Genomic DNA, 72,089 nt, shown 5'->3' on the forward strand with positions numbered 1-72,089 from the left:
TTGGATTTCTTGGACTTTTTAATATTCTTATTTTTCTTCCAATTGCCCTCATACTCAATTTCACCAAACTGGAACCTTTTCATCACTTACCTTGAAGCAACTTGGTCTGATCATTGGCAAAGGTCAGTTATTCATTATTATTAGTAGCTTGACATTGTGGTTTAGTTCTTTTACTTTCATATTCATTGCATAGGACAATAATTTGTGCATTTTTTTTCCTTTGAATCTACCGCTGCTTGTGCAATCTGATGATGAAAATTTTTTTTAATGGTCGAATATATGGCTAAATTTTTGCATAGGACGATAATTGGTTTCCATGTTGTGTTTGTAATTGAAACAGCCTAATCTAAATAAGTTTGTATCCCTTGGAAGGCCAGTGTGGAAGGAAGCTTGTGCTACTCTTCAATAGCTCTTTTCAGGTACAAGTTGCAACCTCAATTTGTTCTTTTCTTTTACAAGTAGTACAAGGTGATTTGTGTGGTACAATATTGAAGGAATTCGGGTAGGAAAGAAAGAAAGAAATAAAAATAAAAGGAGAAGAATAAAATAGAGAAAAAATGTCATTTTTTAGTTGAGCAAACAAACGTTCTAATGTCTTAAACGCTACAATGGCTTCTACTTCCATTAACACTTTCACTGGTTTTGTTGGATGGAAATCTTCTTCTTTGTTTCCACATTCTAATGCCTTAAACGCTACACTTTCACTCCCTTTCAACCCAAAACCGCACTTCTCTGTCACTTGCTCTGCCTCTTCTTCCGATACCACAGTTTTTTCTTTCTTCTCATTATGCTCTTCATTTTGTTCAATTTAGCTTCTTTTTCTTTTTTATTTTTCTTTTAGTTCATTTATTTTTCGAAGTGGTAATGTAGCTACTTTATTTGTGTGATAATAAAGGTGACGTTGTTGGTTCCCAATAGCATTCAGTTTTAACAAATTTGTTGCTTTAGATAGTGGTGCAAATTGTTATAGGGTTCTAGGAGAGGGTAATTCAGGTATTTTTTAGTCTTTGAGATGAATCAATTGATGGAGATTGTTGAATTTGATTAATTGAAGGCATGGAAAAAGAGGGGAAAAAGTTCTGTTAACAATTAACATTCATTTGTATGTTTTACAAAAATGAGTAATATTGTTCAAATTTGGGAGACTGTTATAAGCATTTCTTTCTCTTGATTACTCTTCCATTTTCTTGATTATACTCATTTAAGCAAGAGAAATTCATGATTTTTGTGGTGATTTTGTCTTCAGATCCTCTGCTAGTGAAGGCTGCCAGAGGAGAACCTGTTAGACGGCCACCAGCAAGGATGATTTTGTCTTCATGATATATTTGAGCATTGTTTGTGTATTGACATTTGACAAATCTGTTTGTGGTATCAAATTATCTTCAAATCTTACATTTTGTTTGTGATTTTTTAGTTGGCATTGATGCTTATATTTGCAAGTTACTCCAAAACTGCAGGGTTAAGTCGATTGTGAGGAGCATAGCTATATACTTATTAACAAATACTTGAACGAATGAAACTATATAATACTACGTATTTTCTCTTAGCTTATTATGCTATACTAGTTCAGTTCGTTGTAATTACTGTGAGGAGCATAGCTATATACTTATTATTGCTTATTATGCTATACTAATTAGTTTAGTGAGATTGTATTATTATTAGTTGTTATTGATGGATCACGTGAATTAACCTCAATTTCTTTTGGTTCATTAACTCACCTGGTGTGGAACTTCTTAGTTTATGCATTTTTATTTTAACTAAGAGATTTATTCTTCCATGTGTAGGTTCTTTCAACCAAAGCACTCTAGCTTCTCAAGCAAAGAACATGGTCTCTGCTCCCATCCTTTTCATTCTTTCTTTTTCTTAATTCATAATTAAGGAAGATACTAATATACTTGAGTTTTTTCTAACTTAGCCTTTGCTCATTGGGTTCAAATCAGAACTTATATAGCATGAAGTATATACTGTCTTTAAATTCGCCAGACAAGGTTGGTACATAACTTTGTGTTTGTCTTTTTAATGCTTATTATTCAGGTTTTTTAATTTGTCAAAAATGTTTATACAGATAAAGATCAGATTTAAGATTCTTTCTAGTTCTTTATGTGGAGCAGTTACCATTAAAGCCAAGAGAGTTCACTCAAGCTGGGTTACCACACCAACTTTGTTGAAGAAAAATGAAAAAATTGTCACCCTTAGGCTATAGTATTTTTGTATTTTGAAAAATGATGATACAAGTAAAAGTAGTTATGACCTAAACTAGTATTATGTTATTTTGCAATGATGATATATTGTGATTGTGGATCTTACAACCATTTTTTTAAGTCAAATTTGATGGTAAATATTTAATTAATTTTTTTTAGTAATTTGATTTAAATAGTTTAGATTGTTTATCGACACTAAATTAAAAAAAAAGTTAGAACTATTTTCATTCATGAGAAAACTATTGTAAATAAAGAATTATATATTATAAAAAACCGTTGTCAAAAGTTACAAAAGACAATGGTGTTAAAACCGTTGCCAAAAAACGATACTACTGGCAATGCTTTAAAACCGTTGGTTTTGTGAATAATAAAACTGTAACAGTTTAAAACCGTTGTCTATTTAGGTACGATTTTAAACCGTTGTATCATGAAAAAGAACGGTTTAAAACCGTTGCTTCTCGAGTAACAGTTTGAAACCGTTGTTTAATTTTTTTTTTCAAAACCATTGCCTATACTAGTAACTTTGGCAACGGTGTTTTGTTTACCATTGCCTTAGGTAAAAAACAGTTACCTTTGAGCATTGGCAACGACCATATATATCATAGGTCAAAAACCGTTGTCAAAGTGTTGCCTAAAGTTTAGGAAACAGTTTTTCAATCTACGGTAACGGTTTTTTACCGTTGCAAAAAGCCTTGTTTGTTCGAAAGCGTTTTCCTTCCCCCGCCGCATCTCCCTTCGTCGAGCCTTTCCTTTAATGGTTGGGGGAAGCATTCCCTTATCTGAACTTGGCGGGCATTCTTTCCAGCCTTATTCAAATAGGGGGTGGGTTTGGTTGGTTTGAACATAGGATAGGCTCAAGATTGGAAGATCCTAGCTACGCCATACGTTCAATACAAAATCTGGAAAGCTGCAGGGATGACAAAAAGCCTGTGTTGCACTGAAAAAAAAGAAACAAACTACGGTAACGGTTTTTTACCGTTGCAAAAAGTCTTGTTTGTTGTAGTGTAGATAGATCGAAAACAGAAATCAATCATATTATACAACAAATATGGGACAAATATAAACAAAAGACTCAAAACACTTTTTATTTTAAAACTGAGGCAAAGGCCAAAATTGTGATATATTATATGTTTAAGTACATATATAAACGTTACATTATATTCTTAAAAGCTTAGTGAAAAATGAAAGGCGTATTGGAATTTTGCACTGGTCTTACTCGTACCAATGCCCCACGGAATCAATCTGATCTTGAGGTCGTAACTGTTTCTGAATTGAATTTGGTGAAAACGGCAATGAAAATGGTTGATCCGTGGCTACATAAGGAGGTTGATGAGAAATGAGATTTGCAGAAGTATATACACTATTTAGTGTTTGATTAGTTTCATCTTGGTTATGGTGATGGTGTTGTTGATGCTGATGCTGATGCTGATGGTGTAGCCTTTGTTCAGAACGTTGTTGCTTTGGAACATTAAGCTTTTCTCCTTCTATGTCTCTATATTTTTGGAGATAGGATTTTAATGGTTCCACATAATCCTCAAACCCTAGGGTTGTGATGGCCCAAATGATATCATCACCATTGATGGTCTTTCTTTTTTCTCTTTGGCATTTGTCGGAGGCTTCTCCGGTGACAAAGCTAATGAACTCCGATACGCATTCTTGAACGGTCTCTTTGGCGTCCTTGGAAATTTTCCCGTTGGCTGGGATCACTTTTTTCATGATTCTACCAACATTGGCTATGGGGAGAAAGCGATCTTGTTCTTTGTTGTTGTTATTGCTGCTACTATTGTTGTTGTTGTTGTTGTGGTTATTGTTGTTCTTTAAGCAAGGGCTTTCAGGGCTTTCTGTGGTGAACCCATTTGGCAAATTGCTATGGCTTTCATCTTCCATACTTCTTGGGGTGAGTGGTGGTGTTAGCTTTGTAGGGTTATTATAAATTATAAATTATACATTTTAATAATGTGAAGATCAACTAAAAGAGGGGCATGAAAATAGGCAAGTGAGAAGGGTTAGGACAAGTGAAAGTTGAAAGAGAAAAAAAAAATTGGTTTAAGGTTAATTTTCACCATTGATTCCCTCGGACTCGCTCTAGATGTAGAACACTTCATGTAGCTAACTGCCAAGGACCCAATCCAACTTAAAAAAAAAAAAAACTAATTATTGACAACAGAAATACCGTTTTGACCACTTTTCACACTAAATTAGCTAGCTTTATTTACTGTCTTTAAGATATTGTTTTTGTTCAATAATGAAATGAAATATTTTCTTTTTTTTCAACCCACCCCCCAAAAAAACAAAACAAAAAAGAAGAGAGCAGTTTAAGTTCGATCCTCTCGCTCGTATTTCCTTTCAACCCTTATCCAAGTTGTGTTCATATTTCTGATCAAATAGAAACATTCATAATGTAAAGAGATTGCTAGTCTGTTTACACACAAGAAGCCTACCTAGTAACACGTTAATTAGAAAAGATAAACTCTTGATTAGGCAGTGTCTACTACGATTACTCGTTCATTAATATTAAGTAAAGGAAAAGTATAGGATACCAACATATTATCCGCCAATTTCTGCCAACTCTTATATATATTTGTGTTTAATGGAAGTGTGTTTGTAGATGTGTCTAGTAATTAATATATTTTAAATATATATATAAAGAGACACATCCAGAAAATATATCTATAAAGACACTTTTATTAAATACAGTTATAAAAAAGACATTTTTATTAGACACATCCACGAATACACTTTCATGAAACACAATTATAAATAAGAGTTGGCAGAAGTTGGCAGATATGTTGTTGGTAACGTAGCGGAACCGTAAATCCAAGATTTTTTTACCTTTAGAACTAAAATAATAAAACACACATATGACACACATTAGCCGTTACCAAGAACTCTAGCATGCTATATTGCTATAAATTAAATATAGAACGTGAATTACAAAATTAGACGTAACCGAATGACAACCATTTGAATTTTTTTTCTTTGGTTTTACTTTAAAACGATTTTGAGCTAATATTTAATTTTAGTTGTCATTCTTAATGTGCTTTTTTAATTGGTAGCATGTTAATTTTAGTGCAACTAAGTACATTGTAATAATTTTGATTTTGGTTTGATAGCATGATGGATAATAACACAAGTAAAACCCCTTACAAAAATGCTTGTATTTACCTTTTTGCTCTACATATACGAAAAAATAATCTGAATAAAATCCTCTACATATGGAACGATAATCTAGAGGGGACAAAAAAGAATTCGGATCCTCTAAAGTTTGAATTTCACTTTTTAGAGAGTAAAGTGTGATTTTCTATCTTTGAATAGTTTCTCTTTCATATTTATTCTTAGTCCCACCTATGAAATCAATGGTGAGAGATCACACTTTACTCTCTAAAGTGAAATTCAAATTTTAAAGAATCCAAATCCGACAAAAAAAATGAATAAGATAATTTATCTCTCAATTTTTCTGCATAAAGAATCTTAAAAAGAATAACCATTAAGCTATAAATAATATGTAATTGATATTTGAAATCAAATAATATGTTGTTCCTTTGAAAATATTCAATTATATAAATACTACCCACTTCGTTATATAACATTCCAAAATATCAACTATTTGGCTTCTAAGCCGAGGATCTCTACATTTCCAAGAATGAAATTTCTTTATCTATATCACCATGTTACAGCAAAATACACCAACCTCTAAATGGAGATCAAAATCAATAACCAAATGGGGGAGAAAAAAAAGAAAAAAGCCGAATACATGAATGCCTAACTACCATGATACATAGATAAATGTGGAAGTAACAATTACACAAGAATTTTTCTAAGCCAAAATCCAAAAATCACCTATCCATCTTGTCAATCAAACAGCATATTCGAGCGTCACAGTCTCCGTAGGTCGCCACATGGACTTCCGGGCACCCAAAAAGCCCTCATTTTCTTTAGTGTAAGTCATGCGAACCTCCCAATTCATAGATTTCACCATGCTCTCAAGCTCGTTAATTACCTCAGCAGTGTCTCGAACAATAAGCATTCCTTCGGGCCTCAGAATCCGATCAACCTCAGCCACAACAGCTTGAAAATTGCACCTAAGAGACCAATAAACATATTAGCAAAATGACACATAATTATTGTATGTTGATATAATCTGGCAAACTATTGATTGTGATGACTGAGAAATGAAATAATTATACACACCTTTTCTTGAGTCTTGAAAACAGATGATCTGCATGGAGGAGATCGTAGGACCTAGGATAAGTGCTAAAAGATTCACACCAATCATGATACATGCCAAAAAGACCGCGTTCATATATAATAGGAAGTGTGTCTGGAGCATCTACTGAAACCACATTCATGACCCAAATATTCAAATCTTTCATAGCTGCAGCAAACCTGGAGCCCAAAAAACAGTTATAAAACAAAGTGACAAGGACAGTCTTATATAATTCGGATTAACATTTCAAAAATGATTTTTCTTACCCTCCGTAGACTGATCTCATATCCATGACATTTCGAACATTTGACCATTGAATTCCCATCCCATCTAAATACTTGGAAACAACACGTTTCCAGTGATCATAGTCCGCAGTAAAATCGTCAGGGGCAGGCTTTCCATAAACTCCAACTTGAGAACTTGTCAACCAATAAGGTACGTTAGTCAGTCTTGCTGGCCATTGCGCTGGCCATTGTGAACCACGCTCTGATGAACTCACTGGCACTTTGTGCATGCAAGATTGCAATGGAACGTTCCTGGGATCAAAGAGATCAGATAGAAGACATGTCATATAAATGAAGACAATCATTTTGAATTTTCTTTTGCTAATTGTTTCTTTCTCTCTCTTTTTTTTATTCATTGAAAAGCTAATATATTTAGACAAAAGTGTAAGCAAATACATTCAAAAAGTAAAAGAGCCAGTTAATTTGAGGAGGAGGGAGAGTGAACAAAGGAGTGAAGAACACTCTTCACGAAGCTAAAAGTGTTTTTCATTGGAAATTAATTTTTCATTTTAAATTCTTAAACCACTGAATCCAATAATAATAATAATAATAACGACAACAACAGTAATAATGTTTCATGAAGAAATACCATGCTGCATTTGGATCATCAGAATCTGGACACATAGGTGGCTCGTTATTAGATCGTTGCTCGTAACATTCATTAGAAGTTGGCTTTCTGTATGTTGCTATACCAACTCCATTAAGTTTATCCCTGGTAATGTTCACAACTTCCCAGCACATTGCTTTTATTAGCTTTTTCATTTCTACAAAGCAAATTATAAAATGTCAGTGTCGATATACCCCGACATTAAAATGCTTAACAGAGCCAGCAGTCTAGTTATCATCTACCTTTCCATATTTCAACATCTTCTGTCTTATTTTGATAAATAGGAGTAGCAGACCAAACAAAGAAACCACCAGGCCGCAATACTCTATTCAGCTCCAAGAGAAGTTTTCCACCTACAATTGTACAAATGGTAAGCTGCTAAAATAAAAAGCCACTTGCACATGAATCAGTGTTATATTATTACTATATAAAGAAGCTGTCTCACTAAAATCTCAAAGGATCAGGTTCAGACTGTTCAGTACAGAAAAGCTGCATAACAATTCAAGCTTGTATGAACATGCATTCATCTAAACACTATAAAACAGTGAAATACCTTCTATATGCCACGGAACTCTACATCGTGCACAATGGACTATATCAAATACTCTTCCAGGGTAGGGAAGCCTCACTGTACCCATCACGGCAGAAATGGCAGGAACTCCCCTCTCAAGTGCAAATTGTACCTGAGCTTCATGTTCATCTTTTGGTGCCAAAGACATTGTAAGTACGTCTCTCTCAAAGAGAAAGCCACCAAAGCTGGCAACACCACATCCAACATCTAATACCACACGTGAGTGTCTGCCCCAAGCTATATCAGGTACAGACTGCATCACAATGTTCCTCAACAATGTCAATAAAATAAAATAGAGGAGATCACATTTCAAGTTAGTAAATCAGAAATCACATATCACACGCTCTGACAACCTTTTATCATACTCAACAAATAACATAACAAAGACTTCTGAGGGTAATTTTGAAATGATTTCCTTTTATGCTGGATGACACATAGGATAAAATATTCTGAATATTTATCTGTAAAATCAATAATGAAATCACAAATACTTGAGCAGAGGTCACAAAACTCCATGTTAATTTTGCTTTGTTTGATTTGAAATTAAATTAGAAGCAGCAACTAGAGAACACAAGAATTATATAAAGAGATCAATCGGGACCAGTGTATACAACATTTTTTCATGGAACAGGTAATATGGATTTCTGGAACTTGCAACAACATCCCATCCAGTTTTTTTCATATGAACTTGTAAACATCAAAAGCAACCAATTTTACCTGTTGTATAGTGTCAATATAATGAAGTGCCCCATGCTTGAATTGGGTTCCACCACCAGGAAAAGTAAGGTACTCGCCTGTAACTTTCACCCAATTTTGATGGCCCTTATATTCAGCAAGCTTAGTGTGTGGAACGTTGTAATACCATATCTGCAAGAAAACAGCTCATTATTTTATTGAAGAATATCTTGTCAAACCAATAATGATACTTGCTTGCATTTATGTTGATGCATACCTTCTCTCTGCTTTTGGGCCATGTAATTGGGCGTCTATATCCTTCTGGAAGAGGGACAAGGCAGGTAGGAGGTTCTTCAGGACAGTGCCTTTCTCGGTGCTCATAATGTTTGGTACTTGGAAGTTTCCTGATTGCTTTCAAGTTGTCAAGGCATGGGATGTAGTCAGGGCCAGCAGTGGAATTGCATAATTTCCAGTTGTACACAGTGGATTGCTTGGAGGATGCTTGTGACTCCTTTTCATTCTTCGACTCTGCTGCCTGAGTTGAAAAAGACCCATTCTGAGTGGTATTTTCATTCAGAAGCTCTGACTGGGCCCCAGAAGCGTATACTTCAGTTGAAGTCTGCTTGTTGGCACTGTCATCTGTTTCCTTCTCATTGGAGCTTACATCTGATTCTTTATCACTTTGTTGCACCTTATCTTCTGTCTTGTTATCAGTTGTTTCACTTGAGTCATCAGATTTCTTTTCACTTCCATCTGAATCAGATTTATTTGCACTTTCATCTGAATCAGATTGCTTATTTTCATTCGATTCAGATTTTGTATCGCTCTCATCAGATTCAGATTTCTTCTCACTATCACCAGAACCAGGTTTCTCAGTTTCACCACTATCCTTGTTTTCTGTAGTTTGTGAGTTTGATTCAGTACTTTCTGTGGGGGAATCTTTGTCCTCTGTTTTCTTGTCTCCATCTTCTGTTTTAGATTCTTGAGAAGACTTTTCTTCAGACTTGTCCTCTGATTTTTCTTCCTGGTTTTCTTTCACGTCAGAGTTGTTTTCTGAGGTGACATTTGTGTCCCCCTTGGTTGCATCCTCAGGAAGATCACCCTGATTGTCTTCAAACTTCCGAGTGTTGCCACTATTGTTGTTGTCAGTTACCTGTTCTTTCGTGTCACTCTGTGCTTTTTTCATGTCAATCGTGTTGTCCTGAGCAGCATCGGTCTTGTTGTCCTGAGTAACATCGGCATTTTGTGCAGGAACTACAGAGGAGGATGTCATCATCCATACCCCAACCAGACATAGAGCCACAAACACAACAATTGTCACTGTCGAGCAGAAACTGGACGATGACTTTTTATTATTGTCTATTCTAGTATATCTTGCTTGAGCCATGTTTTAGCAGGGTCCAACAATTCACACTGATAGTTTAAACCTGGTCAAGAAATAAAACCAGAATTAAACACCAACCATGCTCATAATCTGATTAGTAATGGCAAAACTCAGTTGCCCACATCTACACAACTCAAATATAAATAAATCTAACGAAACACATACAGTTACACGGAAATTCCATGTGCCAATAACTACTAAGAAAAATCAAATTACAGGATGCTAACAAATCTTTAAGTCAAATCGAATTGGAGGTTTAGCTATTGCCATAGATTAGTGATGATTTCAATTTCCTCTTTTCATTACATTGACATTTTTCAAGTTATGAAAGAACGAACACAAATATTGAACACAGTAGGAGATCTAATCAATTCACAAAAACCAAGAACAACCGGATCAGAAAGTTCCACGAACGGAAATGCCAATCTTGAACGATAAAGAGCGAAATTCAACAATAGACGCTGCCAAACAGAGAGATGCATAAACTAAATGATTGCCGCGGATTGCTGAAGCGGTTGACAAAAATATCGAACGTATTGAACAGATTAGCAAGCAACAGCGTAAAGTCAAAGCGTAATCAAGAACACTCACTCAGATCTACGCTACCGGAAAGAAAAAAGAAAATAAAGAACTACGATAAAAGATAACGTAATCACCCTTTCACGGAACAATGCAATCACAGAGAAATATGACAACGAAATATAAGAAAACCGCCACTGTGAGCTCAGAAACGAGAGAACAACCAAAATAAAATCAATAAATTATATAGATGTTGAATCGGTAACACAAAACAGCGACGTGTAAAGGAATAATAAAGAAAGAAATAAAAGGGAGAACGATACGTAAGGATGGCAAGGAGAATAGATTGAAGGGAGTGCAATACCTATGGATATTCGGAATGGAGCAGATCTGAGAAGAAGAAGAAGGAAGAAGATTAGAGTGGTTATCTTGTATCCATGTCCATGGCGTTGTGTTGTGCTGTTTTTCACGGGGAAGAAAGAGGGAGATTTGAGTGTAAGGGGAGAAAAGCAAGAGGGTGGGGTGTAATATATGATGGAAAATGATGGAGCCAATTGGGTTGCTATCAGTTATCAATTCAATGTCTTTTGCGTTTGTCCTTCTTTTTCATTTTTTGGACTGAAATAAAAACAAACAAAACTAAAATGTGATCATGTGATATAAAAAATAAAAATGGGTTTAAAAAAATAATAAAAAGTAGTTTTATTTACAACGAAAAAACAGAGAACAGAAGCGAGTAGGAATAGGAGAGTGTTGGCCACATGAAAGGCGGTGAAACGGGTGCTGATTAATGATTAACGTGCGCCCTAAACGCAAGCAGCAGTAATAATAATCCCCCCTAAATCACCTCTCAAAATAAGCCAATTAGCACCCTTATTAATTATCATGGTCGTTCGGCGTTCCCTCTTCCTTTCTAAGTTCTTACTAATGCTACGATTAATTATTGTTTGTGTATTATTGTATCTTCCTCCGTTAAAATTGCATTCAGAGTTGTTTTTTTAAATATTCCACTTTGCATCAGAATTTCTATACTTGGATCGTCCTCGACATGTAAACATAGTAGTCTAGAACCATAAATGAACATGTTAAGGAAAATTTTATGGTGCGGAAATGAGAAATGTTTTCCGCTGCTGAATTTACGTATCAAGTTTGAAGAGTTAATATGTGTCTCACGTGAATGAAAGTAAAAGAGCAAAGTTATTATTTGTGACACGACAAGCAGAGTTGGATCTCACTAATATCAGTTTAAAACTTTGAATTTGACAAAGTTCTAACAAATAAGGACAATTTACATATTTAAATAAAATCAGAGAAACCTTTATCTAAATACACAAATCAGAAAGTTGTTATTTATTTGTGCAAATAACATTATTATGTAAACTGTGAGAGCCAACTACGGTTTTTGATTTGTACATAAACTGTGGCTGGCAGAGACGGATTATGTGTTGGAACAAAATGACCATAAACGGTGATAGGCTACCACAGTTTATGAATGTAAGAAAATCCTCATAAAACCTTGCTGCCAGCAATGGTTTATGAAGGAATGGTAATTGGCATAAACCCTTGAAGCCTCCAACGGTTTATGAGGAGGGAATATCTATATATATGTGGGTGAGATTCAACCTGCATGAGAGAGATCATTATCATAATGGCAAGTGAGGAAGAGAGTGTTCTTGTCCTAGTGCATTGCTCTGGGAAAATTCAAAAAAGCAAGAGATATGGTGTGAAATTCACTGACAGAGAACCGGTGAGTGTTTTCATCAGTTCCTCAAGCACTTTGTCAGATCTAAAGAACAACATCTTGCAGAAGCTTGGGATTTCTGGTAGCAAGTGGGTGAAGAAGTTATTCTACAAGATTCCCATCGCAGTTGTCTCGACCCGGGTTCAGTATGATACCTTTGTGCTAGCGACTGATGAAGACATTAGGGTTCTGTTCCATTGTGTCAGAAGTTTTCCAGAGGTCAGAATACACGAGTTATTCGCAAAGTTGGATGTTGGGGTGGATAGTTCTGGGGCATCATCTCCATTTCATAACTCGACTGGCGTGGGAAGTGCGTCTTGTTCGATGCCTATGATAGCACCATCCGTTCCGCTGGTCGCATCCCCATCATTCGCGGCTGATTTAGATCGAACAGAGGCTGTTGGTTCTGCACCTTTGCAGAATCCAGGGGTCCGTGGGCAGGCATATGAGGTGGGCATCGGTGGTGGCTTAATTCCTGATGTGCAAGGGTTTGGGGAACCTGATCGAGTAGATAATGCAATGTATGACGATGAGTCTGACAAGGAGCCTGTAGATATTATTGGGGACAGCGATGATGACACAGCTGCCAATCCACCTACACAGCATGGGCCTTCTAGTTCTGGCACTCAACAGTACCCTCCACACTTCTTGACTTTAAACTTGGAGGCTCTGGGTAAACAGGTGGACGGTGGTCCCACAGTTGGGGGCTCTTCTACAGAATTTCAGATTGGGCTGTCATTCCAAAATAAAGATCAGGCTGTGTTGAGTGTGAAGGACTACAATATCCGTCGAGGTGTTGAGTACAGAGTCATTGAATCAGATCATTTGAAGTATCATGGAAAATGCAAGGAGTTTGGCAAGGGTTGCACTTGGTTGATTCGAGTAGCGCTGTGTGCACGCAAGGGCACTTGGGAGGTTCAGAGGTACAACGGTCCACACACTTGCTTGGCTATGTCTATATCGAGTGATCACCGTCAGCTTGATTACCACGTCATTTGTGCAAGGATTCTACCATTGGTTAGGACAGATGCTGCGGTTACCGTAAAGGTATTGCAACAAGCAACAGAAGCCGATTACGGTTTCAGGCCTAGTTACAGGAAGGTTTGGCTGGCCAAACAGAAGGCAGTGGCACAGATATATGGAGATTGGGAAGAATCGTATGCGGAGTTGCCACGTTGGATGCTAGGAGTACAGTTTACCATGGCTGGGACAGTTACTGTGTTGAAGACCTCTCCTGTTCGAGTTGGGGGTGAGGTTGATGACTCCATGGTGTACTTTCATCGACTTTTCTGGACATTTCCACCCTGTATCGAGGCATTCCGGCATTGTAAGCCCCTCGTTAGTATTGATGGCACCCACTTGTATGGCAAGTATGGAGGCACGCTGCTGCTGGCCATAGCGCAGGATGGGAACTCAAACATCCTTCCCATCGCATTCGCCCTTGTTGAGGGAGAAAATGCAGAGTCATGGTCATTTTTCTTGTCCAACCTACGATTGCATGTGACGCCACAAGAGGGCATCCTTGTTATCTCTGATAGGCATAATGGCATCAAGGCAACACTTGAGGCACCTGAGACTGGATGGCTGCCTCCACGTGCCTTTCGTGCCTACTTCATTCGTCATGTGGCTGCGAATTTTGCCCTTACCTTTAAAGGTAAGGATGCGAGGAGGATGTTGGTCAATGTTGCCTACTGATGAGCGGATAATTTGTACACTTTTTGGCATTGTTTTTAGTATGTTTTTAGTATGATCTAGTTAGTTTTTAGTATATTTTTATTAGTTTTTAATTAAAATTCACTTTTCTGGACTTTACTATGAGTTTGTGTGTTTTTCTGTGATTTCAGGTATTTTCTGGCTGAAATTGAGGGTTCTGAGCAAAAATCTGATCCAGAGACTGAAAAGGACTGCAGATGCTGTTGGATTCTGACCTCCCTGCACTCGAAGTGGATTTTCTGGAGCTACAGAAGCCCAATTGGCGCGCTCTCAACGGCGTTGGAAAGTAGACATCCTGGGCTTTCCAGCAATATATGATAGTCCATACTTTGCCCAAGATTTGATGGCCCAAACCGGCGTTCAAAGTCACCTCAAGAAATTCCAGCGTTAAACGCCGGAACTGGCACCTAAATGGGAGTTAAACGCCCAAACTGGCATAAAAGCTGGCGTTTAACTCCAAGACAAGTCTCTACACGAAAATGCTTCATTGCTCAAGCCCAAGCACACACCAAGTGGGCCCGGAAGTGGATTTTTATGTCATTTACTCATCTTTGTACACCTTAGGCTACTAGTTTTCTATAAGTAGGACCTTTTACTATTGTATTTGAGGAATCTGGGTAGCTATCTTCTAATTTTATGCTATCTTAGATCATTTGGGAGGCTGGCCTCACGGCCATGCCTAGACCTTGTTCTTATGTATTTTCAACGGTGGAGTTTCTACACACCATAGATTAAGGTGTGGAGCTCTGCTGTACCTCGAGTATTAATGCAATTACTATTGTTCTTCTATTCAATTCCGCTTGTTCTTTGTCCAAGATATCACTTGTTCTTCAACTTGATGAAGGTGATGATTGACACTCATCATCATTCTCACCTATGAACAAGGTGACTGACAACCATTCTTGTTCTACAAGCATTCGAGGCTTAGTGAATATCTCTTGGATTTCTGATTGCATGATGCATGGTTGATCGCCTGACAACCGAGTGCTCGCCTGACAAACGAGCCAGCCATTCCGTGAGATCAGAGTCTTCGTGGTATAGGCAAGAACTGATAGCGGCATTCAAGAGAATCCGGAAGGTCTAACCTTGTCTGTGGTATTCTGAGTAGGATTCAATGATTGAATGACTGTGACGTGCTTCAAACTCCGAAAGGCGGGGCGTTAGTGACAGACGCAAAAGAATCACTGGATTCTATTCCGGCCGGACCGAGAACCGACAGATGATTAGCCTATGCTGTGACAGAGCATCAGGGACGTATTTTCACTGAGAGGATGGGAGGTAGCCACTGACAACGGTGAAACCCTACACAAGCTTGCCATGGAAAGGAGTAAGAAGGATTGGATGAAGACAGTAGGAAAGCAGAGAGACGGAAGGGAAGGCATCTTCATATGCTTATCTGAAGCTCTCACCAATGATATACATAAGTATCTCTATCTTTATCTTTATGCTTTATTCATCATCTATACCCAATTGAGTCTGCCTGACTGAGATTTACAAGGTGACCATAGCTTGCTTCATACCACCAATCTCCGTGGGATCGACCCTTACTCGCGTAAGGTTTATTACTTGGACGACCCAGTGCACTTGCTGGTTAGTTGTGCGAAGTTGTGTTTATGCCATGGTATTGAGCACCAAGTCTTTGGAGCCATTACTAGGGATTGTTTATGTTTTGAAAAGTATTGATCACAATTTCGTGCACCAAGTTTTTGGCGCCGTTGCCGGGGATTGTTCTTGTGTATGGACAACTGACGGTTCATCTTGTTGCTTAGATTAGGCATTTATTTTTTTCGAAATTCTTGAAGATGAATTCTAGAGTTTCATGATGATTTGCTGAAATCTGGCTGGCTGTAAAGCCATGTCTAATTTCATTGGACCGAGGTTTCAACTTATCATCACAAGAGCTTGTTGATCTTGCTTTTGGAGCAGTGATCTGCTAAGGCTTGGCTGGCCTTTGGCCATGTCTAGTATTTTGGACCGAAGCTTTCTTTGAAAACTTGGCTGGCTGTGAAGCCATGTCTAATTCCTGGACCGGAGTCTTAGACTAGCATTGCACTGATTCCTGGAATTCTCATTAAGAATTTTGATATCTTTTTCCACTTAATTTTCGAAAATCACAAAAAAATTCACAAAAACCATAAAAACCAAAAATATTTGATGTTTCTTGCTTGAGTCTAGTGTCTCATCTTAAGTTTGGTGTCAATTGCATGCATTCATGTGTCTTAAGGATCTTCAAGTAATTCTTGATGATTTCTTACTCTGATCTTTGAATTCTTTTGACTTGAGTGTTTATGTGTCTCACATAGTGTCAATAATATACAAACTGCTAAGTTTGGTGTCTTGCATGCATTGTTATTTGATTCTTGTTGCATTTTGATTATTAAAAATCCAAAAATATTTTTTATTTGTGTCTTTTCAAGTCAATAATACAGAGAATTGAAGATTCAGAACATACTGCAGAGGAATTATACAGAAAAAGCTGGGCATTCAAAAATGCCCAGTGAAGAAGGCAGACTGGCGTTTAAACGCCAGCCAGGGTACCTGGTTGGGCGTTTAACGCCCAAAAAGGGTGCATTTTGGGCGTTAAACGCCAGAATGGATACCATTCTGGGCGTTTAACGCCAGGATGGTGCTAGGGGGAAGATTTTGTTTTTCAAATCAAATTTTTTTCAAGTTTTCAAAGTTTTTCAAAATCAAATCTTTTTCAAATCATATCTTTTCAATCAAATGTTTTCAAAATTAATTTCTTTCCTTTTTCAAAGATACTTACTAACAATTAATGATTTGATTGAACATTTTTTGCCTTTTCTGTTGAGGAAGGTTTCATGTTTGAATCATATCTTTTCTTGTTAGGCAAGTCATTAATTTTTAAAATCATATCTTTTTAAAATTGTTTTCAAATCATATCTTTTCAATCACATCTTTTTAAAACCAATCATATCTTCTTAACCACATCTTTTTCAAAATAGTTTTCAATCAAATCTTTTTGATTTCTAATTTAAAAATCTTTTTCAAAAATCACTTGATTTCTTTTCCACTTTTATTTTCGAAAATCAATTAGTGTTTTTCAAAAATGTTTTCAAAATATTTTAATTAATTTTCGAAAAATTACTTCCCTCCTTCTCACATCCTTCTATTTATGGAGTACCACTCCTTCTCAATGCACAATTCGAACCTTATCCAATTAAAGTTCGAATTCTTCCCCTTCTTCTTTCTTCTATTTTTCTTTTCCTCTGACACCTCAAGGAATCTCTATACTGTGACATAGAGGATTCCATATCTTCTTGTTCTCTTCTCTTTCATATGAGCAGGAGCAGAGACAAAGGCATTCTTGTTGAAGCTGACCCTGAACCCGAAAAGACCTTGAAGAGAAAGCTAAGAGAAGCCAAAGCACAACTCTCTTTAGAGGACCTGACCGAATTCTTCAAAGAAGAAGAAGACATGGCAGCCGAAAACAACAATAATGCAAACAATGCAAGGAAGGTGCTGGGTGACTTTACTGCACCTACTCCCGACTTCTATGGGAGAAGCATCTCTATCCCTGCCATTGGAGCAAACAACTTTGAGCTTAAGCCTCAATTAGTTTCTCTAATGCAACAGAATTGCAAGTTCCATGGACTTCCAATGGAAGATCCTCATCAGTTTTTAGCTGAATTCTTGCAAATCTGTGACACAGTCAAGACTAATGGGGTTGACCCTGAGGTCTATAGACTGATGCTATTCCCTTTTGCTGTAAGAGACAGAGCTAGAATATGGTTGGACTCTCAACCTAAAGAAAGCCTGGACTCTTGGGAAAAGCTAGTGAATGCCTTCTTGGCAAAGTTCTTTCCACCACAAAGATGGAGTAAGCTTAGAGTGGAAGTCCAAACCTTCAGACAGAAGGATGGAGAATCCCTCTATGAAGCTTGGGAAAGATACAAACAATTGATCAGAAGATGTCCTTCTGACATGCTTTCTGAATGGAGCATCATGGGTATTTTCTATGATGGTCTCTCTGAACTATCCAAGATGTCCTTGGATAGCTCTGCTGGAGGATCTCTTCATCTGAAGAAGACGCCTACAGAAGCTCAAGAGCTCATTGAAATGGTTGCAAATAACCAATTCATGTACACTTCTGAGAGAAATCCTGTGAACAATGGGACAAGTCAGAAGAAAGGAGTTCTTGAGATTGATACTCTGAACGCCATTTTGGCTCAGAATAAAATATTGACTCAACAAGTCAATTTGATTTCTCAAAGTCTGTCTGGAATGCAAAATGCACCAAGTAGTACTAAGGATGCTTCATCTGAGGAAGAAGCTTATGATCTTGAGAACCCTTCAATGGAAGAGGTGAATTACCTAGGAGAACCCTATGGTAACACCTATAATTCTTCATGGAGAAATCACCCAAATCTCTCATGGAAGAATCAAGAGAGACCTCAACAAGGTTTCAATAATAATGGTGGAAGAAACAGGTTTAGCAATGGCAAACCTTTTCCATCATCTTCTCAGCAACAGACAGAGAATCCTAAGCAGAACCCCTCTGACTTAGCAACCATGGTCTCTGATCTAATTAAAACCACTCAAAGTTTCATGAATGAAACAAGGTCCTCCATTAGAAATTTGGAGGCACAAGTGGGACAGCTGAGCAAGAAAGTTACTGAACTCCCTTCAAGTACTCTCCCAAGTAACACAGAAGAAAATCCAAAAGGAGAGTGCAAAGCCATAAACATGGCCGAATTTGGAGAGGATGGAGAGGAAGTGGACGCCACTGAGGAAGACTTCAATGGGCGTGCACTGACCTCCACTGAGTTCCTTAATGAGGAACCATGGAAATCTGAGACTCAAAATGAGACCATAGAGATTCCATTGGACTTACTTCTGCCTTTCATGAGCTCTGATGAGTATTCTTCCTCTGAAGAGGATGAGTATGTCACTGAAGAGCAAGTTGCTAAATACCTTGGAGCAATCATGAAGCTAAATGACAAGTTATTTGGAAATGAGACTTGGGAGGATGAACCTCCTTTGCTCACCAAAGAACTGGATGACTTGTCTAGGCAGAAATTACCTCAAAAGAGACAAGACCCTGGGAAGTTTTCTATACCTTGTACCATAGGCACCATGACCTTCAAGAAGGCTCTGTGTGACTTAGGGTCAAGTGTAACACTCATGCCTCTCTCAGTAATGGAGAAGCTAAGGATCTTTGAGGTACAAGCTGCAAAAATCTCACTAGAGATGGCAGACAACTCAAGAAAACAAGCTTATGGACTTGTAGAGAATGTTTTGGTTAAGATTGAAGACCATTACATCCCTACTGATTTCATAATCCTAGAGACTGGGAAATGCATGGATGAAACCATCATCCTTGGCAGACCTTTCCTAGCCACAGCAAAGGCTGTGATTGATGTTGATAGAGGTGAACTAATCATTCAAGTGAATGGAGAATCCTTTGTGTTTAAGGCTCAAGGATATCCCTCTGTCACCATAGAGATGAAGCATGAAGAGCTTCTCTCAAATCAGAGTCAAGAAGAGCCCCCACAGTCAAACTCTAAGTTTGGTGTTGGGAGGCCACAACCAAACTCTAAGTTTGGTGTTGAACCCTCACATTCAAACTCTAAGTTTGGTGTTGGGAGGTTCCAACATTGCTCTGAGTATCTGTGAGGCTCCATGAGAGCCCTCTGTCAAGCTATTGACATTAAAGAAGCGCTTGTTGGGAGGCAACCCAATATTATATTTTACATATTTTCTTTTGTTATTTTATTTTATTTTGTAGGTGGATGATCATAAGAAGTCACAAAATTAATTGAAAAAGCAAAAACAGAATGAAAAACAGGAAGAAAAACAGCACACCCTGGAGGAAGATGCTGCTGGCGTTCAAACGCCAGTAAGCCTAGCAGTTGGGCGTTTAACGCCCAGTCTGGCACCATTCTGGGCGTTTAACGCCAGAAAGGGGCACCAGACTGGCGTTAAACGCCAGAAAAGGGCAAGAACCTGGCGTTAAAAGCCAGGAATGGGCACCAGCCCGGCGTTTAACGCCAGCAATGGCTCAAAACGTGAATTTTGATGCCATTTGGTGCAGGGATGACTTTTCCTTGACACCACAGGATCTGTGGACCCCACAGGACCCCACCACCACTTTCTCTCTTCTTCCCCCATTCACCAATCACCTCAACACCTCTTCCCTAAAAACCCTTCACCTATCAAATCCCATCTTTCTCTTCACCACTCACATCCATCCTTCATAAAACCCCACCAACCTCACCCTTCAAATTCAAACCACTTTCCCTCCCAAACCCACCCATAATGGCCGACCACCATCTCCCTCTTCCTCATTTCTTCTTCTTCTACTCTCTTCTTTCTTCTTTTGCTCGAGGACGAGCAAATATTTTAAGTTTGGTGTGGTAAAAGCGTTGCTTTTTCGTTTTCCATAACCATTTATGGCATCCAAGGCCGGAGAAACCTCTAGAAAGAGGAAAGGGAAGGCAAAAGCTTCCACCTCCGAGTCATGGGAGATGGATAGATTCATCTCAAGGGTGCATCAAGACCACTTCTATGAAGTTGTGGCGTTGAAGAAGGTGATCCCCGAGGTCCCCTTTTCACTCAAAAAGGGTGAATATCCGGAGATCCGCCATGAGATCCGAAGAAGAGGTTGGGAAGTGCTTACCAACCCCATTCAACAAGTCGGAATCTTGATGGTTCAAGAGTTCTATGCCAATGCATGGATCACCAAGAACCATGATCAAAGTATGAACCCGGATCCAAAGAATTATCTCACAATGGTTCGGGGGAAATACTTGGATTTTAGTCCGGAAAGTGTGAGGGTGGCGTTCAACTTGCTTATGATGCAAGGAGATGAACATCCTTACACAAGAAGGGTCAACTTTGATCAAAGGTTGGACCAAGTCCTCACAATCATATGTGAAGAGGGCGCACAATGGAAGATAGATTCAAGAGGCAAGCCGGTTCAATTGAGAAGGCATGACCTCAAACCCGTGGCTAGAGGATGGTTGGAGTTTATCCAACGCTCAATCATTCCCACTAGCAACCGGTCCGAAGTTACTTTAGACCGGGCCATCATGATCCATAGCATCATGATTGGAGAAGAAGTGGAAGTTCATGAGGTCATAGCCCAAGAACTCTACAAGGTGGCGGATAAGTCCTCTACTTTAGCAAGGTTAGCCTTTTCTCACCTCATTTGTCACCTCTGTTATTCAGTTGGAGTTGACATAGAGGGAGACATCACCATTGATGAGGATAAGCCCATCACCAAGAAAAGGATGGAGCACACAAGAGACCCCTCTCATCATGAGATCCCTGAGATGCCTCAAGGGATGCACTTTCCTCCACAAAACTATTGGGAGCAACTAAACACCTCCCTAGGAGAATTGAGTTCCAACATGGGACAACTAAGGGTGGAGCACCAAGAACACTCCATTCTCCTCCATGAAATAAGAGAAGATCAAAGAATCATGAGAGAGGAGCAACAAAGGCAAGGAAGAGACATTGAGAAGCTTAAGCACTCCATAGGACCTTCAAGAGGAAGGAAGAGCCGCCATCACTAAGGTGGACCCGTTCCTTGATTTCCTTGTTCTTTATTCTTCTGTTTTTCGAATTTTAGTGCTTATGTTTATCCATGTTTGTGTCTTATGATCATTAGTGTCTTAGTGTTTATGCCTTAAAGTTATGAATGTCCTATGAATCCATCACCTTTCTTAAATAAAAACGTGCTTAATTGAAAAGGAAAAGAATTGCATGAATTTTGAATTTTATAACAGTTTAATTATTTTGATGTGGTGGCAACACTTTTGTTCTCTGAATGTATGCTTGAACAGTGCATATGTCTTTTGAATTTGTGGTTCATGAATGTTGGCTCTTGAAAGAAAGATGAAAAAGGAGACATGTTACTGAGGATCTGAAAAATCATAAAAATGATTCTTGAAGCAAGAAAAAGCAGTGAATACAAAAAAAAAAGCAAACGAAAAAAAAAAGGGGAGAAAACGAAAAAAAAAAAAGAAAAGAGAAAGAAAAAGAAAGAAATAAAGTTGTGATCCAAGGCAATAAGAGTGTGCTTAAGAACCCTGGACACCTCTAATTGGGGACTTTAGCAAAGCTGAGTCACAATCTGAAAAGGTTCACCCAATTATGTGTCTGTGGCATGTATGTATCCGGTGGTAATACTGGAAGACAGAGTGCTTTGGGCCACAGCCAAGACTCAATAAAGTAGCTGTGTTCAAGAATCATCATACTTAACTAGGAGAATCAATAACACTATCTGGATTCTGAGTTCCTAAAGAAGCCAATCATTCTGAGTTCCAAAGGATAAAGTGAGATGCCAAAACTATTCAGAGGCAAAAAGCTAAAAGCCCCGCTCATCTAATTAATACTGATCTTCATAGATGTTTTTGGAGTTCATTGCATATTCTCTTCTTTTTATCTTATTTGATCTTCAGTTGCTTGGGGACAAGCAACAATTTAAGTTTGGTGTTGTGATGAGCGGATAATTTGTACACTTTTTGGCATTGTTTTTAGTATGTTTTTAGTATGATCTAGTTAGTTTTTAGTATATTTTTATTAGTTTTTAATTAAAATTCACTTTTCTGGACTTTACTATGAGTTTGTGTGTTTTTCTATGATTTCAGGTATTTTCTGGCTGAAATTGAGGGTTCTGAGCAAAAATCTGATCCAGAGACTGAAAAGGACTGCAGATGCTGTTGGATTCTGACCTCCCTGCACTCGAAGTGGATTTTCTGGAGCTACAGAAACTCAATTGGCGCGCTCTCAACGGCGTTGGAAAGTAGACATCCTGGGCTTTCCAGCAATATATGATAGTCCATACTTTGCCCAAGATTTGATGGCCCAAACCGGTATTCAAAGTCACCTCAAGAAATTCCAGCGTTAAACGCCGGAACTGGCACCTAAATGGGAGTTAAACGCCCAAACTGGCATAAAAGCTGGCGTTTAACTCCAAGACAAGTCTCTACACGAAAATGCTTCATTGCTCAAGCCCAAGCACACACCAAGTGGGCCCGGAAGTGGATTTTTATGTCATTTACTCATCTTTGTACACCTTAGGCTACTAGTTTTCTATAAGTAGGACCTTTTACTATTGTATTTGAGGAATCTGGGTAGCTATCTTCTAATTTTATGCTATCTTAGATCATTTGGGAGGCTGGCCTCACGGCCATGCCTAGACCTTGTTCTTATGTATTTTCAACGGTGGAGTTTCTACACACCATAGATTAAGGTGTGGAGCTCTGCTGTACCTCGAGTATTAATGCAATTACTATTGTTCTTCTATTCAATTCCGCTTGTTCTTTGTCCAAGATATCACTTGTTCTTCAACTTGATGAAGGTGATGATTGACACTCATCATCATTCTCACCTATGAACAAGGTGACTGACAACCATTCTTGTTCTACAAGCATTCGAGGCTTAGTGAATATCTCTTGGATTTCTGATTGCATGATGCATGGTTGATCGCCTGACAACCGAGTGCTCGCCTGACAAACGAGCCAGCCATTCCGTGAGATCAGAGTCTTCGTGGTATAGGCAAGAACTGATGGCGGCATTCAAGAGAATCCGGAAGGTCTAACCTTGTCTGTGGTATTCTGAGTAGGATTCAATGATTGAATGACTGTGACGTGCTTCAAACTCCGAAAGGCGGGGCGTTAGTGACAGACGCAAAAGAATCACTGGATTCTATTCCGGCCGGACCGAGAACCGACAGATGATTAGCCTATGCTGTGACAGAGCATCAGGGACGTATTTTCACTGAGAGGATGGGAGGTAGCCACTGACAACGGTGAAACCCTACACAAGCTTGCCATGGAAAGGAGTAAGAAGGATTGGATGAAGACAGTAGGAAAGCAGAGAGACGGAAGGGAAGGCATCTTCATACGCTTATCTGAAGCTCTCACCAATGATATACATAAGTATCTCTATCTTTATCTTTATGCTTTATTCATCATCTATACCCAATTGAGTCTGCCTGACTGAGATTTACAAGGTGACCATAGCTTGCTTCATACCACCAATCTCCGTGGGATCGACCCTTACTCGCGTAAGGTTTATTACTTGGACGACCCAGTGCACTTGCTGGTTAGTTGTGCGAAGTTGTGTTTATGCCATGGTATTGAGCACCAAGTCTTTGGAGCCATTACTAGGGATTGTTTATGTTTTGAAAAGTATTGATCACAATTTCGTGCACCACCTACGCAAAAACTGAAGCAGAGTTTTATTATTGGTTTGACATCATTCGAACTGAGAATCCGGCAATGTGTGACTGGGCCAACCGGATGGAATACGACAAGTGGACACAACACGAGGATGGTGGAAGATGGTTCGGGCACATGACAACCAACATTGGCGAATGTGTGAACTCCGTGTTAAAGGGAACTCGCAACCTCCCGGTTACATCGTTGGTTAAGTCAACCTACGAGAGGCTTGCAGAGCTATTCGTGATCCGTGGACAGACAGCAGAGGCACAACTCGGATCTGGACAAGAGTTTTGTCAGGCTTTGGTAAAGGCTATCGAAAGGAACATTAGAGACTCAAGGTGCTTCACAGTGACGTTATACGACAGGCACCAATCGGAGTACACTGTGGCCGAGACAACACCGACTGGGAACTTCTCCCTGGGTAGCTACAGAGTATCCCTTAAGGATCAGAACTGTGATTGTGGCCACTTTCAGGCGCTCCATTATCCTTGTTGCCACGCTATAGCTTGTTGTGCCTATTCGTGCCTTAATTGGGCGTCATATGTTCACGAGGTGTATCGTATGACTGAGGTGTTCGAGATTTACAAGCAGGGTTTTGTTCTGCCTATCGCAGAAGGCCTATGGCCCCCTTATGCTGGCCCAACCATCATTCCCGACCCTAACATGAAGCGTGCAAAGGAAGGTCGTCCGAAGGCAACCAGGATCCGTGGTAGTATGGATCGGTCTGCGTAGAACATGCCAAAGCGATGTGGACTATGCCGTCAGCCTGGGCATACGAGGAGGAGCTGTGACCAGCGACTGCATCATGCTGGAGGGGGTTCTTAGATGTTATAACGTTGAGTTGCTCGTCTGCTTTGTTTAAGTTGTATTAGTCAGCCATTAATTGAGTTATGTAAGGTTGGATCCTAAAATGAATGTCAAAATATTTGTTTAATGACTAAATTGATAATGATAACTCCGTTTTGTTTACATGATTAAATGAAAAACATTAATAATTGTGACAAATTAGTTCGTAACCATACAATATCATACGTATATAAATATCAAATAACTGGCAGATAATATTTCACAGAATTTCGAAACGGTTCACCCTAAACATAATACTAAGTACATAAAACAACATGGGAATATAAAACATAACTAATCAGAATCCTCAATGGTATCACTGTCATCATCGTCGAAGTGACCAAGAAGGTGACCTCCGGTGCCACACAAAGGAGGACGCCTCACCCTCCGAGGTCTCTGGTCTGCCTCTGGTGCTGCTGTCTCTTGGGGAACGGCGTTGAATGCTGAAGCCGGTGTCCCACCTAACGGGATCCACGGGTCAGAAGGAGATGCTGCAGGCTCGTTGACGTCAACGGCCAACTGAGGCTGAACATCAGTAATAGGTGGCTGGTGATCAGCAAACTGGGAATGAACCTCAGGCATCACTGGTCTATAATGGGTGGCATCGTCATCCCTGAGCATGTTTGCTATATCCCTAAAGAACTCTGATTGACTAACAGGATCATCAATGTCCATCCCGACAGCAGCGGTGGTAAACTCAGCAAATGCATGTGGCTCGAAACTCCCAAACATCTGAGAGCTACTGCCCACGTCGTAGGTGGGCTGATCCATCCCTGTAGCCGAACCACCAGCATCATCATGAACACTGTGCTGAGTACCCTCGTCCTCAACCAAAGGTCGTCGACCTCGTGCCCGTGCACGACCATCCCTATCAGGCTGTCGTTTGGCTCTACGACGAGGAACACGATAATCGACCACATCTCCATCATCAGCCACTGGCTGGTCCTCATCCAAACGATCGGCCAGCCATCGCCAATCTCGATCCGTGGTACGGGTGCCTATACGGCGACGCCGATCGACACGCCTATTATCTGGTCGGTCGTAAACCTGCACCCTGGGGGGGCCTGGGACGGCCCTCTGTGAAGAGCCTCGTCAGTCAAAACAATCGGCCTCAGATCCTAAAATGCAACATCTAGGGATAGGAATCTGTGGACCACATGGCACCACCAGTCCAAGTACTCAGCTGATAGACCGGGGTCAACGGCTCGCTCGACCGGTATGACTGAATAAAGCCGGTTCTCTCAATGCTGATGCCACTCCTGATAATATCTAGGGAACCATCTGTCTCCACCCCTGCCATCCTTGGCATGTAACCAATCTATGTTCAGAGCTGGTTGAGGAAGATGCTGAACACCGCCAAACTGAGGAAGCACCCTATCCACCTAATGCCACTCAATCGCAGCAAAATATATCAGGCTAGTGATGGACGTCCATAACATACGGTGCTGGTCAAGTAGTATCTCCGGATGAATAATAGCAACAACCTCGGCAGAGGAATAAGGCTCCCACACAAACTGTATCAAAAAAGGAAAGTTATGTCAAAACATAAAATACAATCTAAACTATTCCAAGTAAGAGTAAAGACTAAATGACTCACATCGTACACACGCAATCGATCCAACATAAGGCGTGCAGACAGGACTCTTTGACCCACTTCATCGTTTCTAGGTAGATATGTAGCCCACCTACAAAAATAATTGAAATGATGTCCTAACAAAGAAGTAAATAGCTTCTTGAACAAGTAATGAAAACAAAAAATATTAAACGGTACCTGGATGCAAGCGGAAACCCGAAACCATGAAACCCAGCAGGCCTCAAAGTGGGAAACCTCCAGAAAATCCAAGACTATAGAAGCTGTAGCGGCCCGGCCATGTTAGCGACATTTCTATTTGTCCCACGACAGAAACATCTATACAACCAGGCCAGTGCCGCCGAACCCCAGCTATATCTCCCCAACTCGTCCAACGATGCCAAATAAGGCAACCAGCGAAGGTGGACCCGGTTCCCGTTCTTGTCCACGAACAGCTGAGAGGACAACAGCATCAGAATATAAGCACGCGCATATATACGCACGGTCTCCTCACTAGCATCTGCTGGGAGAACCCGGAACCTCTCATGGAACCATGTGTAGCACACTGTCATCTGATTTACCTTATTCTGCGGAGGTAACTCCCCAAACAACTCGCGAAACCACACCCATGCCGGTCTACCGTGTTTCATCAGATTCTCAAACTCACTCAGGCACCCATTGACAGGCTGCCCATCGATTGGCAAATCAAGCTGATATGCCACATCTTGTAACGTGATAGTGCACTCACCAAAGGACATGTGGAAGGTGTGGGTCTCAGGACGCCACCGCTCAATAAATGCGCTAAGTAGAGGCTCGTCAACCCAGAACCAGTGACTGTTCAGCCTAGCCAAATGATACAACCCCGCGGTCTCCAGGAACAGTATGATCTGCTCATGTAAAGGCATATTCTGTTGCCTCCTCACGCCACTAATAACCCTAGTGGGCTGCACAATGTAGGTAAAGAAACCCCTCAACGTACGACCAATACTAAATAAATCATATTAAATTTTAAAAAAACTTTAATTACATACATACATATGTTTTCTATTTTCTTTTAGATTAAGAAACATCACGAAGGAAAAAATAATGATAACAATACCAACAACAATAACTCTAGTAAGAATAACAACATTTATGATACTAACAGCTACAGGTACTAATAAAAACTAAGGTAATACTAATAACTAGGACTATCATAATAGTAACAAAAATAATTATTTATATAATAAATTAATTATATAAATAATGCTAATAAAATAAACTGAGTACATTAATAATTATAAAATAATATTAATTCTTTAAATAGTGAGAATAATATTAATAATAATGACTAACCTCATTGTCGATGGATCCAGGCACATGAGCAACGCCATTTAGTCGGTACAAGCGAGCTTCATCCTCCATGACTCCACCACTCAAACCTGACCAAATCCTCCCACCCTCTCTCTCAAACTCTCTCAACTATGAAGGTTGCAAAAATTTTTATTGCTTCCAAATGATCTGTGTTGAGCATCAACGGATTATGTATATATATACATATAAACGTAAACCGTGGGAGCCTAGGAGGTTTTACGTTTAATGCAAAATTCCTCATAAACCGTGGTAGCCACCCACGGTTTATGCCTAAAACATTTCCTTCCTAATCCGTGGTTGGTGGCCACGGTTTACAGCCAAATTTTTCTTTCCATAAAACGTCCCTGTCAGCCACGGTTTATGTACAAATCAAAAACTGTGGTTGGCTCCCACGGTTTACATAATAAAGTAATTTGCACAAGCACATAACAACTTTCTATTTTGTGTATTTGGGTAAAGGATTCTGTGCTTTTATTTAAATATGTAAATTGCCCAACAAATAATTTAATAATGTATAATTTGCATTAATATATATTGTAATTATTTATATTATTTTAAGGGTAAACAGAAACAGATCTAGAGGAGCACGAATAGTAATCTTGTTCTCTCTAAATTTTAAGAAACTTTACTTGTATATAAGATATGTGTTTAAAGAAATAAAAATATAATAATAAAAATATTATGTAATTAGTAGCTTTATATATATATTATTTTTTATTATATAATGGATTTATGTCTTAATTGTTTAGTTTATTAATATTTTTACTTAATCAACTTAATATTATATTCTTAAGTCTTTGTATTTTTTAAATTAGTTTTTATCAAAAATACTATTTGTATATCAAAATCAGCCACTATTGTATTTATGTATAAATACATATATGATTTAATTTATTTTGAATGCATATTTATATTCTAAGATATATTTTATACTAGTGGCTGGCATTAGTGACTGATTTTTGTGTACACGTAGCATAGTTGAATTTTTATATGATTATCTCTATATATATTTTTTTAAAAAAATTTGTTTTTTAATATTAACATATTTAACATTTATATTATTATATAAAATATTAATAATGAATTACGTAGTTATATTTTGGTAATCACATAGTGTATTTTAGATATTCTTTTCTTATTAAAAAAGCTTTTTTTTTTAAATTTATGTTGTTAAATTTTTTTTATAAAGATATTCTATAAAGGTACTATGTCTTTCATATAATTAATAGTTTATAATTTGTTTATTAATTTTTTAAAAGAATTATTTTTAATTAATAAGATGTGTAATAATTTTTTAACTGAATACATTATAAATTATTGATATTTTATAATTTTATAATATACTATTGATATTGTTATGTTTCTTTTATATAACTGTCATGCTAAAAAAAATTGTGAAAAAAATGTATAATTTTTTAATATATATAGTGATAAACCTTTTAAAAAACTAACTCAATATCTATATGTTATGTCTAAATTGTTTTTATGGAATAAAAATAAATTTAATAAAAAAATAATTAAAAATTTTGTTTAAAATTTTACCCCTCTATATTAAAATTTCAGGATCTGTCCCTGTCCACGAAAATTCTAAATGCTGACAAATCTATCCACAAAATAACGAAATTGAAGTTGTAAATGATAAAATTATCTAAACTCTAAAAACTACCCAAAAATATCAAATTACCCTTCTTAGCCTAACTTAACCCATCCTAATCTATAATCCCCTTTATGGTTTTATCACCACTAAAATTTTCTTCTCCAACTCTCATCCACATCTATCACAACTGCGAGTACCACCTTCACTCCAATCACCACCCCCGTCGCCTCCTTCTTCTTACCACTACCATCCTCCCAACAAACAACTAAATTCAGAGGTCAGAAGCTAGATAGATCTATGCAAAACTATAAACCATAACTAAATACTAGTCACTGCCACCATTCCCAAAACCACAGTCATTGCCATTGTCATAACTGCCACTTCCATCACCACTGTTTCTGTTGTATCCACCTTAACAACGACCACTACCATTAGTGAGGACAGTGCCTCCAGTGGTGAGCTTCGTCGACGGTGACAGCAGACGTGACAGTGGCGGAACGGTTCCTCCTCCATTGCAACTCTCCTATTTTTCTCTGGCTAATCTGAGCTCCCCCTCTCTTCGTTCTCTACGCCTCCAGCTACGATGGCAACACATCTCTTCCTTTCTCTGGTGGCAGTTTTGACAGCCGCGACTTTGAGGGAAGCTTTGGCAGCGTCAACACATCCCTTCCTTCCTCTCCTCGGTTTTGTCGTTTTCTTTCACTATCTCTGTTTCGACCTTTTCTCTCACTCTTTCTCTCTTGCTCGATGCCAACGGTGATGGCCACTCCCAGTCTTACCAGCACCCCTTTTTTTCCTAATTTTTGACACTTTTAAAAAATTAATTGTATTTCTTATAGTATTTGCAGTAGGATAGAGAGGGGATAAGAAATTAAGGTTAAAAGAATGGTAATTTGAAAATTTTAGGAAGCTTTTTAGAGTTTAGATTTTTTTTTCGTACAATACCCATCTTTCATGGTACAATTTCAATTTCGTTGTTTTATAGGTAGATTTGTTGGCGTTTAAAATTTTCATGAATAAAAATAGTAATTTATCGTTATTTTAATGGATGAATTATGAACTACGTCTTAATTTAAAATGGATCGTGAATGAAGATTTGAAGAAAAAAATATATTAGACTACACGTTATGAAAATAAGGATTAGGGTTTGAGGGAAGGAGGATAGAGAATACAGAGAATGATAGGTAAATCTATTATTGATTGTGTCCATTAGAGTCTAGAGAACATGAGAGGAGCTATTTACAGCCAAGGGCCCAATGCCTCACTAGGGAATCCACAATAAATATATTTATAACACTATTCCTTGAATGTCCCTAGTAGTAATAGTAAACTAGTGCCTCATAAAAAAACCTTACTAAAAAAATATCGTGAAGGAAAAAGAGCACACTGTCAAGTAATACATTAGGTAGCTACCTCGTTAAAAATCTTACCAGAAAAAACCCAAAGCGGGATAAAAACCATGGTTAAGGAAAAGAGTACAGTTCGTATTACTCCCCCTGATAATTACATCACTTGATATCTCTTAGTCGGCGCATTCCTATCTTATATACTAGTTCCTCAAATATTGAAGTAGGTAGTGCTTCAGTGAACCTATCTACTAAATTATTATTGGAATGGATTTGTTGAACGTCTATATCACCACTTTGTTGAAGATCATGAGAGTAGAAGAGTTTTGGTGAAATGTGTTTTGTTCTATCTCCTTTGATGTATCCTTCTTTTAGTTGATGTATGCAAGTAAAGTTATCTTCGTGTACGACTCTTGGCATTTTCTTCACAGGTAAGCCACATATATCTTGGACATGTTGGGCGATTGACCTAAGCCAAACACATTCTCGAATCGCTTCATGAAATGCTAATATTTCTACCAGGAATGCTACATATCCATGTAACTATGTAACCAAGTTGACCCAAGCCCAAATAAATTTACCCGCCTCCAACGTCACTAAAATAAACGTGACTTCCACACGCTTCATTATAAAAAATATTCCTTCTTCTTCAAAACGCACGAAACCGATCCTTCTGTTCGAATCTCTCTCAAAATCACTCAAATTTCAGTCACGTTCTCTACGAAAACCACTATTGCAGAAGAATAGCGAGAAGATTTGGCAACGAACAACCACAAACGAACAAAAATAGCAACATAGACTACCAAAGGTATGAGAAAACTAATCTTCACTTGAAATCTTGCAATGTCGCTTTTTTCCTAGTTGCATTTTAGGTTTACTGGATTGATTTGCTTCGTTTAGAAGATCGAACTATTGTGAATGCATTTTTACAGTATAATTAGGGCTTGAAATGAAATTTGTTGTTATTTTCAATCAGTTCAGTTGATAGTGTAACTAGGGCTTTGAAATTGGTTGTTACTTGGTACACAAAAATGTTATACACAACTCCGTGCAGCTGACCAGCAAGTGCACTGGGTCGTCCAAGTAATACCTTACGTGAGTAAGGGTCGATCCCACGGAGATTGTCGGTTTGAAGCAAGCTAAGGTCATCTTGTAAATCTCAGTTAGGCGGATTCAAATGGTTATGGGGTTTTGATAATTAAAAAAACGAAATAGAACATAAAGTAGGATAGAAATACTTATGCAATTCATTGGTGGGAATTTCAGATAAGCGTGTGAAGATACTTTGTTCCCTATGAGCCTTTGCTTTCCTATTGCCTTCATCCAATCATTCATACTCCTTTCCATGGCAAGTTGTATGCAGGTGGATCACCGTTGTCAGTGGCTACCATCCATCCTCTCAGTGAAAATGGTCCTCTACGGTTTTCCACATGGCTAATCAGCTGTCGGTTCTTGATCGTGTCGGAGTAAGATCCATTGATCCTTTTGTGCACTGTCACTGTACCTCACAGTCGCGAGTTTGAAGCTCGTCACAGTCATCCCATCCCAGATCCTACTCGGAATACCATAGACAAGGTTTAGACTTTTTGGATCTCAAGAATGCTGCCAATTGATTCTAGCTTATACCACGAAGACTCTGATCGCATGGAATGGAAGCTCTGTTGTCAGGAGAGGCAACCATGCGTCGTGAACCAGTAGGCCAAGAGATACACACTCAAGCTCTCGCAGATAGAACGGAAGTGGTTGTCAGGCACGCGTTCATAAGGAAGGATGATGATGAGTGTCACGGATCATCACATCCAACAGGTTGAAGTACGAATGAATATCTTAGAACAAGAATAAGCGTGCATTGAATGGAAAATAGTAGTACTTGCATTAATTCATGAGGAACAGCAGAGCTCCACACCTTTATCTATGATGTGTAGAAACTCCACCATTGAAAATACATAAGAACATTAGCCATGTCTCCCAAATAGCATGAAACAAATGAAAAAGGGTTCAAAGACCTGATCCCAAGATCAAAGATGATCAAAAGATAAAAATACAATAGTAAAAGGTCCTATTTATAGAGAACTAGTAGTAAATGATGCAGAAATTCACTTTCGGGGCCCACTTGGTGTGTGCTTGGGCTGAAAATTGAAGCTTTCACGTGCATAGGCTTTTCTTGGAGTTAAACACCAGCTTTGATGCCAGTTTGGGCGTTTAACTCCAATTCTGGTGCCAGTTTGGGCGTTTTACGCGAGAATTTTTATGCTCACTTGGAACGCCAGTTTGGACCATCAAATCTCAGGCAAAATATGGACTATTATACATTGCTGGAAAGCCCAAGATGTCTACTTTCCAACGCAATTGAGAGCGCACTAATTGAACTTCTGTAGCTCCAGAAAATCTATTTCGAGTGTAGGGAGGTCAGAATCCAACAACATCTGCAGTCCTTTTTCAGCCTCTGAATCAGATTTTTGCTCAGGTCCCTCAATTTCAGCCAGAAAATACCTGAAGTCACAGAAAAACACACAAAATCATAGTAAAGTACAGAAATGTGATTTTTGCATAAAAACTAATAATTAAATACTAAAAACTAACTAAATTATACTAAAAACTATCTAAAAACAATGCCAAAAAGCGTATAAATTATCCGCTTATCACAACACCAAACTTAAATTGTTGCTTGTCCCCAAGCAACTAAAAAAAATAGAATAAAAAGAAGAGAATATATAATGAATCTCACATATCAATGAAACTTAGTCCCAATCAGATGAGCGGGGCTAGTAGCTTTTTACTTTTGAACAGTTTTGGCATCTCACTTTATCCTTTGAAATTCAGAATGATTGGCATCTATAGGAACTCAGAATTTAGATAGTGTTGTTGATTCTCCTAGTTCAGTATGTTGATTCTTGAACACAGCTTCTTTATGAGTCTTGGCCGTGACCCTAAGCACTTTGTTTTCCAGTATTACCACCGGATACATAAATGCCATAGACACATAACTGGGTGAACCTTTTCAGATTGTGACTCAGCTTTGCTAAAGTCCCCAGTTATAGGTGTCCAGAGTTCTTAAGCACACTCTTTTGCTTTGGACCACGACTTTAACCACTTAGTCTCAAGCTTTTCACTTGGACCTGCATGCCACAAGCACATGGTTAGGGACAGCTTGATTCAGTCGCTTAGGCCAGGATTTTATTCCTTTGGGCCCTCCTATCCATTAATGCTCAAAGCCTTGGATCCCTTTTTACCCTTGTTTTTTGGTTTAAAGGGCTATTGGCTTTTTCTGCTTGCTTTTTCTTTTTCGCCTCTTTTTTTTTCACTGCTTTTTTTTGCTTCAAGAATCAATTTCATGATTTTTCAGATTATCAATAACATTTCTCTTTGTTCATCATTCTGTCAAGAGCCAACAATTTTAACATTCATAAACTTCACTATAAAAAATATGCACTGTTCAAGCATTCATTCAGAAAAACAAAAAGTATTGTCACCACATCAAAATAATTGAACTAACTTCAAGATAAAATTTGAAATTCAAGTACTTCTTGTTCTTTTGTAATTAGCCACATTTTTCATTTAAGAGAGGTGAAGGATTCATGGAATTATTCATAGATTTAAGAGATAGACACTAGACACTAATGATCATGTAATGAAGACACAAACATAGATAACACATAAAGCATAAAAATCGAAAAACAGAAAAATAAGAACAAAGAAATCAAAGAACAGGTCCACCTTAGTGATGGCGGCTAGTTCTTCCTCTTGAAGATCCAATGGAACGCCTAAGCTCCTTTATGTCTCTTCCTTGCTTTTGTTGCTCTTCCCTAATGGCTATTTGATCCTCTCTAATTTCATGGAGAAAAATGGAGTGCTCTTGGTGCTCCATCCTTAGTTGCTCCATATTGGAACTCAAATCTCCCAAAGAGGTGTTGAGTTGCTCCCAATAGTTGTGTGGAGAAAAATGCATCCCTTGAGGTATCTCAGGGAGTTCTTGATGAGGGACTTCCTCATGCTCTTGTTGAGGTCCATGAGCGGGCTCTCTTATTTGCTACATCCTCTTCTTAGTGATGGGCTTGTCCTCTTCAATAAGGATGTCTTCCTCTATGACTATTCTAGTTAAATTGCATAGGTGACAGATGAGATGAGGGAAGGCTAACCTTGCCAAAGTGGAGGGCTTGTCAGCCACTTTGTACAGTTCTAGAGGTATGATCTCATGAACTTCCACTTTCTCTCCACTCATGATGCTATGGATCATGATAGCCCGATCTATAGTCACTTCGGATCGGTTACTAGTAGGAATGATGAAGCGTTGGATGAATTCCAACCATCATCTGGCCATGAGTTTAAGGTCATGCCTTCTCAATTGAACTGGCTTACCTTTGGAGTCTCTTTTCCACTGAGCTCCTTCCACACATATGTCCATGAGGACTAGGTCCAACCTTTGATCAAAGTTGACCATTCTAGTGTAGGGGCGTGTATCTCCTTACATCATTGGCAAGTTGAATGCCAACCTTACATTTTCCAGACTGAAATCTAAGTATTTTCCCCGAACCATGGTAAGCCAATTCTTTGGGTTCGGGTTCACACTTTGATCATGGTTCTTAGTGATCCATGCATTAGCATAGAACTCTTGAACCATTAAGATTCTGACTTGTTGAATGGGGTTGGTGAGAACTTCCCAACCTCTTCTTCGAATCTCATGTCGGATCTCTTGATACTTATTCCTTTTGAGCATGAAAGGGACCTCAGGGATCACCTTCTTCTTGGCCACAACTTCATAGAAGTGGTCTTGATGGATCTTAGAGATGAATCTCTCCATCTCCCATGACTCGGAGGTGAAAGCTTTTGCCTTCCCTTTCCTCTTTCTAGAGGTTTTTCCGGCCTTAGGTGCCATAAATGGTAATGAAAAAACAAAAAGCAACGCTTTTTTCACACCAAACTTAAAAGGTTTGCTCGTCCTCGAGCAAAGTAAGAAAGAAAGACGGAGAAGAAGAAGGAATGGAGGAAAAGGAGGGTGAAGAAAGGTTCGGCCTTTTAGGGAAAAAGTGGTGTGTATGATGTGTGAAAATGATGGATGGATGAGGGGTTTATATAGGAGTGGAGAGAGGGGTAGGTTCGTGTATTGGGGGTTGGGTTTGGGAGGGAAAGTTTTTGAATTTTGAAAGATGGGGTAGGTGGGGTTTTTTTGGGGAAGAGTGGGTGGATGTGAGTGGTGAAGAGGTGATGGGGGAGAGAGATAGAGATGATTGGTGAAGGGTATTTGGGAAAGGGTGTTATTAGAATGTGTGAAGAAGAGAGAGTGAGTTGAGGTAGGTGGGGATTCTGTGGGGTCCACAGATCCTGAGGTGTCAAGAATTTCTCATCCCTGCACCATTTTGGCGTGTAAATGCCCTCTGGGTGCCAATCCTGGCGTTAAATGCCAGGTTGTTGCCCATTTCTGGCGTTTAACTTCAGCTTTTCTTCCCTTTCTGGTGTTGAACGCCAACTTGGTACCCTTTTCTGGCATTAAACGCTAGTCTAATGCCCTATTCTGGTGTTAAACACCCAGAATGGTGCCAGACTGGGCGTTTAACGCCCATTCTGCTACCCTTACTGGCGTTTAAACGCCAATAAGCTCCTCCTCCAGGGTGTGCTATTTTTAATGCTATTTTTTAATTTGCTTTGATTTTTGCAGTTGTTTTTATGACTCCACATGATCATTAACCTAAAGAAAACATAAAATAACAATGGAAATTTAACATAGATAAATAAAAATTGGGTTGCCTCCCAATAAGCACTTCTTTAATGTCAATAGCTTGACAGTAAGCTCTTATGGAGCTTCACAGATGTTCAGAGCATAGTTGAGGCCTCCCAACACCAAACTTAGAGTTTGAATGTGGGGGATTTGGTTGACTCTGTATTGAGAGAAGCTTTTCATGCTTCTTCTCCATGTGTAAAGAAGGAGATCCGTGAGCCTTAAACACAAGGTAGTCGCCATTCACTTGAAGGACAAGCTCTCCTCTGTCAACAATCACAGCTTTTGCTGTGGCTAGGAAGGGTCTGCCAAGGATGATGGATTCATCCTCATCCTTCTCCGTGTCTAGGATTATGAAATTAGCAGGGATGTAAAGGCCTTCAACCTTCACCAAGACATCCTCTACAAGTCCACAAACCTGCTTCTTTGATTTGTCTGCCATCTCTAGTGAGATTATTGCAGCTTGAACCTCAAAGATTCCCAGTTTTTCCATTACAAAGAGTGACATGAGGTTTATGCCTGACCCCAGGTCACACAGAGCCTTCTTAAAGGTCATGGTGCCTATGGTGCAAGGTATTAAGAACCTTCCGGGATCCGGTTTCTTTTGAGGTATCTTCAACTGAGCCAAGGCGTTTAGTTCATTAATGAGCAACGGAGGTTCATCCTCCTAAGTCTCATTACCAAATAGTTTGGCATTTAGCTTCATGATTGCTCCTAGATACTGAGCAATTTGCTCTTCAGTAGTAACTTCATCTTCTTCAGAAGAAGAATATTCTTCAGAGCTCATGAATGGTAATAGAAAGTTCAGTGGAATCTCTATGGTCTCTAGATGAGCCTCAGATTCCTTTCGTTCCTCATGAGGGAACTCCCTAGTAGTCAGTGGACGTCCCATGAGGTCTTTCTCTCTGGGAATCATGTCCTCCTCACTCTCTCCAGGTTCGGCCATGTTGGTCATGGTTATGGCCTTGCACTCTCTCTTGGGATTTTCTTCTGTATTACTTGGGAGAGTGCTAGGAGGAGTTTCAGTAACCTTTTTACTCAACTGACCCACTTGTGCCTCCAAATTTCTAATGGAGGATCTTGTTTCATTCATGAAACTTAGTGTGGTCTTCAATAGATCAGAGACTATGGTTGCTAAGCCAGAACGACTCTGCTCAGAGTTCTCTATCAGTTGCTGAGAAGATGATGGAAAAGGCTTGCTATTGCTAAACCTATTTCTTCCACCATTATTGTTGTTGAAGTCTTGTTGAGGCTTCTGTTGATCCTTCCATGAGAAATTTGGGTAATTTCTCAATGAAGAATTGTAGGTGTTTCCATAGGATTCCTCCATGTAATTCACCTCTTCCATTGCAGGATTCTCAGGGTCATAAGCTTTTCCTTCAGAGGAGGCTTCTTTAGCACTACCAGATGCAGCTTCCAATCCAGTCAGATTCTGAGAAATTATATTGACTTGCTGAGTCAATATTTTGTTCTGAGCCAATATGGCATTCAGAGTATCAATCTCAAGAACTCCTTTCTTCTGAGTTGTCCCATTGTTTACAGGATTTCTTTCAGAAGTGTATATGAACTGGTTATTTGCAACTATTTCAATGAGTTCTTGGGCTTCTGCAGGTATTTTCTTCAGATGAATAGATCCGCCTGCAGAATGGTCCAATGACATCTTGGATAACTCAAACAGACCATCATAGAAGATACCTATGATGATCCATTCTGAAAGCATGTCTGAAGGACACCTTCTGATTAATTGCTTGTATCTTTCCCAAGCTTTATAGAGGGATTCACCTTCTTTCTGTTTGAAGGTTTGAACTTCCACTCTAAGCTTACTCATCTTTTGAGGTGGAAAGAATTTAGCTAAGAAGGAATTAACCAGCTTTTCCCAAGAGTTCAGGCCGTCTCTAGGTTGTGAGTTCAACCATATACTAGCTCTGTCTCTTACAGCAAAAGGGAAAAGCATAAGTCTGTAGACCTCGGGATCAACTCCATTGGTTTTAACAGTGTCACAGATTTGCAAAAATTTAGCCAAGAACTGATGAGGATCTTCCAATGAAAGTCCATAAAACTTGCAATTCTATTGCATCAGAGAAACTAATTGAGGCTTAAGCTCAAAGTTGTTTGCTCCAATGGCAGGAATAGAGATGCTTCTCCCATAGAAATCGGGAGTTGGTGCAGTAAAGTCACCAAGCACCTTCCTTGCATTATTGTCATTGTTGTTATTTTCTGCTGCCATGTCTTCTTCTTTTTCAAAAATTTCTGTCAGGTCCTCTCCAGGGTTGTGCTTTAGCTTTTCTTAGCTTCCTCTTCAGAGTCCTTTCAGGTTCAGGATCAGCTTCAACAAGAATGCCTTTATCTTTGTTCCTACTTATATGAAAGAGAAAAAAATAAAGAAAGTATGGAATCCTCTATGTCACAGTATAGAGATTCCTTGATGTGTTAGAGGAAAAGAAGAATAGAAGGATGAGGTAGAGAATTCGAGCTTATAGAGAGAGGGGGTCCGAATTATCAAAGGAGGATAATTGTTAGTGATTAAATAGAAAGGGATGGGAGAGAGAAGAATTCGAATATTAAAATTAAAATAATTAATTAATTAAAAATATTTTTGAAAAAGTGGTTAGTGATTTTTGAAAATTAGAGAGAAAAAGATAGTTAGGTGGTTTTGAAAAAGATGAGAAATAGTGAAAAGATTTGAAAATCATTTTTTGAAAAGATAAAAAGTTAGAAAAGATTTTTTAACTCAAAATTTGAAAAAGATATGATTTGAAAAAGATTTGATTGAAAAAGATATGTTTGAAAAGATATGATTGAAAAACAAATTAAAAAAAAGATTTGATTTTAAAATTGATGACTTGACTAACAAGAAATTAAAAGATATGATTCTAGAATTCAAATATTGAACTTTTCTTAACAAGAAAGTAACAAATTTGAAATTTTTGAATCACCACATTAATTGTTAGCAAGGATTTTCGAAAATATTAAAAGAAAAATGAAAAAAGATTTGATTTTGAAAAAGATATGATTGATATGAGAGGATATGAAAAAGATAAGATTTTGAAAAATTAGTTTTAAAACTTGAATAATTGAAAAAGATTTGAATTGAAAACAAAATTACCTCCTTGGTGCTATCCTAGCATTAAACGCCCAGAATGGTATCCATTCTGGCGTTTAACGCCCACTTGTCTACCTCCTTGGGTGTTAAACGCCCAGCCAGGTACCCTGGCTGGCGTTTAAACGTCAGAAATGCTTCCTTACTGGGCGTTTTGAACGCCCAGTTTTTTTCTGTGATTCCTCTGCTGTATGTTCTGAATCTTCAATTCTCTGTATTATTGACTTGAAAAGACATAATTTTGAATTTTTTTTGAATTTTTAATGATGAGAGAGAAAAAAACAACAGAATGAAATTAAACATAAAAACTAAGATCAAACAAGGGATGCATGCAAGAACACTTTGAAGATCATGATGAACATCAAGAACATATTTTTGAAAATTTTTAAAAAAAGAAAGACATGCAAGACACCAAACTTAGAAATACTAGAAACACTAACAAATTGAGAATGCACATGAGAAATAGCAAAAGACACAAAACAAGAGAATTTAAAGATCAGACAAAGAAAATCATCAAGAACAACTTGAAGATCATGAGGACACAATGAATATATTTTCGAAAAATGCAATGATTATTAAAAACATGCAACTGACACCAAACTTAGAATGTGACACTAGACTCAAATAAGAAACACAAAAATATTTTTGATTTTATGATTTTATAAATTTTTTTATATTTTATTTTTTTTCAAAAATTATTTTGAAAAAGAAAATAAGAAACTCAATTTTTAATAAGAATTCCAGGAATCATGCAATGTTAGTCTAAAACTTCAGTCTAAAAAGATTAGACTTGGCTAACCAAGCTTCAGCAGGACATTACATACAATAGCCAAATTGATGGGAATCAATTAGCTCCTGTGATGATAAAAATATCATCTGAAACTCTAGAATTCATTCTTAAAAATTCTGAAGAACAAAATAAAAATAAAAATACCTAATCTAAGCAACAAGATGAACCGTCAGTTGTCCAAACTCGAACAATCCCTGACAACGGCACCAAAAACTTGGTACACAAAATCGTTATACACAATTCCGTGCAGCTGACCAGCAAGTGCACTGGGTCGTCCAAGTAATACCTTACGTGAGTAAGTGTCGATCCCACGGAGATTATTGGCTTGAAGCTATCTTGTAAATCTCAGTCAGGCAGATTCAAATGGTTATGGGGTTTTGATAATTAAAAGAACGAAATAGAACATAAAGTAGGATAGAAATACTTATGCAATTCATTGGTGGGGATTTCAGATAAGCATGTGAAGATGCTTTGTTCCCTCTGAGCCTCTGCTTTCCTATTGCCTTCATCCAATCATTCATACTCCTTTCCATGGCAAGTTGTATGTAGGTGAATCACCGTTGTCAGTGGCTACCATCCATCCTCTCAATGAAAATGGTCCTCTACGGTTTTCCGCATGGCTAATCAGCTGTCGGTTCTCGATCGTGTCGGAGTAAGATTCATTGATCCTTTTGTGCACCGTCACTGCGCCCCCACAGTCGCGAGTTTGAAGCTCGTCACAGTCATCCCATCCCAGATCCTACTCGAAATACCACAGACAAGGTTTAGACTTTCTGGATCTCAAGAATGATGCTAATTGATTCTAGCTTATACCACGAAGACTCTGATCGCACGGAATGGAAGCTCTATTGTCAGGAGAGGCAACCATGCGTCGTGAACCAGTAGGCCAAGAGATACACACTCAAGCTCTCGCAGATAGAACGGAAATGGTTGTCAGTCACGGGTTCATAAGGAAAGATGATGATGAGTGTCACGGATCATCACATCCATCAGGTTGAAGTACGAATGAATATCTTAGAATAAGAATAAGCATGAATTGAATGGAAAACAGTAGTACTTGCATTAATTCATGAGGAACAGCAGAGCTCCACACCTTAATCTATGATGTGTAGAAACTCTACCATTGAAAATACATAAGAACATTGGCCATGCCTCCTAAATAGCATGAAACAAACAAAAAAGGGTTCAAAGACCTAATCTCAAGATCAAAGATGATCAAAAGATAAAAATACAATAGTAAAAGGTCCTATTTATAGAGAACTAGTAACCTAGGGTTTACATAAATAAGTAAATGATGCAGAAATCCACTTCCGGGGTCCACTTGGTGTGTGCTTGGGCTGAGCATTAAAGCTTTCATGTGTATAGGCTTTTCTTGGAGTTAAACGCCAGCTTTGGTGCCAGTTTGGGCGTTTAACTCCAATTCTGGTGCCAGTTTGGGCGTTTTACGCCAGAATTTTTATGCTGACTTGGAATGCCATTTTGGGCCATCAAATCTCAGGCAAAGTATAAACTGTTATACATTGCTGGAAAGCCCAAGATGTCTACTTTCCAACGCAATTAAGAACGTGCTAATTGGATTTTTGTAGCTCCAGAAAATCCATTTCGAGTGCAGGGAGGTCAGAATCCAATAGCATCTGCAGTCCTTTTTCAGCATCTGAATCAGATTTTTGCTCAGGTCCCTCAATTTCAGCCAAAAAATACCTGAAATCATAGAAAAACACAAAAACTCATAGTAAAGTCCAGAAATGTGATTTTTTCATAAAAACTAATAATTATATACTAAAAACTAACTAAATCATACTAAAAACTACCTAAAAACAATGCCAAAAAGCGTATAAATTATCCGCTCATCATTACTCTGTTCAGTACTTCTTTTGCATGGAAAAATATTATTCTTGTTGATTGAAAGTTTGTAACCACTTATTCACCACATGTACATTGTTCGGTTTAGTGGCCTTTGTGATTTCGGTACACCAAGTGATTGTTGTTCGGTCCGGTGGCCTCTTTTTACTATGTTTAGTGTTTAAGATTATTGTGGTAGCATACAGCAATCATTTTCTAGCTCTTTCATTATTTATCATGTTTGATTCTGTGCAAGAATGAGTTTTTCCGTGGCCTGCGACATTTTAATTGACTTGATTAAGATATACATGCTTTTGCTTATCGGTTTGGATAGTTTAACTAGGACTTTAAAATTGGTTGTTACTATGTTCAGTACTTCTTTTGCATGGAGAAATACTATTCTTGTTGATTGAAAGTTGATCACCACATGTACATTGTTCGGTTCGGTGGCCTTTGAGATTTTGATTTACTTGATATTTAATTTGTTCAGGGTTTAGGGTTATTGTGATCGCATTTTTACAATATAACTAGGGCTTTGAATGATATTTGTTCTTGTTTTCATTCAGTTCAGTGGATAGTGTAACTAGGACTTTGTACTTGATTGTTACTCTGTTCAGTACTTCTTTTGCATGGGCAAATACTATTCTTGATGATTGAAAGTTGATAACGATTCATTCACAAAATGAAAGTTGTTCGGTTCAGTTGCCTCCTTCTACTTTGTTCAGGGTTAAGATTATTGTGATACTATTATCAGTGTATTGAGTGAAGTAGTGACCAATTTTTTTCATTACAGCAAAACAGAAACAAAACAATGGTGACAAAGAAAGAGAAGCCACACTATAACGTAAGCATATTAAATATATTTATCCGCTTTCATTCAAATAATATCTATTTTGTATTATAAATATATCCTCACATTCTATTTTCAAACAAAGGCAATAGCAACAGTGTTCAAGAATATGAGTCAGTAAAAGAAATATATAGTTGAAGAAATGGGATTCGGTGCCCTGGCACATGTCCCAAAAATGAACGTCTCTCACGCCCTCTTAAGAGAATTGATTGAGTGCTATGATGAGTATCATGGATGCCTGAAAACTCTCCATGGAAAAATATACATAACACCTGCCAAGGTAGCAGCTGCGCTGGGCATAAACCACGGCGGTAATACACTTTTCACTTGCTTATTTTCGGTTCATTGCACCCTATAATTTCAGTTCATTGCTCCCTTTAATTTTGGTTCATTGCTACCTTTAATTTCGGTTCATTGGTATATAAAAAATTAAACTGAACCTTTTTTGGCTCATTTGTTGCTATTAAAATATTGTAGAGAATCATTTTCCTAAAAAGATTGACCATCGCAAACTGAATGAGGAAGACAAGGCAATATTTGACAGCCTTAAATGTGTTACGTTGGCAACTTTGACAAAGTCTGTCCTAAATATGAGTATTGAAGGGGAAGAGAACCGGCAAAAATTCTGCAGGACTTTTGTCGTCTTAGTACAGAAGTGCTTCTTGATGCGGACGACGGTATGCATGACCTCCGCGATCCATAAGCCACCTATCTTTTGTGTGAACAACATCCGACCGTGGGATTGGGCAAATCATGTGCTCAGCTTCTTGAGGAATGGAATCAAAAATAAGATAAAGGGGAAGAAAAGTTCGTTGAGGGTTGTGTTTTTATTTTGATGCTGATATACTTTCATGAAACCAAGTTCCCTCACTTGGATGGACTTGATGCTCCCCCGGCACCGTGGGTGGCCTATTGGACAAAAAAGATGATGCTCGACCGGATTTCTGAGGAAGCAACGGACACAATGGTAATGTGTTGATTTGAATAATTGTGCATGCAAAAATATTTTTCTTGATAATTGAATGTTTATCATGTATTATTCATCACATGAATTGTGTTCGGTTCAGTGTTTATGGTCATTTTGATTCACCTGATTGTTTTTGTATTTCCTCGTTTCAGATGCTTCTAAAATACTCTGCTAACTAAATAAGTTTATGTTTTAGGGACTTTTGTATAGAAAGCAAATAAAGGATAAAAAAACAAAAAGAAAGAAGGTGCAAAACAAAACAACTTTTCTGAAGGGGAAAGAGAAAAGAAAAAGGAAGAAAGAAGAAAAGAGAGTTGTTGTTGTGGATTCTTCTTCGGAAGAAGAATCTTTTTCGGAATCCAAATCAGAATCCGAATTCGACAATATAACGCTGGCAGAAAGAACAAGACAAAAGAGGCTTGTGAAAAAAGAAAAAATTGTTCCGACGGATTCAGAAATATCAAGTGAATCTCAAAACCAGTACAGTTTAACTGGTTCTAATTAACAATATTTTGTTTAACTTGTTTAAAAAAGCAGACACTACTTCTTTTGAATGTGTATATGTCAACATTAATGTAAACGTTAATATTAATGTATATATCTAATGTTAATTTATATATTGATTCAAGATGGATTACTCCTTGTCTTGTTATATACCTGTTGGAACTGCCTGGCTGTTGTTTTGTTGCAGGTTCACAGTGAATAAAATCAGGGTATTTACCAAAAAATTATGAACCCCAAAAATGCAATGAACCGAAATTAATACACGTGGTGAACCGAAAAAGTGCATATCTCAACATAACATAGAGCTAATTTTAAAAGAATCTTACTATCAGAACCCTGAACCCTAAAACCAGAACCCTAAACACTGAACCCTGAACTCATAAACCCTAAATCCCTAAAACTTAAACCCTAAACCCTACACCCTAAAACCTAAACCCTAAACCCTGAACCCGAACCATGAACTCTAAACCCGAATCCTGAACACTGAACTCTAAACCCTAAATGCTAAACCCTAAACCCTAAACCATGAACCCTACCGTAAACCCTAAACTCTTAAAACCCTGAACCCTGAACCCGAAACCCTAGATCCCTAAACTCTAAACCCTAAACCCTCAACCATGAACACGGTGAACCGAAATTAATATATGGGGCGAACCGAAAGTTTGAAACACACTGAACCCCTGTACACTGAACCCTGAACCCATAAAACCTAAACCCTAAAACCCTAATCCCTAAAATCCTAAACCTTAAACCCTAAACCTTAAACCCTAAACCCTAAACCCTGAACTCTGAACTCTGAACCATGAACCAAAAAAAAATTCTAATTATTCAACTTAGAAATTAATACACTATACGAATCGAAAAAATGCATATATCAATATAGAATTTCACAAAAAAGTGACTATTCATTAAAGACTATCAACATTCAGAAATTAAACCTGCTATAACTATGGTGAACCGAAATTTGCTCATGGGCGAACAAAAATTTACATTAATAAAAACTAAAACTTGTACAATCCTCTCTTGGATAATTCATATCTGGCGTATTGTAAAGAATGGAGCTTAACTGAATCGATAATCCGGAGTCTAAAAGGTTCAACTACAAAAGACATAATTGTGTATTAGCAAAATGAAAATTTGAATTTTTAACTAATCAAAAGTAAGTCAATTTTATATTGCTTGGGGCATGTATTTTTCTTTTTCTTCATGGCATTTGAGATCTTTTTTTCTAAGTTTGATCCAAGTCTGTTCTTGGGCCGACCTCTTGTTTTGACACGTGGTGGGCTTTGAAGGTCATTCACATTGCTTAATGTCGCTTCTTCGTGGGTTAACAAACTTTTTCCTTTGCTTCTCCTTTGATATTCTTCCATCTCCGCCATGACCTTGTCAAATGCTCGGTGCAAAATTCTGATCAACTCTTCAGACTCAGATGCAAATTCACATATATTGTGTGATCGAAACACCAATTCGTCAAATCTCTTACTTCTTGGCTCTAGTAGAGGTTCATCTTGGCTACTCTTGATGTGTGTATACCTCCTTTTTATGTTCTTGCTCCAACGTTCCAATATGTATTTTGGTGCCACATTATCCACTTGCTCAAAGCTTAGGACACTTAGGGAATGGTGGCACAATATGCCCCTAGACTCAAACAGCAAGCAATGGCACTTTACATCTCCTGATACTGTGTCGTAGGCGACAACAACCTTATTGAATGTCGAGTTGAAAACCTGCTCTATTACTTCATATGTTGTGAAACCTAGGGTGGAATGCATTGATCTTGTGATACAGTTCACTTTACCTCTTAATTGAGCTTGAACTTCCTTGAACTTCTCATGGGTATATACATGCTGAAACTGTGCCTCTATTGCTGATTTTGTTGCACACGGTATCACAGTGTAAAAATCTGCAGCATCGAATTCTCTCTCTACTTGCTAGGAAATTGTCGTCTTGCTTCCCAAATTGTCTCAAGGAGCTATTCCGTGTGATGAACTTGTTGAAAAATGAATGCATACTCTCGCTCCTTTGTGTGCTTCTCATCCTGGCCCAAAAGTGGTTATCCAAGTAAACCGGAATCCATATATGGCGATCCTCGTACAGCTCTGCATACCAAACCAAAACTATAAGGTCTGGTGAACCGAAAATAGTGCATGCTTTGGAAAAAAAATATGAGCATAAAAATAATTGAAATTGAAATCTCAATTACCTGAAAGCCACTTGTTGCCTCCAAGGCCGTACTTTCTAAGGAAATCGATCCAGTTTCTGTCAAATACTTCTTTTGTGTACGAGTTCCAAACAACATGCCTTATCTCTTGTTCAATTTTGTTGTGTCCCTTATAGCCATTTAATTTTCTTGGAATCTTCTTCATAATGTGCCAGATGCACCAGCGGTGAATTATTGTTGGCATGCACAACTCAATTGCCCTTTGAATCGATGCGCATTGATCGGTAAGAATACCTTTTGGTGCATTCCCTCCCATGCAACGTACCCAACACTCAAATAGCCATTTGAATGATTGGATGTCCTCATTTTTCATCAGCACGCATCCAAGAAGTGTCGACTATCCATGGTGATTCGTGATGAGCGGATAATTTATACGCTTTTTGGCATCGTTTTTAGGTAGTTTTTAGTAAGTTCAAGCTACTTTTAGGGATATTTTCATTAGTTTTTATGTTAAATTCACATTTCTGGACTTTACTATGAGTTTGTGTGTTTTTCTATGATTTCAGGTAATTTCTGGCTGAAATTGAGGGACTTGAGCAAAACTCTGAAAAAGGCTGACAAAAGGACTGCTGATGCTGTTGGAATCTGACCTCCCTGCACTCGAAATGGATTTTCTGAAGCTACAGAACTCCATTTTGCGCGCTCTCAATGGCGTTGGAAAGTAGACATCCAGAGCTTTCCAGCAATATATAATAGTCCATACTTTATTCGGAAATTAACGACGTAACTTGGCGTTGAAAGCCAAGTACATGCTGCTGTCTGGAGTTAAACGCCAGAAAAACGTCATGATCCGGAGTTGAACGCCCAAAACACGTCATAACTCGGAGTTCAACTCCAAGAGAAGTCTCAGCTCATGGATTGATCAAGCTCAGCCCAAGCATACACCAAGTGGGCCCCGGAAGTGGATTTATGCATCAATTACTTACTCATGTAAACCCTAGGAGCTAGTTTATTATAAATAGAACATTTAACTATTGTATTAGATGTCTTTTGACCACGTTACATCTTTGGTCTCAGCTTTGTTTTATTCCTCATCCTAAGAGGCTATTGATCACGTTTTAGGGGGGCTGGCCATTCGGCCATGCCTGAACCTCTTACTTATGTATTTTCAACGGTGGAGTTTCTGCACACCATAGATTAAGGGTGTGGAGCTCTGCTGTACCTCAAGTATTAATGCAATTCTATTTTCTTTCATTCAATTCTTTCTCATTCTTATTCCAAGATATTCATTCGCACCCAAGAACATGATGAAGGTGATGATTATGTGACGCTCATCACCATTCTCACCTATGAACGCGTGTGATTGACAACCACTTCCATTCTACATGCAACAGAGCTTGAATGTGTATCTCTTAGATTCCCCAACAGAATCTTCGTGGTATAAGCTAGATAGATGGCGGCATTTATGAGGATCCGGAAAGTCTCACCTTGTCTGTGGTATTCCGAGTAGGATCCTGGGAGTCCGGAAAGTCTAACCTTGTCTGTGGTATTCCGAGTAGGATTCCGGTAATGAATGACTGTGACGTGCTTCAGACTTGCAAGTGCTGGGCGTGATGACAAACGCAAAAGAATCAAGGGATTCTATTCCAGTAGGCGCGGGAACCAACCAGTGATTAGCCGTGCTGTGACAGAGCGCGTGAGCGTAGTTTTCACTGCGAGGATGGGATGTAGCCTTCGGCCAGGTGATGCCTCCAGACGATTAGCCATGCGAGTGACAGCCGCAGAGGACCATTTTCCCGAGATGATTGAAAGTAGCCATCGTCGAACGGTGAACCCCTATACACAGCTTGCCATGGAAAGGAGTAAGAAGGATTGAGTTGAAGCAGTAGGAAAGCAGGTGTCCTTGAGCCATACAGTATCTCCATATGCTTATCTGAAATCCCCACCAATGAATCTGCATAAGTATCTCTTTTATTATTTCTTTTTATTATTTGATTTTCTAAAATTCCATAATTTTATCTGCCTAACTGAGATTTACAAGGTGACCATAGCTTGCTTCATACCAACAATCTCTGTGGGATCGACCCTTACTCGCGTAAGGTTTATTACTTGGACGACCCAGTACACTTGCTGGTTAGTTGAACGGAGTTGTGTTCACTCGTGCCAATTTCAAATTTCATAATTTTACAATGAGTACAACTTAAAGAATATGGATCACAATTTCGTCCACCAAGTTTTTGGCGCCGTTGCCGGGTATTGTTCGAGTATGGACAACTGACGGTTCATCTTGTTGCTCAGATTAGGTAATTTTCTTTTCAAAAATCTTTTTCAAAATTTTTCTTTTATTTTTCGTTTTTCTAAACTTTATTTTCGAAAAAAATAATAAAAATACAAAAAAATCATAAAATCATAAAAAACCAAAAATATTTTGTGTTTCTTGTTTGAGTCTTGAGTCAATTTTTAAGTTTGGTGTCAATTGCATGCTTTAAAAATTTTTCTTGCATTTTTTCGAAAATCCCATGCATTCATGGTGTTCTTCATGATCTTCAAGTTGTTCTTGACAAGTCTTCTTGTTTGATCTTGATGTTTTCTTGCTTTTTGTTGTTTGTTGTTTTTCATATGCATTTTTCGTTTGTTAGAGTCCATGCATTAAAAATTTCTAAGTTTGGTGTCTTGCATATTTTCTTTGCATCAAAAATTTTTCAAAAATATGTTCTTGATGTTCATCATGATCTTCAAAGTGTTCTTGGTGTTCATCTTGACATTCATAGCATTCTTGCATGCATTCATTGTTTTGATTTAAAAATTTCATGCATTGAGTATTTTTGTTGTTTTTCTCTCATAATTAAAAATTCAAAAATCAAAAAAATATCTTTTCCTTAATTCCCTCCAAATTTTCGAAATTTTTGGTTGACTTGGTCAAAAATTTTTAAAATTAGTTATTTCTTACAAGTTAAGTCAAAATTTCAAATTTTAAAAATCTTATCTTTTCAAAATGTTTTTCAAAAATCATATCTTTTTCATTTTTTAAAAAAAATTTCAAAAATCTTTTTCAAATTATTTTCAAAATCTTTTCCTTATCTTTACATCATATTTTCGAAAATTCACTAATAATTAATGTGATTGGTTCAAAAATTTGAAGTTTGTTACTTTCTTGTTAAGAAAGGATCAATCTTTAAGTTCTAGAATCTTATCTTGTAGTTTCTTGTTAGTTAAGTCATTTTAAAAATTAAATCTTTTTCAAAATATCTTTTTCTTAAAAACTTTTATCTTATCTTTTTATCTTATCCTTCTCAAAATTTTATCTTTTTCAAAATTTGATTTCAAAATATCTTATTATCTTCTTATCTTTTTAAATTTTGATTTCAAATCCTTTTTCAATCAACTAACTAACTTTTTGTTTGTTTCTTATCTTTTTCAAAACCACCTAACTACTTTTCCCTCTCTAATTTTCGAAAATATCTCATCTCTTTTTCAAAAATTCTTTTTAATTAACTAATTGTTTCATGTTTTAATTTTAATTACATTTTAGCTCTAATTTTCGAAAATTACTAACACTCTTCTCCACCTCTCTTCATCCAAAAATCCGAATCTCCTTCTTCATTCTTCTACCCCTTTCTTCTTCTACTAACATAAAGGAATCTCTATACTGTGACATAGAGGATTCCTCTTCTTTTCTTGTTTTCTTCTCTTTCATATGAGCAGGAACAAGGATAAAGGCACTCTTGTTGAAATTGATCCAGAACCTGAAAGGACTCTTAAAAAAAATTAAGAGAAGCTAAATTAAATTATTCTAAAGGCAAACTTTCAGAAATTTTCGAACAAGAGAAGGAGATGGCAGCCGAAAATAATAATAATGCAAGGAGAATGCTTGGTGACTTCACAAAGCCAACGTCCAAGTTTGATGGAAGAAGCATCTCCATTCCTGCCATTGGAGCCAACAACTTTGAGCTGAAACCTCAGCTAGTTGCTTTAATGCAACAAAACTGCAAGTTTTATGGACTTCCATCTGAAGATCCCTATCAGTTCTTAACTGAGTTCTTGCAGATCTGTGAGACTGTAAAGACGAATGGAGTTGATCCTGAAGTCTACAGACTCATGCTTTTCCCTTTTGCTGTAAGAGACAGAGCTAGAATATGGTTGGATTCACAACCTAAGGATAGGCTGGACTCATGGGATAAGCTGGTTACTGCCTTCTTGGATAAATTCTTTCCTCCTCAAAAGCTGAGCAAGCTGAGAGTGGATGTTCAAACCTTCAAACAAAAAGATGGTGAATCCCTCTATGAAGCTTGGGAAAGATACAAGCAGCTGACCAAAAGATGTCCATCTGACATGTTTTCAGAATGGACCATATTAGATATATTCTATTATGGTCTCTCTGAATTTTCGAAAATGTCATTGGACCATTCTGCAGGTGGATCTATTCACCTGAAGAAAACGCCTGAAGAGGCTCAAGAACTCATTGACATGGTTACAAACAACCAATTCATGTACACTTCTGAGAGGAATTCCGTGAACAATGGGATACTTCAGAAGAAATGAGTTCTTGAAATTGATGCTCTGAATGCTATATTGGCTCAGAACAAAGTGTTGACTCAACAGGTCAACATGATCTCTCAAAATCTGAATGGATGGCAACATGCATCCAACAGTACTAGAGAGGCAGCTTCTGAAGAAGCTTATGATCCTGAGAACCCTGCCATGGCAGAGGTTAATTACATGGGTGAACCTTATGGAAACACCTATAACTCATCATGGAGAAATCATCCAAATTTCTCATGGAAGGATCAACAAAAGCCTCTACAAGGCTTTAACAATGGTGGACGCAACAGGCTGAATAATAGTAAGCCATATCCATCATCTTCTCAGCAACAGACAGAGAATTCTGAACAAAATACTTCTAATCTAGCTAATATAGTCTCTGATCTGTCAAAGGCCACTTTCAGTTTCATGAGTGAAACAAGATCCTCCATTAGAAATCTGGAGGCACAAGTGGGCCAGCTGAGTAAGAAAGTCATTGAAACTCCTCCCAGTATTCTCCCAAGCAATACAGAAGAAAATCCAAAAAGAGAGTGCAAAGCCATTGACATAGTCAATATGGCCGAATGCACAAGGGAGGAGGAGGACGAAAATCCTAGTAAGGAAGACCTCCTGGGACGTTCCTCAAGCAAGAAGGAGTTTCCTATTAAGGATCCAAAAGAATCTGAGGCTCATACAGAGACCATAGAGATTCCATTGAATCTCCTTCTGCCATTCATGAGCTCTGAAGACTATTCATCCTCTGAAGAGGATGAAGATGTAACTGGAGAGCAAGTTGCTCAATACTTAGGAGCTATCATGAAGCTGAATGCCAAGTTATTTGGTAATGAGACTTGGGAAAGTGAACCTCCCTTGCTCATTAATGAACTGGATACTTGGATTCAGAAAATTCTACCTCAAAAGAAACAAGATCCTGGCAAGTTCTTAATACCCTGTACCATAGGCACCATGATCTTTGAAAAGGCTTTGTGTGATCTGGGGTCAGGGATAAATCTAATGCCACTCTCTGTAATGGAGAAGCTGGGGATCATTGAGGTACAACCTGCCTTGTTCTCATTACAACTGGCAGACAAGTCATTGAGACAAGCTTATGGAATAGTAGAGGACGTGTTAGTAAAGGTTGAAGGCCTTTACATCCCTGCTGATTTCATAATCTTAAACACTAGGAAGGAAGAGGATGATTGCATCATCCTTGGAAGACCTTTCCTAGCCACAGCAGGAGCTGTGATAGATGTCAACAGAGGAGAACTAGTCATTCAATTGAATGGGGAATACCTTGTGTTTAAGGCACAAGGCCATCCCTCTGTGACAGAAGAGAGTAAGCATGAAGAGCTTCTCTCAGTTCAGGGTCAAGAAGAGCCCCCACAGTCAAACTCTAAGTTTGGTGTTGTGAGGCCACAACCAAACTCTAAGTTTGGTGTTAAGATCCCATATCCAAACTCTAAGTTTGGTGTGGACAACTATACAACATTGACCTGATCACCTTGTGGCTCCATGAGAGCCACTGTCAAGCTATTGACATTAAAGAAGCGCTTGTTGGGAGGCAACCCAATTTTATTTATCTAATTTCTATTTTATACTATTTTATTGTTATTTTGTGTTTTATTAGGTACATGATCATGAGGAGTCACGAAAAAATCATAAAAATTAAAAACAGAATCAAAAACAGCAGAAGAAAAAATTTTCACCCTGGAGGACGCACAGGCTGACGTTCAACGCCAGTAAGGTGCATCTGGCCGGCGTTCAACGCCAGAACAGAGCATCATTCTGGCGCTGAACGCCAGAAACAAGTAACATTCTGGCGCTGAACGCCAGGAATGTGCCCAGAGAGGAAAAACTGGCGCTGAACGCCAGTAACAAGCATGAAACTGGCGTTCAACGCCAGAAACATGCTTTACATGGGCGTTGAACGCCCAGAATGTGCACCAATGGGCGTTTAAACGCCAGAATGATGCACAAAGGCATTTTACATGCCTATTTGGTGCAGGGATGGAATTCCTTGACGCCTCAGGATCTGTGGACCCCACAGGATCCCCACCTACCATATTCCCACCTTACCTTTTAATCCTAATCACACTCTCCTAATCCTATTTCACTCTTTCCCATGTCACACTTCCCAACACCTTTCACCAATCACCTCAATTCCTCTTCCCAATTACCCCATTCACCACTCACATCCATCCACTCTTCCCCATAAACCCCACCTACCTTCAAAAATTCAAACCAATTTCCCCCTCATTCCCACCCAAAATGGCCGAACATACCTCCCCCCCTTTCCCTATAAATACCCTTCCATTCTACTTCATTTTCACACAACACAATCCCTTCTCTACCATATTTTCTTCTTCTTCTTCTTCTTTTCTTTCTTCTCTTGCTCGAGGGCGAGCAATATTTTAAGTTTGGTGTGGTAAAAGCATAAGCTTTTTTGTTTTTCCATTACCAATGGCACCTAAGGCCGGAGTATCCTCTAGAAAAGGAAAAGGGAAGACAAAAGCTTCCACCTCTGAGTCATGGGAGATGGAAAGATTCATCTCCAAGAGCCATCAAGACCACTTCTATGATGTTGTGGCAAAGAAGAAGGTGATCCCTGAGGTCCCTTTCAAGCTCAAGAAAAATGAGTATCCGGAGATCCGACATGAAGTCCGAAGAAGAGGTTGGGAAGTCTTAACCAACCCCATGCAATAAGTCGGAATCTTAATGGTTCAAGAGTTCTATGCCAATGCATGGATCACTAGGAACCATGATCAAGGTATGAACCCGAGTCCAAAGAATTATCTCACAATGGTTCGGGGGAAATACTTGGATTTCAGTCCGGAAAATGTAAGGTTGGCATTCCACTTGCCCATGATGCAAGGTGATGAACGCCCCTACACTAGAAGGGTCAACTTTGATCAAAGGTTGGACCAAGTCCTTATGGACATTTGTGTGGAAGGAGCTCAATGGAAGAGAGACTCCAAAGGCAAGCCAGTCCAGCTAAGAAGACTGGACCTCAAGCCTATAGCTAGAGGATGGTTGGAGTTCATTCAACGCTCCATCATTCCTACTAACAACCGATCTGAAGTTACTGTGGATCGGGCCATCATGATTCATGGCATCATGATTGGAGAGGAAGTAGAAGTTCATGAGGTCATCTCCAATGAAATCTACAAAATAGCCGACAAGCCTTCACCTATGGCACGGCTAGCTTTTCCTCACCTTATTTGCCATCTATGTTACTCAGCTGGAGTTATCATAGAAGGAGACATCTCCATTGAAGAGGACAAGCCCATCACCAAGAAGAGGATGGAGCAAGCAAGAGAAGCCCCTCACGGTTCTCAAGAGGTGCATGAGGAAGCTCATCATCAAGAAATCCCTGAGATGCCTCAAGGGATGCACTTTCCTCCAAACAACTATTGGGAGCAACTCAACACTTCCTTAGAAGGTTTGAGCCACAATGTGGAACAATTAAGGGTGGAACATCATGAGCACTCCATCATTCTCCAAGAATAAAGAGAAGATCAAAGAGCAATGAGGTAGGAGCAACAAAGGCAAGGAAGGGACATAGAAGAGCTAAAGAACATCATTGGTCCTTCAAGAAGAAGACGCCACTAAAGGTGGATTCATTCCTTGTTCTTTACTTCTTTCTGTTTTCGGTTTTTAATGTTATGTTTATCTATGTTTTGTGTCTTTATTTCATGATCATTAGTATGTAACCATGCCTTAAAGCTATGAATAAAATCCATTAATCCTTCACTTCTCTTAAATGAAAAAAGTTTTAATTCAAAAGAACAAGAAGTACATAAATTTCGAAAATAGCTCTTGAATTTAGTTTAATTATATTGATGTGGTGACAATACTTTTTGTTTTCTGAATGAATGCTTGAACAGTGCATATGTCTTTTGATCTTGTTGTTTATGAATGTTAAAACTGTTGGCTCTTGAAAGAATGATGAACAAAGAGAAATGTCATTGATGATCTGAAAAATCATGAAATTGATTCTTGAAGCAAGAAAAAGCAGTGAAAAAAAAAAAGAAGGAGCAATAGAAAAAGCCACGAGCCCTTAAAACCAAAAGACAAGGGTAAAAAGGATCCAAGGCTTTGAGCATCAATGGATAGGAGGGCCCAAGGAAATTAAATCCAGGCCTAAGCGGCTAAATCAAGCTGTCCCTAACCATGTGCTTGTGTCATGAAGGTCCAAGTAAAAAGCTTGAGACTGAGTGGTTAAAGTCGTGATCCAAAGCAAAAGAGTGTGCTTAAGAGCTCTGGACACCACTGGGGACTCTAGCAAAGCCGAGTCACAATCTGAAAAGGTTCACCCAGTTATGTGTCTGTGGCATTTATATATCCGGTGGTAATACTAGAAAACAAAGTGCTTAGGGCCACGGCCAAGACTCATAAGTAGCTGTGTTCAAGAATCAACATACTTAACTAAGAGAATCAATAACACTATCCGAAATTCTAAGTTCCTAGAGAAGCCAATCATTCTAAACTTCAAAGGAAAAAGTGAGATGCCAAAACTGTTCAGAGGCAAAAAGCTACAAGTCCCGCTCATCTAATTATAATTAATATTCATTGATATTCTGGAATTTATAGTATATTCTCTTCTTTTTATCCTATTTGATTTCCAGTTGCTTGGGGACAAGCAACAATTTAAGTTTGGTGTTGTGATGAGCGGATAATTTATATGCTTTTTGGCATCGTTTTTAGGTAGTTTTTAGTAAGTTCAAGCTACTTTTAGGGATGTTTTCATTAGTTTTTATGTTAAATTCACATTTCTGGACTTTACTATGAGTTTGTGTGTTTTTCTGTGATTTCAGGTAATTTCTGGCTGAAATTGAGGGACTTGAGCAAAACTCTGAAAAAGGCTGACAAAAGGACTGCTAATGCTGTTGGAATCTGACCTCCCTGCACTCGAAATGGATTTTCTGGAGCTACAAAACTCCAATTGGCGCGCTCTCAACGGAGTTGGAAAGTAGACATCCAGAGCTTTCCAGCAATATATAATAGTCCATACTTTATTCGGAAATTGACGACGTAACTTGGCGTTGAATGCCATGTACATGCTGCTGTCTGGAGTTAAACGCCAGAAAAACGTCATGATCCGGAGTTGAACGCCCAAAACACGTCATAACTCGGAGTTCAACTCCAAGAGAAGCCTCAGCTCGTGGATTGATCAAGCTCAGCCCAAGCATACACCAAGTGGGCCCCGGAAGTGGATTTATGCATCAATTACTTACTCATGTAAACCCTAGGAGCTAGTTTATTATAAATAGAACATTTAACTATTGTATTAGATGTCTTTTGACCACGTTACATCTTTGGTCTCAGCTTTGTTTTATTCCTCATCCTAAGAGGCTATTGATCACGTTTTAGGGGGGCTGGCCATTCGGCCATGCCTGAACCTCTTACTTATGTATTTTCAACGGTGGAGTTTCTGCACACCATAGATTAAGGGTGTGGAGCTCTGCTGTACCTCAAGTATTAATGCAATTCTATTTTCTTTCATTCAATTCTTTCTCATTCTTATTCCAAGATATTCATTCGCACCCAAGAACATGATGAAGGTGATGATTATGTGACGCTCATCACTATTCTCACCTATGAACGCGTGTGATTGACAACCACTTCCGTTCTACATGCAACAGAGCTTGAATGTGTATCTCTTAGATTCCCCAACAGAATCTTCGTGGTATAAGCTAGATAGATGGCGGCATTTATGAGGATCCGGAAAGTCTCACCTTGTCTGTGGTATTCCGAGTAGGATCCTGGGAGTCCGAAAAGTCTAACCTTATCTGTGGTATTCCGAGTAGGATTCCGGTAATGAATGACTGTGACGTGCTTCAGACTTGCAAGTGCTGGGCGTGATGACAAACGCAAAAGAATCAAGGGATTCTATTCCAGTAGGCGCGGGAACCAACCAGTGATTAGCCGTGCTGTGACAGAGCGCGTGAGCGTAGTTTTCACTGCGAGGATGGGATGTAGCCTTCGGCCAGGTGATGCCTCCAGACGATTAGCCATGCGAGTGACAGTCGCAGAGGACCATTTTCCCGAGAGGATTGAAAGTAGCCATCGTCGAACGGTGAACCCCTATACACAGCTTGCCATGGAAAGGAGTAAGAAGGATTGAGTTGAAGCAGTAGGAAAGCAGGCGTCCTTGAGCCATACAGTATCTCCATATGCTTATCTGAAATCCCCACCAATGAATCTGCATAAGTATCTCTTTTATTATTTCTTTTTATTATTTGATTTTCTAAAATTCCATAATTTTATCTGCCTAACTGAGATTTACAAGGTGACCATAGCTTGCTTCATACCAACAATCTCTGTGGGATCGACCCTTACTCGCGTAAGGTTTATTACTTGGACGACCCAGTACACTTGCTGGTTAGTTAAACGGAGTTGTGTTCACTCGTGCCAATTTCAAATTCCATAATTTTACAATGAGTATAACTTAAAGAATATGGATCACAATTTCGTCCACCAATTCACGCCAACAAAAGAACCTAAAACCAAATTTTATCTGCATAAATAACAAACACAAGGTGGTGAACCGAAATATATACACTCACTGAACACCCAAAATATGTTTGAAAGAATCGAATACCTGTTTGTGTTATAGGTGGTGTCAAATGAAACCACGTCTCTGAAATAATCAAATGCAGCCCTGCTTCTTGCATCAGCACAGAATGCATGTTTAATGCAGTGATCGCCTTTAAGGTTGAGCTCAAAGAAGAAATTTTGGTTCTTCTCTTTCATTCTAACTAGGTACTTCCCAAATTCTTTGGCATTATCTTCTTCAAAAATATTCCGTGTAACACCCTACCATACAGAGACTTATGCTTAAGTCATAATTCAGAGATGGCAAGGTATTACGACCTCTAAAAAATAAAAATTTAGTACGTATAGTAGTATGAATGATTGATTATAACTAGGAGCCTTTGTAGAAAAGGGGTAAATAAAAATCGCAACTCAAAAGCGCAACACTCCGATCGATAACGTAACGAACAAAGATAAACCAACGCGAGATTATATATATACAAAAGAATGTCAAAAACAGGAATATCAAGGCTCAAGATCCGGCTGCGAAGATAACCGGTCCGAGCATAGCAATATATACATATGATAAAATAAGGAAAACCCCAAAGGGAACCCAAAGGGACACAAATACATAAAACCTATTCTCCAAAATCTCCCATAAGAGGAGTCATCACAGTTTGTATTATTTAATGGAGATAAAAGTATCTAAGCAAAACATATAAACCAAAAACATAGTCCCCAAGAACAAGGAATCTTCGCAAATCTAGAAGTCTCCAGGATGCCTCAGCGGGAAACCTCACGTCCTGCATCTGAAAACCACAAAATCCGCATGGGTGAGAACCAGAGGTCCCCAGCATGGTAACAGCTTCCACATATATAATACATAATAATGGAGGAAAGCCAAAGGCAATCCTAGAACTTCCTCCAGATAATATCAAAGCTTATAAACAAGCTAAACCATATAAGGGCATCTGACTAAAGATTCTTCAGTCTAACTAATACTTCCCTTTCCAATTCCTTCAAACCTCCCAACCACCAGCAGGAGTATCTTATAGCAAACACAGTTATATCAGACAAAGAATATACAAATAGGAGCAGTTAAGACATTTAGACAATTAGCAAGTAATATGCAGTCAAATAGGCAATCTCAAACAATTCACATAGTATGCATATGATGAATGCCTGTCCCTAGTGGCCGATGATATCATCTTGTCGGTTATAGAGCCAACCCGACAAGTCCTGGTCGCTAACCATTGGACTGTCCCTCTGTCGTGCATCCCCAAACTCGAGTTATACTCGTTATAAACTTGATCATAAACATGATCCATATCCATCACCCTCACTGGTGAATATTTACGGGGGTTCGAGCTCATTCGGGCCTTTCACAGTGCCCGGCCACACTTACGACATAGGGTTAACAGAGCTTCGAGTCTCAACCTGGAGCACGTGGTGGCTAGCCACTGCTACTACCCAGGGAAACTCGTACCTCAGATAGTGAAAGTGCAATTCCCAATTATCAATAATTCAGCATAAACATGCATGAATTCTCATCCATGGATCAACATCCATATCAGCCATCCGGCTCACGGTTAAATCCATAACTAGCCAATACTCATAGCATACACAGCTATTCCGGCTCACGGTTCAATCCAGAACCAGCCAATTCATAAACAATTACGACCCTTCGGCCAATGGCATAACAAGCACTTCCACCACCATCCTCCACATCTCACATAATCATCAATGATCCTCAATGATCATTCATATTTCCCTTGCTTCACTCGCAAGTTACCTCATTCACTAGCTCCTTTCTAATAGCTAGGCATGTCCTAATGATTTAAGACATAAATGGTGAGATCGGAGGCTTAGAAGTATGAGATTTAGCTTTTAAAACTCAAAAATCAACTTTGGGATGAAAACAGGGCCGCGCGTACGCGCACTCCACGCGCACGCGTGGATGGCCTTAAAAACTCATCGACGCATGAGCGTCATGCACGCTAACGCGTGGATACCAAACTTGCCCATCGGCGCGCACGCGCCAACCACGCGTACGCGCGGGTGTTCTCGTGCCCCAGGCACAACACCGGCACAGTTCTGGCATAACTCTCGGGAAAATGGCTGGGCATTGGGTGCAGCCCAATCGGCGCGCCCGCGCACATCACGCGTACGCGTGGATGGCACTTCTCGGAAGATCGGCGCGTACGCGCCAGGTGCGCCCACGCGCAAGGGGTTATTCTGCTAAAAGTTTTCTAAGTTAAAAGCTGCAGAATTTACAGATTTTTACCCCAATCTTCCAACGGACATAACTTCCTCATTTTAAATCGTTTTTCACCCGTTCTTCGAACGGCATGGACATCCCGGATCCAATTTCATTTCTAAACAGATTTGGTACAAAACGGAGATCCGTAGTCCAAGTTATGTCCCGTCAAAGTATGCCCAAAAAACCATATTTTCATACAAAACCACAATATGCCATTTTCAAAAACAAACCATTTTTTAACTCTTTCCAAAATCAATCAAAACATGCCAATTTCATCCCTTTTCTTTGAAATCAATCAAAATGTATCAAATTCAACATCAAGCCTCCTCAACTCACACATTGACACATTCCCACAATATACAAAATCACTATCTCATCATTTTACCCCACTTCACCCAAGTGGCTCAAACTCAAACATATTGACATATCATATACTATTCCTCATGCCAATTCTCAACAACACCAATTCCAATAAATCATTATTGTACACAATCAACATCATACTCACCATCAACATGGTTCAACCCACAATTCAACCATAACCAATCATCAAGCATATATCACAACATGCATATTTCTCATACATCATACCACCAAGGCATCAATAATCGTCATCACATATATGACCACATCATATATCTCAATCATTCAACAACATCAACAATTCAATGCCTATCTTAGGGCCTCTAGCCTAAGTATTTCCTACCACATTACATATTAGATACGGGAAACCGAAACCATACCTTAGCCGAATTTCCCAAGCTCCACCGGAGCACTTCCAAACCACTTATCCACAAGCTCTCAAGGTCTCAACACCTCCAAGAACAGATTTTTCACCACCAAACCCTTTCCAAGCTTTTCAAAGTCACCAATCAAGCTCCAATATTCACATATACACAACCTAAGCCACAACCATCATACCCATACACAACATCTCAAAACCCAATCATCATAAAACCACAAAATACACTAGGGTTGAGAATCTTACCACACCCAAGATCCAAGGAGACAAGATTAACCTTCTCCTTCAAGAGAGTTGGGTCCTATAACATCAAAGAACCCAAAATCTCAACATTTCACCCAAGAAACTCGAAAATAAGGGCTGAGATTTCGAACAGCAACACGTGGCTTACCTCAAGATTGGTTGTTTGGGTTTTGTAGAGCTCTCCGTAGGGTTTTGGTTAAGTTATGTTGGGCCAAGGGCCCACTTTGGGTCCAATTGGCCCGGTTTGGCCCGTTCGATCCAATCTTGGTCCGAATTCTATAAAATTGGTACCAAAATTCTCGTCTCAGTCTCCTCTATCACATTTAGCCATAAAAATCACATTTTAGGCTTTCTAGAATAAATTCTCATTTATGGGTTAATTAGCCGTTAATTAACCGGGTTTTACATTCCGTACTTCCCTTGTAATGTAATTTCTGACGTCTTTTTCTATAAAACCTAGTTCCCGGTGGCTACTAGCTACTGCCACAAATGATTAGTAAGTTTTGCTCGGTTTGATTCTGGCTTCCTTGTGGGTTTCGATGGTGCCACGCACGAACATGCTAAACTCCCTACGTTGTTTGAGCATCTCAACCTGGTCTGCACAACAAGGAAATGAGTGATTTAAAATAACTTTGGAAATTGTCCAAAGACCAACATCCTTCATTATATGTACGTAAATTCTGGCTAAACAATTTAACCCAGCTGAAGAGTTTGTCTTCACAGTTGGAGATATCTTTGATTTCCACCTCCCATCTCTGGAGCTTACAATTAGTTGATTCAATAGTCCAAATCTCATCAAATTGATACGTCTCAGAAGAATTTTCCAAATTGCACTCATTCAACTGATTTGAAGTTGATTCATTCATTTTTTTAATTCAGAAGTGCAGATCGAAAAAGAAAATAAAGAAGAAGATGAACGACGAAGGTAATTACGTTAAAGTCAATCCAAATCGATAATGTAGAGAAAAAAACCAAGACAAAATTTTATTTTACCAAGATATTTCATTTCAAATTCTCTTTTTACATAATCCATAGTTTTTTAAATCTCTTCAAATGATCCAATGATGTTTAAATCATCAACATATACTGCAATAATAACAAATTTGGATTTAGATTTTTTTATGAACACACATGGGCATATACGGTCATTTTTGTATCCATCTTTCAATAAGTACTCACTGAAACGTTTATACCACATAAGCCTAAATTGTTTTAATCCATATAAGAATTTTTAAAATTTTACTAAACAAATCTCCGAAAAATTATTGTATGCTTCAGGCACTTTGAGTCCTTCAGGGACTTTCATATAATTTTTTTATCAATTGAGTCGTATAATTAGGCTGTAACAACATCTATTAGGCGCATGTCAAGCTTTTCATGCACAGCCAGACTAATAAGATATCTTAATGTTATTGAATCCACCACAGGAGAATATGTTTCCATATAGTCAATACCACGTTTTTGTGAGAACCCTTGTGCTACTAGTCATGCTTTATATATTTCTATTTCATTTTTCTCATTTCATTTGCGCACAAAAATTCATGTATCCCATTGGTTCTATACCTTCAGGGGTTTTGACTATAGAACTAAAAACTTCACGTTTTCTAAGTGAAGTTAATTCATCATGAATTGCGTCTTTTCATTTTGGCCAATCATCTCTCTATCTGTATTTTTTGACAGATTTTGGTTCATGATCCTCATCTTACTTTACTATTTCTACAATAATATTATAAGCAAAAATATTGTCAACAACAGTATTCTTTCGGTTTTATATTTTTCGGTAGTGACATAACTTATCGAGATCTCTTCATCTTCAGGTACCTAAACCTCTTCAAATGTTTCATCAATAGATATGTCTTCGGATCCTCTTTGAGTATTTGTCTCTATATTATGACCATCATGATTGATTATCTCTCTTTTTTCAGGAATTTTCATCCTTAGATCCGATTGGTCTTCCACACTTTAGGTGTGGATTCCTTTCATTTGCACTAATAATTTGACCTTCCAAAATACTTGTATTTATTGGTGTATTTGCAGTTGGAATATGAAATTTTGTTACACTCTTTTGGTCTTTTGATGCGTCTCGAAATTGGTTTGTAATATTTTGCATATGAATTAACCTTTGTACTTTTACTTCACATTGTCTAGTGCGAAGATCTAAATGTAATAACGACAATGTATTTTAAGTAATTTTTTTTCAACTGCTTATTTTCTTCCCCTAATTTTGAAAAATTTGTTTCATCAAAGTGGCAATTAGAAAATCTTGCCTTAAATAAATCATCCGTCGTGGGTTTAAGATATTTTATAATTGATGGAGATTCATAATCAACATATATCCCCAATCTTCTTTGGGGTCCCATCTTTGTGTGTTATAGTGGAGTAACTAGGACATAAATCGCACATCTAAATATCCTAAGATGAGAAATATTTAACTCCTGACCACAAGCCAGTTGTAAAGGAGAAGATTTTAGGTAACTTGTTGGTCTTAAGCGTATAAGTGTTGCAGCATGCAAAACAGCATGCCCAATGCTAAAATGGACAGTTTAGTTCTCATAAGTAATGCTCTAGCTATTAATTGAGGGTGTTTAAGCAATGATTTTGCTAGACCATTATAAGTGTGTACATGAGCAATAGGCTCTTCTATAGTAATTCCAGTTAACACACAATAATCTTTAAATGATTGTGACCTAAATTCACCAGCATTATCAAGGCGTATTGCCTTTATAATATATTCTGGAAAATGAGTTTTTAATTTAATTATTTGAGCTAACAATCTCGCAAACGCCATGTTGCGAGTTGATAGTAAACAAACATGGGACCATCGTAAAGATGCATCTATTAAAACCATAAAATATTTAAATGGTCCACATGGTGGGTGAATGGGCCTACATATCTCACCATGAATGCATTTCAGAAAAGATGGTGATTCGATCCCAATTTTTTTTGAGATGGTCTTGTAATTAACTTTTCTTGAGAACATGCAGCTGGTGCGCAAAATTGTGATCACTACACAACTTTGCACAACTAACCAGCAAGTGCACTGGGTCGTCCAAGTAATACCTTACGTGAGTAAGGGTCGATCCCACGGAGATTGTTGGTATGAAGCAAGCTATGGTCACCTTGTAAATCTCAGTCAGACAGACTTAAATGGGTATAGATGATGAATAAAACATAAAGATAAAGATAGAGATACTTATGTATATCATTGGTGAGAACTTCAGATAAGCGTATGAAGATGCTTTCCCTTCCGTCTCTCTGCTTTCCGACTGTCTTCATCCAATCCTTCTTACTCCTTTCCATGGCAAGCTTATGCAAGGGTTTCACCGTTGTCAATGGCTACCTCCCATCCTCTCATTGGAAATGTTCAACGCACCCTGTCACGGCACGGCTATCCATCTGTTGGTTCTCAATCAGGCCGGAATAGAATCTAGTGATTCTTTTGCGTCTGTTACTAACGCCCCGCCTTCAGGAGTTTGAAGCACGTCACAGTCATTCAATCATTGAATCCTACTCAGAATACCACAGACAAGGTTAGACCTTCCGGATTCTCTTGAATGCCGCCATCAGTTCTTGCCTATACCACGAAGACTCTGATCTCACGGAATGGCTGGCTCGTTTGTCAGGCGAGCACTCGGTTGTCAGGCGATCAACCATGCATCGTGTATCAGGAATCCAAGAGATATTCACTAGAGCCTCGTATGCTTGTAGAACAAGAGTGGTTGTCAGTCACTTTGTTCATGAGTGAGAATGATGATGAGTGTCACGGATCATCACATTCATCAAGTTGAAGAACAAGTGATATCTTGGACAAAGAACAAGCGGAATTGAATAGAAGAACAATAGTAATTGCATTAATACTCGAGGTACAGCAGAGCTCCACACCTTAATCTATGGTGTGTAGAAACTCCACCATTGAAAATACATAAGAACAAGGTCTAGGCATGGCCGTGAGGCCAGCCTCCCAGTGATCAAAAGATTCAAAGATCTCCCGATTGATCAAAATACAATAGTAAAAGGTCCTATATATAGAAAACTAGTAGCCTAGGGTGTACAGAGATGAGTAAATGACATAAAAATCCACTTCTGGGCCCACTTGGTGTGTGCTTGGGCTGAGCAATGAAGCATTTTCGTGTAGAGACTCTTCTTGGAGTTAAACGCCAGCTTTTATGCCAGTTTGGGCGTTTAACTCCCATTTTGGTGCCAGTTCCGGCGTTTAACGCTGGGAATTCTGAGGGTGACTTTGAACGCCGGTTTGGGCCATCAAATCTTGGGCAAAGTATGGGCTATCATATGTTTCTGGAAAGCCCAGGATGTCTACTTTCCAACGCCGTTGAGAGCGCGCCAATTGGGCTTCTGTAGCTCCAGAAAATCCACTTCGAGTGCAGGGAGGTCAGAATCCAACAGCATCTGCAGTCCTTTTCAGTCTCTGGATCAGATTTTTGCTCAGGTCCCTCAATTTCAGCCAGAAAATACCTGAAATCACAGAAAAATACACAAACTCATAGTAAAGTCCAGAAAAGTGAATTTTATCTAAAAACTAATAAAAATATACTAAAAACTCAACTCAAACTACTAAAAACATACTAAAAACAATGCCAAAAAGCGTACAAATTATCCGCTCATCACAACACCAAACTTAAATTGTTGCTTGTCCCCAAGCAACTGAAAATCAAATAAGATAAAAAGAAGAGAATATGCAATGAATTCCAAAAACATCTGTGAAGATCAGTATTAATTAGATGAGCGGGGCTTTTAGCTTTTTGCCTCTGAACAGTTTTGGCATCTCACTCTATCCTTTGAAATTCAGAATGATTGGCTTCTTTAGGAACTCAGAATCCAGATAGTGTCATTGATTCTCCTAGTTAAGTATGATGATTCTTGAACGCAGCTACTTATTGAGTCTTGGCTGTGGCCCAAAGCACTCTGTCTTCCAGTATTACCACCGGATACATACATGCCACAGACACATAATTGGGTGAACCTTTTCAGATTGTGACTTAGCTTTGCTAAAGTCCCCAATTAGAGGTGTCCAGGGTTCTTAAGCACACTCTTTTTGCCTTGGATCACAACTTTATTTCTTTCTTTTTTCTTTCTTTTTCGTTTTCTTCTTTTTTTTTTTTTGCTTTTTCTTGCTTCAAGAATCATTTTTATGATTTTTCAGATCCTCAGTAACATGTCTCCTTTTTCATCATTCTTTCAAGAGCCAACATTCATGAACCAAAAATTCAAAAGACATATGCACTGTTTAAGCATACATTCAGAAAACAAAAGTGTTGCCACCACATCAAAATAATTAATCTGTTATAAAATTCAAAATTCATGCAATTCTTTTCTTTTTCAATTAAGAACATTGTTAAGAAAGGTGATGGATTCATAGGACATTCATAACTTTAAGGCATAGACACTAAGACACTAATGATCATAAGACACAAACATGGACAAACATAAAGCATAAATTTTCGAAAAACAGAAAAATAAAGAACAAGGAGATTAAAGAACGGGTCCACCTTAGTGATGGCGGCTTGTTCTTCCTCTTGCAGGCCTTATGGAGTGCTTGAGCTCCTCAATGTCTCTTCCTTGTCTTTGTTGCTCCTCTCTCATGATTCTTTGATCTTTTCTAATTTCATGGAGGAGAATGGAGTGTTCTTGGTGCTCCACCCTTAGTTGTCCCATGTTGGAACTCAATTCTCCTAGGGAGGTGTTGATTTGCTCCCAATAGTCTTGTGGAGGAAAGTGCATCCCTTGAGGCATCTCAGGGATCTCATGATGAGAGGGGTCTCTTGTTTGCTCCATCCTTTTCTTAGTGATGGGCTTGTCCTCATCAATAAGGATGTCTCCTTCTATGTCCACTCCAACTGAATAATAGAGGTGACAAATGAGATGAGGAAAGGCTAACCTTGCTAAGGTAGAGGACTTGTCCGCCACCTTATAGAGTTCTTGGGCTATAACCTCATGAACTTCTACTTCTTCTCCAATCATGATACTATGGATCATGATGGCCCGGTCTAGAGTAACTTCGGACCGGTTGCTAGTGGGAATGAGTGAGCGTTGGATAAACTCCAACCATCCTCTAGCCACGGGCTTGAGGTCATGCCTTCTTAATTGAACCGGCTTCCCTCTTGAGTCTCTCTTCCATTGGGCGCCCTCTTCACAAATGTCAGTGAGGACTTGGTCCAACCTTTGATCAAAGTTGACCCTTCTAATGTAAGGATGTTCATCTCCTTGCATCATGGGCAAGTTGAATGCCAACCTTACATTTTCCGGACTAAAATCCAAGTATTTCCCCCGAACCATAGTAAGCCAATTCTTTGGATCCGGGTTCACACTTTGATCATGGTTCTTGGTGATCCATGCATTGGCATAGAACTCTTGAACCATTAAGATTCCGACTTGTTGAATGGGGTTGGTGAGGACTTCCCAACCTCTTCTTCGGATCTCATGTCGGATCTCCGGATATTCACTCTTTTTGAGTGAAAAAGGGACCTCGGGGATCACCTTCTTCAAGGCCACAACTTCATAGAAGTGGTCATGATGCACCCTTGAGATGAATCTCTCCATCTCCCATGACTCGGAGGTGGAAGCTTTTGCCTTTCCTTTCCTCTTTCTAGAGGTTTCTCCGGCCTTGGATGCCATAAATGGTTATGGAAAAACAAAAAGCAATGCTTTTACCACACTAAACTTAAAAGGTTTGCTCGTCCTCGAGCAAAAGAAGAAAGAAGAGAGTAGAAGAAGAAGAAATGAGGAAGAAGGGAATGGCTTTGTGTTCGGCCAAAGAGGGGGAGAAGTGGTGTTTAGGTTGTGTGAAAATGAAGGGGTGAAGAAGGGTTTATATAGGAGGGAGGGGAGGGGTAGGGTTCGGCCATTATGGGTGGGTTTGGGAGGGAAAGTGGTTTGAATTTGAAAGGTGAGGTAGGTGGGGTTTTATGAAGGATGGATGTGAGTGGTGAAGAGAAAGATGGGATTTGATAGGTGAAGGGTTTTTGGGGAAGAGGTGTTGAGGTGATTGGTGAATGGGTGAAGAAGAGAGAGAGTGGTGGGGTTGGTGGGGATCTTGTGGGGTCCACAGATCCTGAGGTGTCAAGGAAAAGTCATCCCTGCACCAAATGGCATGCAAAAACACGTTTTGTGCCAAATTTGGCGTTAAACGCCGGGCTGGTGCCCATTTCTGGCGTTTAACGCCAGGTTCTTGCCCTTTCTTGGCATTTAACGCCAGTCTGGTGCCCCTTTCTGGCGTTAAACGCCCAGAATGGTGCCAGACTGGGCGTTAAACGCCCAACTGCTAGCCTTACTGGCGTTTAAACGCCAGTAGGTTCTTCCTCCAGGGTGTGCTGTTTTTCTTCCTGTTTTTCATTCTGTTTTTGCTTTTTCAATTGATTTTGTGACTTCTTATGATCATCAACCTACAAAAAATATAAAATAATAAAAGAAAATAGATAAAATATAACATTGGGTTGCCTCCCAACAAGCGCTTCTTTAATGTCAGTAGCTTGACAGAGGGCTCTCATGGAGCCTCACATTTTCTCAGAGCAATGTTGGAACCTCCCAACACCAAACTTAGAGTTTGAATGTGGGGGTTCAACACCAAACTTAGAGTTTGGTTGTGGCCTCCCAACACCAAACTTAGAGTTTGACTGTGGGGGCTCTGCTTGACTCTGATTTGAGAGAAGCTCTTCATGCTTCCTCTCCATGGTGACAGAGGGATATCCTTGAGCCTTAAACACAAAGGATTCTTCATTCACTTGGATGATCAGTTCACCTCTATCCACATCAATCACAGCCTTGGCTGTGGCTAGGAAGGGTCTGCCAAGGATGATGGATTCATCCATGCACTTCCCAGTCTCTAGGACTATGAAATCAGTAGGGATGTGGTGGACGGAATTGTGATTCTTGATTAGTGGCTCCTTGGCATATGCCAAAAAGTTAAACTAACTCAACTAACTGATTACTTCCTTGTCACAATTCCGTTCAACTAACCAGCAAGTGTACTGGGTCGTCCAAGTAATACCTTACGTGAGTAAGGGTCGAATCCACAGAGATTATTGGTTTGAAGCAATCAATGTTTATTTTATTTATCTTAGTTAGGATGTCAACAAAAGTGTTTGGGCTACTTGAACAATAGAGTTATTTGTTTATAAAGGATTATGAAACATATTGGAATAATAAAGAGTACTAGCGTTACTTGTTGTGCAGTAATGGAGAATATGTTGGAGTTTTGGAGATGCTTTGTCCTCTGACTTCAACTCTTCCTTGAAATCCTCTTCTCACACGCAGGTTCCTTCCATGGCAAGCTCTTTGTAGGGTGTCACCGTCGTCAGTGGCTACTTCCCATCCTCGCAGTGAAAGCTAATGCACGCACTCTGTCACAGTACGGCCAATCACCGGTTGGTTCCCGCTCCTACTGGAATAGAATCCCTCTTTTGCGTTTGTCACTAACGCCCAGCAGGTTAAAGTTTGAAGCACGTCACAGTCATTCAATCCCAGAATCCTACTCGGAATACCACAGACAAGGTTTAGACTTTCCGGATTCTCATGAATGCTGCCATCAATCCGGCTTATACCACGAAGATTCTGTTGGGGAATCTAAGAGATATTCATTCAATCTGATGTAGAACGGAGGTGGTTGTCAGGCACACGTTCATGGGTTGAGGAAGGTGATGAGTGTCACGGATCATCACCTTCTCCACAGTTAGGCGCGAATAAACATCTTAGATAAGAACAAGCGTGTTTGAATGGAAAACAAAGGAATTGTATTAAATCATCGAGACGCTGCAGAGCTCCTCACCCCCAACAATGGAGTTTAGAGACTCATGCCGTCACAAAGTATGTAATTCAGATCTGAAAATATCATGAGGTACCAGATAAGTCTGTAAAAGTTGTTTAAATAGTAAACTAGTAACCTAGGTTTACAGAAAATGGATAAACTAAGATAATTGGTGCAGAAATCCACTTCTGGGGCCCACTTGGTGTGTGCTGGGGCTGAGACTAATGCTTTCCACGTGTGGAGGCCTTTCTTGGCGTCAAACTCCAAGTTTTGACGTGTTTTGGGCGTTCAACTCCGGATCATGACGTTTTTCTGGCGTTTAACTCCAGACAGCAGCGTGTACTTGGCGTTCAACGCCAAGTTACGTCGTCAATCTTCGCGCAAAGTATGGACTATTATATATTGCTGGAAAGCCCTGGATGTCTACTTTCCAACGCCGTTGAGAGCGCGCCAATTGGACTCCTGTAGCTCCAGAAAATCCATTTCGAGTGCAGGGAGGTCAGGATCCAACAGCATCAGCAGTCCTTTTTCAGCCTAAGTCAGATTTTTGCTCAACTCCCTCAATTTCAGCCAGAAAATACCTGAAATCACAGAAAAATACACACACTCATAGTAAAGTCCAGAAATATGATTTTTGCCTAAAAACTAATATTATTTTACTAAAAACTAACTGAAACATGCTAAAATCTACATGAAATTACCCCCAAAAAGCGTACAAAATATCCGCTCATCACAACACCAAACTTAAACTGTTGCTTGTCCTCAAGAAACTAGATAAATAAAATAGGTTTTAACAGAAATAAAGAAGTAATAATATTTTAGAGTTTTAAATGAAGCTTAGATTCTTATTAGATGAGCGGGGCTTGTAGCTTTTTGTTTCTGAACAGTTTTGGCATCTCCCTGTATCTTTTAAATTTCAGAATGATTGGCATCCTTAGGAACTCAGAATTCAGATAGTATCATTGACTCTCCTAGTGTAGTATGTTGATTCTTGAACACAGTTATTTTATGAGTCTTGGCTGTGGCCCTAAGCACTTTGTTTTCCAGTATTACCACCGAATACAAAAAATGCCACAGACACATAACTGGGTGAACCTTTTCAGATTGTGACTCAGCTTTGCTAGAGTCCCCAATTAGTGGTGTCCAGAGCTCTTAAGCACACTCTTTTGCTTTGGATCACGACTTTAACCACTCAGTCTCAAGCTTTTCACTTGGACCTTCATGACACAAGCACATGGTTAGGGACAGCTTGGTTTAGCCGCTTAGGCCTGGATTTTATTTCCTTGGGCCCTCCTATCCATTGATGCTCAAAGCCTTGGATCCTTTTTACCCTTGCCTTTTGGTTTTAAGGGCTGCTTGGCTTTTATTCCTTTTGATTGTAAATATTTTTTTTTGAACTGCTTTTTCTTGCTTCAAGAATCAATTTCATGATTTTTCAGATCATCAATAATATTTTTCGTGTTCCTCATCCTTTCAGGAGCCAATATTCATCAAATTCAAAGTACAATTTATGCACTGTTCAAGCATTCATTCAGAGAACAACAAGTATTGCCACCACATATAATTAATTATAGTCTTTATTACTAAGAACTCAAAAATATAAATTACTTCTTTATTCTAAAAAAATCTACTACTTTATTCATGCCTGATGATGATGAGAAAAATAAATTATAGCTTAATTGGAAATAAAATCAAAATAGATATGCTAAGTACTACTACTCCTATATAACTTCTAAGGTAAAATCTTATAATAATACTATCACAGAGTTAAAGCTGGAATTAGAACTTAACAACCTGTATTTTGGGAAGTGGATGTTCCTTTAGTCTGTGGGATGCCTTCAAGAATTAATTTCTGATGCTTCAGCTCCCTTAAGTTCACATCCTTGCTCTTCCTGTTCTCTTAGGTGCCATGATCTTAATGAGTTTTAGCTCAGTGATCATGGCAAATCACACCAAACTTAGAGGTTTGCTTGTCCTCAAGCAAAAGAAAGGAAAGGAGAGGAGAAGAAGGAAAGGCATTTTCACATAAAGATAAGATGAGTTAAAAGATATGAGAAGAAATTAAAAATATTTGAAAAAGAATTGGATTAGAAAAAGATATAATTTAAAAAAAAGAAAAGATATGAATCAAAATTTAAAAGATAGAATTGAATTTTAATTTTGAAAAGGATTTTTAAAAGGAGTTAAAGATGTGTTGGAAACAAATTTGAAAAGATGATGGATTGAATTGGAAAGCCATTTGTTCTTTTGGGTTAAGATAAATCTAAAAAAATTTGCAATCATTGGATTTT

At 38.7% G+C, this 72,089-nt stretch overlaps 4 protein-coding genes and 1 non-coding gene across 5 annotated transcripts; 1 reads left to right on the top strand and 4 right to left on the bottom strand.

The window, feature by feature from the left end:
* Window positions 1–3,413: 3,413 nt before the first annotated feature.
* On the bottom strand, window positions 3,414–4,088 carry LOC130970251 (nuclear transcription factor Y subunit B-7). Its single transcript, XM_057896264.1, has one exon. It carries the CDS (start codon window positions 4,086–4,088, stop codon window positions 3,414–3,416), a length of 675 nt encoding a protein of 224 aa, XP_057752247.1.
* A 1,710-nt stretch (window positions 4,089–5,798) lies between these two features.
* LOC130969661 (probable methyltransferase PMT26) lies at window positions 5,799–10,965 on the bottom strand. The gene is made up of 9 exons (XM_057895497.1): window positions 10,813–10,965; window positions 8,823–9,972; window positions 8,588–8,737; window positions 7,853–8,123; window positions 7,542–7,652; window positions 7,282–7,456; window positions 6,675–6,944; window positions 6,393–6,587; window positions 5,799–6,283 (listed from the first exon to the last, which is right to left on the bottom strand). The coding sequence occupies exons 2-9, from the start codon at window positions 9,930–9,932 to the stop codon at window positions 6,058–6,060; spliced, it is 2,508 nt and encodes an 835-aa protein (XP_057751480.1). The 5' UTR covers window positions 9,933–9,972; window positions 10,813–10,965; the 3' UTR covers window positions 5,799–6,057.
* A 1,131-nt stretch (window positions 10,966–12,096) lies between these two features.
* On the top strand, window positions 12,097–13,884 carry LOC130966820 (uncharacterized). The gene has a single exon (XM_057891644.1). The coding sequence runs from the start codon at window positions 12,097–12,099 to the stop codon at window positions 13,882–13,884; it is 1,788 nt and encodes a 595-aa protein (XP_057747627.1).
* A 3,861-nt stretch (window positions 13,885–17,745) lies between these two features.
* Window positions 17,746–17,853, bottom strand: LOC130971132 (small nucleolar RNA R71). The gene has a single exon (XR_009082364.1). It is a non-coding gene; the product is annotated as a small nucleolar RNA R71 (small nucleolar RNA).
* A 12,186-nt stretch (window positions 17,854–30,039) lies between these two features.
* LOC130966823 (protein FAR-RED IMPAIRED RESPONSE 1-like) lies at window positions 30,040–47,053 on the bottom strand. Its single transcript, XM_057891647.1, has 4 exons — window positions 46,780–47,053; window positions 46,589–46,675; window positions 45,913–46,443; window positions 30,040–30,257 (listed from the first exon to the last, which is right to left on the bottom strand). Exons 1-4 carry the CDS (start codon window positions 47,051–47,053, stop codon window positions 30,040–30,042), a joined length of 1,110 nt encoding a protein of 369 aa, XP_057747630.1.
* Between the last annotated feature and the right edge of the window lie 25,036 nt (window positions 47,054–72,089).

This window comes from Arachis stenosperma, chromosome 3 (genome assembly GCF_014773155.1).
Source record: "Arachis stenosperma cultivar V10309 chromosome 3, arast.V10309.gnm1.PFL2, whole genome shotgun sequence".
NCBI lineage: Eukaryota > Viridiplantae > Streptophyta > Magnoliopsida > Fabales > Fabaceae > Arachis > Arachis stenosperma.

Excerpts from the sequence above, each read along its gene's own strand:
- LOC130970251 (XM_057896264.1), bottom strand. The coding sequence starts at position 4,088 with ATGGAAGATGAAAGCCATAGCAATTTGCCAAATGGGTTCACCACAGAA.
- LOC130969661 (XM_057895497.1), bottom strand. The coding sequence starts at position 9,932 with ATGGCTCAAGCAAGATATACTAGAATAGACAATAATAAAAAGTCATCG. Across the intron at positions 8,738-8,822 it reads GGCCCAAAAGCAGAGAGAAG|ATATGGTATTACAACGTTCC; the intron begins GTATGCATCAAC and ends GTTTTCTTGCAG. Across the intron at positions 6,284-6,392 it reads TTTTCAAGACTCAAGAAAAG|GTGCAATTTTCAAGCTGTTG; the intron begins GTGTGTATAATT and ends TTGGTCTCTTAG.
- LOC130966820 (XM_057891644.1), top strand. The coding sequence starts at position 12,097 with ATGGCAAGTGAGGAAGAGAGTGTTCTTGTCCTAGTGCATTGCTCTGGG.
- LOC130966823 (XM_057891647.1), bottom strand. The coding sequence starts at position 47,053 with ATGGGAGGGAATGCACCAAAAGGTATTCTTACCGATCAATGCGCATCG. Across the intron at positions 46,444-46,588 it reads AAGCACACAAAGGAGCGAGA|CAATAGAGGCACAGTTTCAG; the intron begins GTATGCATTCAT and ends CAACAAAATCAG. Across the intron at positions 30,258-45,912 it reads AAGGAGAAGCAAAGGAAAAA|GAAAAAAAGGGGTGCTGGTA; the intron begins GTTTGTTAACCC and ends GTCAAAAATTAG.